The sequence below is a fragment of the Hibiscus syriacus genome, unplaced genomic scaffold (genome assembly GCF_006381635.1).
Source record: "Hibiscus syriacus cultivar Baekdansim isolate YM2019G1 unplaced genomic scaffold, ASM638163v2 tig00111543_pilon, whole genome shotgun sequence".
Lineage (NCBI taxonomy): Eukaryota > Viridiplantae > Streptophyta > Magnoliopsida > Malvales > Malvaceae > Hibiscus > Hibiscus syriacus.
The window spans coordinates 528,146-600,234 of NW_024063116.1; the positions used below are offsets into that span (position 1 = coordinate 528,146).

General features: G+C 33.7%; 3 protein-coding genes and 3 pseudogenes across 3 annotated transcripts; 3 read left to right on the plus strand and 3 right to left on the minus strand.

Annotated features, from left to right (window-relative positions):
• Positions 1–15,252: 15,252 nt before the first annotated feature.
• On the minus strand, positions 15,253–16,855 carry LOC120164820 (protein SHI RELATED SEQUENCE 5-like). Its single transcript, XM_039174468.1, has 2 exons — positions 16,152–16,855; positions 15,253–15,756 (listed from the first exon to the last, which is right to left on the minus strand). Exons 1-2 carry the CDS (start codon positions 16,702–16,704, stop codon positions 15,407–15,409), a joined length of 903 nt encoding a protein of 300 aa, XP_039030399.1. The 5' UTR covers positions 16,705–16,855; the 3' UTR covers positions 15,253–15,406.
• A 16,166-nt stretch (positions 16,856–33,021) lies between these two features.
• On the plus strand, positions 33,022–44,129 carry LOC120164842 (annotated as a pseudogene).
• On the plus strand, positions 40,703–44,122 carry LOC120164843 (probable LRR receptor-like serine/threonine-protein kinase At4g36180). Its single transcript, XM_039174488.1, has one exon. It carries the CDS (start codon positions 40,703–40,705, stop codon positions 44,120–44,122), a length of 3,420 nt encoding a protein of 1,139 aa, XP_039030419.1.
• A 3,552-nt stretch (positions 44,130–47,681) lies between the features above and the next one.
• Positions 47,682–50,265, minus strand: LOC120164858 (V-type proton ATPase subunit c2). Its single transcript, XM_039174498.1, has 3 exons — positions 50,005–50,265; positions 49,617–49,902; positions 47,682–48,089 (listed from the first exon to the last, which is right to left on the minus strand). Exons 1-3 carry the CDS (start codon positions 50,081–50,083, stop codon positions 47,957–47,959), a joined length of 498 nt encoding a protein of 165 aa, XP_039030429.1. The 5' UTR covers positions 50,084–50,265; the 3' UTR covers positions 47,682–47,956.
• A 900-nt stretch (positions 50,266–51,165) lies between these two features.
• Positions 51,166–52,330, plus strand: LOC120164859 (annotated as a pseudogene).
• A 230-nt stretch (positions 52,331–52,560) lies between these two features.
• Positions 52,561–56,169, minus strand: LOC120164845 (annotated as a pseudogene).
• Positions 56,170–72,089: the final 15,920 nt, after the last annotated feature.

Here is a 72,089-nt window from a genome sequence, read left to right on the forward strand (position 1 = left end):
ACGGCGTTAAAAGACGCTGGAATAATTGTATATCGTGTATTTCTTTTATTTTTCTTAAGTTTCCTAATTATTAGAAGACGTGACACCCACGCATCGATATGCTGTTTTACAAAAAAAGACATATTAGTGACTTACATAAATTTAAAAAAAATAATCAAATTGAAATATAAGAAAAATATAAGACTTACCCCTCCATCGAAATAGCCATTGTCTTCGACCCCTAATAATACGCCCCACCAAGACCGATCAAGCAACAAATAGATATCATCGTTGAGCTTGCATATGTCAGTGAAACACCCCTGGCTCCGCTCATGTAGATAAAAATCAACTGCGGTCTTAGCCCAAAGGGTGTTATCCAGAATTGTGTCCGGTAGTTGTCTCCTCTCCACTTCAGATACCGGAATGGTACTGGTCGGTAACTCATATGAGAGCCAACTCTCATCCATCATGTCCGGCACGTCAGAGGGTTTCTCAAGAATCTTACATATGACGCCATGTGAATCGGGCTCTTGAATGGTGGGAGGGACCTCTTCAACGATGACAGTGGCCTCTTGAACAGTGGGAGGGGACTCTCGAGGAATGATAGGGGCCTCTTCAACGATAGGAGTGGACTCTTGAGGGATGACAGGCGAGTCGGGCTTCTTCTTGCGGTGTCTTCGCACTATTGGGGTGTACAGAGACTTAATAGCACATACACGTCGTCTGATGCGTGAACTCCGTCGTGCAAGAAAAACCCGACGTAAAGCATCCACCTTATCGGGCCGCTAAATAATTAAATACAAAAATCAGTAAATAAACAGACATGATATTTAAACAGTGAAAACAAAGATAAATATGTTTCAAACTGGCATTGTATTCACCCAAGTCATTATTCTATCATAGTTCACAAAATGCATCAGATAACAAAGACAAATATGTTTCAAACTGGCAACACTGTCAAGTTAGTATTTGTCTTTGTCTATTGGTTGAAGTAATGCAATTCATTCAAGTTTCAATTTGCAGAAGAAGAATAGTTTCTGGAACTTAAAATCGCAACGTGAAAAATGACTATCGTAACGCGAAATGAAAATCGTAACGAGAGAATCGCAATGCGAAATGAAAATCGCAACGCGATTATAGTTTCGCGTTGCGATTTTGGTTTCGCGTTGCGATTTTGTCGTTGCGATTCTCTCGTTGCGATTTTCATTTCGCGTTGCGATAGTCATTTTTCACGTTGCAATTTTAAGTTTCGTGTTGCGAAAGTAAACTATTTCTTCTTCTGTAAATTGAAACTTAAATGGATTGCATTACTTCAACCAAAAGACAAAACAAAGACAAATACTAACTTCAGAGTATTAAAGAATACACAGTTTAGCAGAATTGGCAGCAACCGAACAAATTTACTTTCAACCAAAAGACAAAACAAAGACAAATACTAACTTCACAGTGTTAAAGAATACACAGTTTAGCAGAATTGGCAGCAACCGAACAAATTTACTTTCAACCAAAAGACAAAACAAAGACAAATACTAACTTCACAGTGTTAAAGAATACACAGTTTAGCAGAATTGGCAGTAACCGAATAAATTTACTTCAACCAAAAGACAAAACAAAAGACAAATACTAACTTCACAGTGTTAAAGAATAAACAGTTTAGCAGTATTGGCAGCAACCGAATAAATTTACTAAGCAATCTAAGTGAAATGGTTAATCTAAGTGAAATTACGAGTAAATTTATCATCAAGTTAAATATGGAAAATCTTAAACTTACCTCGTTGCGTAGAGTATGAACCTCATTCTGCAACGATACTACCATCTCACGTAGAGCGACAACCTCACCACGTAAAGTAGACACCTCCACACGCTATGCAACATCGTTATCGCGTAGAGTATTGATCTCCTCACGCAAGGCATTGACCTCAACACGTAACTCCCTTGACTCATCCCGTGGAGGTGGAGGTGGAGAACAGGGAGATAGAAGTTGTGGCATCTTTGCTGGTCGCCTATCATGAGGTGATGGTAGAGAATAGGCTCGATGATGTGACGGGATAGGTGATGGCTCTCGTTGTAGAGGTGTATAGTCGGGTCGATCAGGTGATGGCTCTGGGTGAGGTGATGGCTCTCGAAGTGGAGGAAGTGGAGGCTGCTCATCATTCGTGCCATCAAAAAAACGCTGACTAGCTTGCCACCAATCAGTGGCAAGCTCAGCCTCCGTGGGTGTCAGTCTCTGTAATGGAGTGTTGGCCTCCTAAAAATATAAAAACTCAAGCAAAGTTAAACGTCTACTATTAATAACTTGTTTATATATGATAGTATTTGTGTTAACTTACATTATTTATTGTTGCATATGGTATTAAGTCTTCCCAATCCAAAAGACGTTTCCTCTTCCAGGAAATAGCTCTAGGAATATCATTTGAAGTTTTTAATGCATATGTCCGCATGCTGGGGAAAGCCTCGAATATCCAAATCTACAAACAATATAATAACAAACATTAGTAATTGTTAAATAATTAATTATAAATTTTGAAAACATTATATAGAAATTCTTACCTTAAAGGCCCAAACAAAGCCTGACAAAGTGTATTTCGACCTATCGCCACGCAAACTTTTACGGTCATCAAAGGCAGACGACAACTTAGTCCATGTAGCTTTCCATATATACGAACCCCACGGAAACAAATTCCATGCATTTAGGTCTTTTACCAATAATATTAGCTCCTGAGGAATAGATTGTCTGGCCTCTCTGCCTAAAAAACCTGCATACAAAAGTACTAGAAGGCATACTCGGATAACATCGACATCATTCATCCGAGTAAAACCATCTTTCTTATTAAACAATTTCTTCAGGTCATCGACATGTAAGTTCGGCTTCTCTATTGACTCATTAGGAAAAACCTGGGATAACCATGATGGGCGGGTGATATGACGAGTGTACCGGCCTACATCATCGTGTCCGAATCGTAGACCGGTGATTAAGCAGAACTCCTTCCGCCCAAAACAAGTATACGCTGGTGGAAAATGAAACCATATCTCTTCCTCACCACGTTGTATACTGTCGGGTAGATCGCTAGTCATGGTCTGAAGCCACAAATGGGTCAAATTAGCATCTCCACCCGGATGTTGTACTCTCAGCCATGGCCCGAAGCAGGTTTCCTCAAACAATTTTCTTTGTGCAGGTGAAAGCTTCGAAGCAATTGTAGTGGCTAGGCTAACTTTATTTCTTAATGTCAATGAAGCCGAAAAAAAATTCTACAAAAACAATAAACATACCAAGTTAGATATACCAAAAACTACACTGTGAAGATATACCAAAAACAATAAACATAAAGAGTAGTAGTTTATCTTGAAACTAAAATTTGCAACAATGTTTTGTCTTTTGGTTGAAATGAAAATCGCAACGAGAGAATGACTATCGCAACGCGGAAATGACTATCGCAACGCGAAATGAAAATCGCAACGAGAGAATCGCAACGCAAAATTAAAATCGCAACAAGATAATCGCAACGCGAAATGAAAATCGCAATGCGATTTTGGTTTCGCGTTGCGATTCTCTCGTTGCGATTTTTATTTCTCTCGTTGCGATAGTCATTTTCGTGTTGCGATTTTCATTTTCATGTTGCGATTTGAAGTTTAGAAACTATTATTCTTCTGCAAATTGAAACTTTAATGGATTGCATTACTTCAACCAAAAGACAAAACAAAGATAAATACTAACTTCACAGGGTTAAAGACTAAACAGTTTAGCAGTATTGGTAGCAATCGAATGAATTTAATAAGAAATCTAAGTGAAATGGTTAATCTATTATTAAAATTACCAGTAAACTTATCATCAATTTCAATATGAAAAACCTAAAATAATGCAAAATTTTCAAAATAAAAATAATTAAAAAAACTAACCCTCGGAGGTTGATTTTCCATTTCTGAATGATTGTGAGGGATTTCTGACCGTGAATGGTTGTGAGGGATTTCGCCGGAGATGGGGACGGAAATCTTCGGAGATGGGGACGGATTTTGCCGTAGAGAGTGAGAGATTGAGATGAGATTGAGTTGTGATTTTAGGTTTTAGGTTATGAGTTGCGATTACGGGATATACTGTGGACAGTTCAGTGTTCCGATAATTAATATTCGTATTTGGAATTTGAAAATAAAATACGCGTAGCGATTCTAATGACGCTTTAAAAATCGCGTTGCGATTTTACATATTGTCGTTGCGATTTACGTATTCTCGTTGCGATTTACAGATACGCGTTGCGATTTATGTATTCTCGTTGCTATTTACGGATACGCGTTGCGATTTTACGTATTGTCGTTGCGATTTTACGGATACTCGTTGCGATAGTCAGAATCGCGTTGCGATTTATATGTTCGCGTTGCGATTTTCATATTCGCGTTGCGATTCTGGAAAATCGCAATGCTAATTTGTACTATCGCATTACGATTCTTCATAATTGCGTTACGATTTCGGGAACTGATTTGCGATTCTGGATATCGCGTTGCGATTTTTTATTTCGCATTGCGATTTTGTTGGTCATTTTGGCAAATCCAAAAAAAGTTGGTTAAAATCGTATATTATAAGGCATTTTTGGTCACTGAGGTTATTTTCTCTTTTTTTTTTTGAAATCTCGGGACTCAGGGTGAGACAAGTTATATAGTATAAAATTTTAGGACGGGATACGAGATCAAGTTTAAGGTGAAAAATCACCAACTTGGCCCAACTCGATTACTTTGTATATATATATATATATTAAAATATATTATTTAATTATTAAAATATAAAAATTTATTATAAAGTATATTAATTTAACCTTTAAAATATAAAAAATAATTATAAATATATTATTATAGAATATATTATTTTAAAAATAATATATTTAAATTAGGTCGGGTCGGGGTTTAAGATTTTAATCTAAAATTTGGAGCGGATCCAGAACGAGAAAAATCTTAAAATTTATCGGGACATGACGAGGTCATATTTTATGTATATATTTTTAGTTCGAGATGGAGACGACAATAAAATCGGCCTGCTCCGACCCGTGTCGATCCCTAAACCAATCCCCTATTCTCTCATTCATTACCGTTAGGCATCGATGCATGATTGAAACGGATGTTCATTTGACCGGTTCATTGAGGTGTCAATTTCTTTTACCAATAATCAAACACAAAAACCAGTATTAACATATTAAAGTTGTTTTAATTAATTTGACCGATTAATCAAATTAAACAATTTAAATAAATTAAGTCATATAAAAATTCAAATGGAGAAGGAATACAAATGGGCAACATAACCTAAATTTAATATAAAAATGATTTTATTAGTTAACAAACTGACTTATATAATGTAATTCAATAAAGGAGATAAGTTAGGAGTATTAATTTACTAATATAATATTTTTTGAAAAGAATCATATACGAAATATAATATATATTAATATCTATTTTGTTACACAATATAATGAGATAGATTATTAAATTTATTAAATAAAATCGATAGTTCAAATTTTAATATTAAAAAATAATAAAATTTGGTTAAAACAGATTTCTATAATATTTGATTTATAGTAATTATTTATAATCTTAATAATAAAAAATAGTATTTTTTATATATAATAAATTCGAATAACTATATGTACAAAGTAAATACGTTGTCAATTATTTAATTATTTATATGTAGGTTTCTTTTACTCTCTACCTCAGGTTAAAAATTTGCCTGAGTTTTTGTGAAAAAAATCAATCGGTCAGTCTCAAATGTCCAGAACTTTTTGCAATTTTATTAGGGAACGCTCTCATCCTACATAGAATCTAGTTTAACACGCAGCCGGTCAGCTTGGACCTTCCCCTGGTGTGTAAGGTGATCAAAACTTGATTCGACTCGAAAAATCAAAATTTTAACTCGATTCGACTAAAAAAAACTTGACTCTAATTGATTTCGAGTTGTAATTTTATAAAATCGAATCTACTCAAAAAAATTCAAATTCAAATCGAGTTTAAAAATGCAACTCGAATAACTCGAAATCTTTTAGTAATTAGTGAATTTATTTTTAAGTTAGTGTCAAGTCCTTAGACTTTGTATGATATATGTATATGTATGGAAAAAAATGTGAATAAATATATTTGTATTGTATATATGGTTATAAAAAGTTCCTTAAATTAGAATCAAATAATATTATAATATTTAAAATATTCAAAATTAAATTTAAATAGAAACTTGAAAAATTGACTGAATTCGAATCGATTTGACTCGAAATTTTTTTAAATAAAATCCGAATTGTAAAATAAGACTCGTTAACTCGAATAATTTAAAAAAAATTTATTCGACTCGATCGAACATTCACTCGTACTTATGTGTGCGTATATATAAAAAATCGATGAAACTTTTTCAAGGCTGTTATTGATAGCTTTGAATAGTCTTGTCTACAACACCTCTTGTCTCCCCTGTTTTATGCAATTATACAACCGATTTCATGATTACGGGTAATAGAAAAATAAAGCACACAACTTGACTCCATTGAAAAATTGGACCCCAAAGCCAAAGGAATATTTTTTGGGTTATAGATATCAATTCGAAAAACAATTAGACTAGTTCAGATTTTAAATTTTTTAAGTATTTTCCTAGGGTAAAGGATATTACTTTATTAGTCATTGACTATTAAAAGTTATAAAGTATCATTCGACTATAGAATATTACTTTATTTAGTCTCTCAACTATTTAAAGTTATAAAATATAGTTCGACTATAAAATGTTGTTTGCATGATGATTGAGAAATGATAGTAGAATTAGATTTTATCATATCATAGAACGTTCAACTCAGAATAACATTAACTTTTTAATAGAAAAGGACGAGTTTGATACATTTGAACAATAAAGTGACCATTTTGTAACTTGTAATAGTCAAATGACTCAACAAAGTAACATTCTATAGTTGAATGATCATTTTGTAACTTTTAATAGTCAAATGAATTAATAAGGAGTACCCTATAGTCGGGAGACCTTTTGTGTAATTTACCCTTTCTTTTAATAGTTTGAAGTGTAGTATTTACTAAAAACAATTAGGGTAAATTATATTTGTTTAAAAATGGCATAATACCAAAAATGGCCCCAACATATACCAAATTGGTCATTTTAGCCCTTATTTTTTTTTTGAAGCTTTTTGGCCTCAACATTTCACTTTAGGGCAAAAAGCTCCATCTAATCTCTATAGATGAAAACTATTAGTTAACACAACGATTAACACTCTAAAATAGGAGCCTTTTTAACCTAAAATGAAATGTTGAAGGCTAAAATGTCCCATAAAAAACAAGGGACAAAGTAATTATTCTGTCAAATTTTATGGGTATTTTTTCTATAAAATGAAACGATGGGGGGCTAAAATACACCAAAAAATAGAATATAGAGCAAAATGAACATTTTAGTAAATGTTGGGGGTAATTTTGGCATTATACCTTTTAAAATCATACCTAAAGTTTACTTGTTTCATTTTAGTGTCTATCGTTAAAAACTTAACGGAACTGGTGCACATGACATTCTTTTATGGGTAAATTACATTCTTTGGTGGTATGGTCATTCAAACATTTTGATTGTTTTTAAACATTGGGTTGGTGCACTCTTTTCCCTCCAAAATAGGTTTAGGGAGGTTTTTTAATGAGTCACTCACCGATGTTCCTGCTTTGTATGTTCTTTGCAATAAATAATACAAAGCAACCTTTCAAAAAAATTACATCATTAATTACTTAACTATCTTCTCACTCCTATTTTAGTCACTAAAATTTAAAATTTTCAATTTAACTACTCAACTTTCAAATTGTTCATGTTTTAATCACTCTAATTTATTTTATTACTAATTTTTATGACATGACATATTTTATTAATATATAATTAAAATAAAAAAATAAAATTAAAAGTTAGAGATGTTAAATTAAGAGTAATTTGAAAGTTAAGTAATTAATTAAAATATAAATCTCAATGACCAAAATAAGAGTGAGAAGATAGTTGAGTGATGAATGATGTAATCTACCCATAAAAAGTGTCATGGTATAACAGTTTCGCTAAGTTTTTAACGGCAAGGTACCAAAACGAAAAAAAAATAAACGTTAGGTATGATTTTAAATCAAATGAAAGTTTAGGTACTAAATAAAACAAAACTAATAGTTTATATACTAAATTTGTAGTTTACCCAAAAAATTAATTTGTAACAACTCACATACATTATTAAGACACAACTACTCGGGCTCAAGCCCTTTAACAATAATAACATTTCCTCTTACCTCTTAAAGCAACTCAGTGGGTTCATCTTTTGAGTAATTTTAAGTTTAAGTTATTTGAGTTTGTTAATCGAATTTTTAAATGGGATCATCTTAAGTTCATATCATTTTCGAAATATTTATTTAAATTATTCTGAATTTAGATGATTTAGAGTTTTGATCCTTTTAAACTTTGATTTTTTTTTTCTTTTGTCGAATTTGTGTCATAATTTTGATTCAAAAGATTTAATTTTTTTATGATATACTAGAATAAATCTCACCAACTATTTGGTTACGGATAGTAAAAGAGGGAAATTCAATTTATATAAAATCAATCTAAAACAAATCTACTCACGAGGAATAATTAAGAAAATGAGATGTTATTTACTTTATTCTTATCCAATCCAAGAAAAAATGAGTGATTTGATTCATTGAAATGCATACTTATTATTTTTGAAGTTCATGCTCCGAGTGATATCCATGCAAGTTAGCTGATGGGAATAATTTTAACCAACCAACTCAACGAGATCAGTTCCAATCAATAAAGAATAAAATAATTAGCAAATATATATATATATATATATATATATATATATATAGAATTTCTTTAATTGTATTTTCAATTTTAAATTCAAAATGTTAACTTCTTTTATATTTATTCAGTCAATGATAGGAGCCCAAATCCGAAAACCGAAGGGACAGACGAAGAAACGAAACGATTTCAAGTACATTGTAAAGATAAACATGAATCAATATCTAATATATAAAGGTGGTAAAGCAATCAATACAAATGGTGGGCTTCCAATATTGTAATCAAACCATCTTTTGACTCTTTTGCTTAGTTTTTATTTTCCATCTCTTTCAGTGGTAATTGGTTTCCCACTTGGTCCACTTTAAGCATCCACGTTCATGGGAGTGACAACGTCTCCATTGCCGTTCTCTTTAAGTTGAAAGAGAGGGGACCCTTAAGTGGGACACCCTCCAACTCCATCAAATGCCAAAACATTGTCCAATTAAAGGGCAAGTTGATCAGTAGCCAAAGCTCAATCGTTCGATGTTTGTCTGAGGAGATGGTATGGAATCTTTTGGGAAAAAACGAAAGGTCTTTTAAAGGGTGACAAAGAAGATTCCTAGTTGGTCATTGTCAAGATGCTAATCATCTTGGGGTTGGCCGCGAAGAAGAATCGGTGGGGGACATAGCGTTGGCCATTCACTCTCGGCAAGGGCTCATTTCCAGGCATTATGTTGCGTTCACAACTCGCTCTACATCGTTGGGCCGGTGTTATCTAAGATTATACGATGTAATTTTACATTTTAATATAAGATTATAATGTTTAGTAAGCAACTTAATATCACTAAAACAAGTTTCAAATTCGAGTCTTTGTGTATACTAAAAATTACACAACTATGAATGTAGTTTATCCTAAATTTTATTCTTTTCACCCAAGGGTGCGTCATAAATCGAGCATGTATAATTTATCTTTCTTTGGATCGAAAGGCCATCAAAATTGAAATTAGTAGTCGGGCTTCTTTCAAAATTTAAAGAAAAATCCGAGATTTAAGGCCATATTAGTCTCACAGAGCTAACGATCAAGTAAGTAGAACAATATGCCCATAAGGCCGAAATTTATTGACCATTAGGATCTTGACTCGAGTCTCATTGAACCTTTTAATGACCCATATATATGGGCGCAACTAGGCTAGCAAATAATTCTCCTTAATTTTCCTTATAGCCCATCCCATCTTTTCATATATTATTGATAAGATATTCAAATTAATTAGGGGATTACTTTTTTTATAAATCTTTATAGGAACATATTTTATTTTGTTAAACATGTTTTCAGAAAATTTAAGTTACTTTGACAGAGGTCCAAACAATTTTAATTTGTTTGACATCGTGGATGTATCACATACTTAAATATAAAATTATGAGTACATATATAGAATGGTAAATTTGTTTAAATAATGTTGGGGGAGGATTTGCTCGTATAAGAGGTAAGAAAAATTATTTTAACAACTAGGGTATTTGTTATTGTATACGTTGAAAAATGTCATGATCACCTGTCGACTTCATGAAGCCAACTAGATTACCCGACGACCTCTAGACTATATAATTTTCAACTCACGAAATCTCTGTAATATTTGGTGTTCTGACCACATATAGACTTGGGAAAGACATTGTGTCTTTCATGTGCTTTTCGAAAGATCTTGAATTCTCCGAGAGTCTTCTCAAAAACATCATATGGTTCGCATGATTTCCTACTGACACTATAACAATTAAACCATCTCAGCAATTAATTCCACCAACACTAAATAAACCAATTTTTTTCAAACCATTATCTCACAATTATTTTGCCATATATATATATATCCAATTTAAAGCAGGTTTGCTTTAACCTTTTAGGGTACTGCTAGTGGTAAAGATAAATATAAGGGGGGGGGGGGAAGGAATATGGCGGCTTTTGCTTATGAAATCCTCACGCTATTGATTGAGTAGCTGGCGTTGCTGCACCCTGCAGTGCATGCAAGGAGCTTAGCTTTTACATGCAAACAGAGACTCTCTTTTTCTTCTTCATAGATAATCTCAACGATCTGCCTTGCTCATGAAACAAAAACTGAGTTATAGGACCACACAATTTGCAGCAAAAGAACCCCACCCCCCCACCCCCCACACAAAATATACCACCAGCAGATTCGCATGCCAAAACCCTTTCTTCACATCCCTATATTTTGCCCTACTCCCGGAAACCCTACATGCTACTCTTTTGGCCCTTTGTTTTTCCTTCCCGCTAGCATAATAAGGATATGAGTAAAATACAACCAAAACCACTCAGTTATTTTTCAAGTTATAAAAGCATCACCTAATTTTAAGAAGTTACAATCAAGTCACTCCTCCATTAAAAATGAAACTAACGTCTGACGAGCCTTTACATAATAATAGTTTTAGTCTCTAGAATCTATATGTTCTATCTATTTTAGAGCTAATTAAAAAAAATTAAATTTTTATATTTAAAATTTATGTCAATTTATTCTTTATTTTTTTCTCCAATTACTTGTTCTTCACTGTTTATATTTCATAATAGTTTTTAAGGTTAGACATATTCTATCAAGGATTTGTATTGATTTTATCATATTTATTAGAGGGAAAATTTTGTAACGCTCGTCGAGCACCGCTAACGATGAATACCGTTGAGCACCATTAATTTAATTTATAAAAAAATTAAAATTTTGAAGGATTCAACAAATAATTATAAGTTAGTTAAAAATTTAAAGGTAAATTATTTAAAATAAAATATTAATTACATTATTTCTTTTCCATATTTTTTTAGGATTAGACGACTTTTTTATATATGGTTTGACATTTAATCAAGTGTCAATAGATGATAATAAATGATGAAGCAAAAGCAATTTGGGAGAAGAATGAGTAATTTGAGGGGAAAATAAAGATTAAATCGGTATGATTTTTAAGTATAAAAGGATACATTTAGTGAATTATTTTAAATTAGAACCATTACTAGAATGTATACATTTTGGAAACTAAATTCTATTATTATATCATACCTGTGTTTCATTTTTAATAGAGTGGCTGGATTGTAACAAGATTTTAATTGGATAACTAGACTATAATTTTTTGAAATTAGATGAGTCGTTTATGATGTTACTAATAAGTGAATGAGGTGTGATATCTTTTAGCCAAATGATAAATAGGACCAACCATGTCATACGATGCAGAGGAATCGGTAATTAGGGAAGTTCCCAGAACGAAATATAGCAGCTCTGTGGCTGTTGACGAACAGTGATTACCACAATCTCAATGTTAGCTTTGGTCAGGTAATGGGCCTTTTCGTTTTACTCAAAATACACACACCTATGCCCTCCCTACTACCCATCATATATCTTTTCTCTCAGACAAGATGAAGAGCAAACAAAGCATCTTTTCTGATTTTATTATTGCCCCAAAACCATAACTCATCTTTAAGCTGGATAATCATTAACCAATTCATCAATCCTGCTTTCTAATTATGCCAACCAGGAGACACACATGGATGGACAGGGGTAGACACGCAATTGTCTCCTTGAAAATTTTGAATTATTGTATATATTTTTTTATTAATAATATAGATTCATCTTTTAAAATTTTATAAATTCATATATTCTTAAAATTTTTAAAACTCAACCTAATATTAAATTATATGTCCATTCCTAAATACACATACATCTAAATTAGGTAAACGAATATCAAATGATCATCCAGCTTAGTTGGTAAAACACAAGGTTTTTAACCTTGAGGTCGTGGGATCGAGTTCCACGGAGGGCATTTCATAATTTGGAAGTTTCTTACGGAAGCTGCTCTCAACTTGGTGTTGGGGGTAACCTACTATCTAACCTGTCCTTTCCTCATACATATGGGAAAAAGGGACAGCCATTTTTAAGGTATGTGAATTATTTTAAATTAGAAAACTGACTGCTTAATCTGTTAACTCATATCCAGTGATGGACTTAAGTGGGGCATGTAAAGACAATTATTCTCTAAAAAGAATTACATTTATATATATATATATATATTAGATATATTTTATAGTTTTTAAAATATGTTTTTATCTACTTATTTTCTTTTAAAATTTTATATATTTAACTTAAACTTAAAACCTTATATCGACCTTGCTCGTATCCTAAAACAAGTTTTCAGGGTTTATGGGTGCAATGAAAGTGTTATCAAAGAAGAATTATGTACCATATTCTTGGGATTATCTAATTTTTGATGATGAGAGTCAACTCCAAGTCGTGTCATTGAGCTGCCAAAGCATGCGGCAGCCCACATGTGAATGTCATCTCAGGGTGGTGTCATTTACAAAAATTCCCTATCCCACCAAAGGTTATTAAGTAAATATGAATTTGATTACCAATCCAATCAATCATATACTATTGTCCGATTAAAATAAATGTTAGGATGTTACTATATATAAAATTGCATACTCATATTTTAAATTAAAGATGCAAGATATGTTCATACCGTATAGAATTTGTTAGTTTTATATATTTTAGATTTATTAAATGAGTAAAAATTAGATAAACAAAATTAATATTAAAAAATAAAAAAATATTTATAAAAATATAAACATAATCATCTATTTACACTTATTTAATATGATCTAAAAGATACGTGAAATTAAAAGTTTTATGTTATATACAAATATATCGGACTCTGACATTATTTTAAAATATATTCATGTATAATATCTTTATAATAATAAATCTTTAACAGAATTTGAAGTTATGAACTAACATTTCTTAAGGCGTTTTTAATATATTTTATTAACCTACTGAACGTATGAAATATTTCGACAAAATCTATGGGATAGATAATTCTTAAGATCTCATGCAATAAAATATTAAAAAAAATAACGATGATATTAAAGGTGTAATAATAACTTCATTAATGGAGTCATATCCATTATAGATCAAATTGGCTTCAAAGACAATAAATTAATTAAATTAATCGATAACAGGTAGCCACTTCTAAATATGCCAAATTCATAATTTTATTTGTCAATGAATTGAACTGGTAAAGTAATTCTAGGGCACATAATCAATTAAGTTTGGCAGCTTTTATGGTTAGGAAATGACCTTGGGATCTAAAACCACTAATCATAAATATTTCGTGTTGCTAAGGTTAAGGTAGGGGCACCCTGCTCTTTATATTAAATATCGTACATTGCCTTGCCTGATTGAATTTTGCAAATAAGTACTATTAGTAAATTAATTAATATTTATGATATTGTATTAAATACACATTAGTTTAAACGATTTCAAAAAACTAAAATATTATTAATAATAATTTGAAATTTTTGAAGTTAATCTTAGCAAAATGATGCATTAATTTAATCATTATCCCACATTATTACCTCCAACGAATACCATAATTTTGTTATTATTCTTATCCTTTTTCCTATGAAAATAGATGGTAGAAAAGATGGTTCTAGGTCAAGTCTTTTTCTATAGGATGGATTGAGCCCCTCGTCACTTGATTTTTTTTTAATTATTGTATATTTTATTAGGTTTTCTATGTATTCTCTCTCATAACATGATTTTATTTCTCTAAAATTTTAAAATTTTATTCTATAAGACCATGCATCCGTCCTTACATTCATGCTAACCTTGCTTATCTTCTACAAAACCCTACATGAAACTTACTAAAGGCAACGAAAACAACATCGACTTAAGAAAAGTTGGTCGTTTAAAAGAGGTGCAATATCTTCAAGATCGAATGATGAGAGCACATGTTTTAGAATCAGAAGCTACAAAACATAGGAAAGTTGCTTGAGCTTTGAGTTTCTTGTGTTCTTCTCCATGATAATTCAAGAAGCCTACCGAACAGAAGCATCTCCATAGATATCCATTAACACCTTACGTACCGTAGCCTACATCATCAGTCTCAGACTATAAATCACATGCATATGATTTGCAGTGAAGCATTAAAATTTATCAGGAAAGCTATGCATTCCATTAGTGGGTCACAACCCCATGCACGTCCTATTCAACTGGCTCAATTTTGAATTTTTTTTCCGGAGATAAATGGCTGATATAAATGCTTAATACGTTTATACGTATGGAAAATATGTTGAGTGGTGGATCCACAATTTTTCGAAAGTAGATACCTATCCACTGTGAAATCTGAATCCGACTTTGTATAAATATTTTCTTTCTTTCTTTTCATGTTTAGAGAGATTTAAAAATTAAAGAAAAAGGGTTTTGAGAACTCATTGTTTCTGGCTTTCTGCCCTACACGAAATCTAATTTTCTCGTCCCATTTCTTTGCAAGCAGATTCAAGATCAATCAACAACCCAACAAAGCAAGAAATAAAAAAAATAAAGCACACATCCACATGCTACACTAATAAAGTACACTCAAGTCGAAACAACAGAAATAAAGTAAACGAGTACTACTACTCATCCATTGGTCGTATAAAAAATTTACTAAAAATCTGAAATGAAATTAGAAAACAAAAATCAACATCCCCCAATTCATATGTATTCTCAGTTTCTATTCTCATTTAAATTATATGCTGTCTAGTTCGTTGGGTGTTAACATTTAACATACTAGTAGCTAAGGAAAAAAACCAATAATAAACGATGAATCTGACAAGTGCAAGGTTTCTGCTGAAAGGAAGGATAGAGTGGCCCTAAATCAATACCTTGGAGGTGAGAAGAAATGCGTACCAGCAATGAAAGCGTTGAGTGGAGCTGGGTAGACCGAAGGGTCCAGCATATTCGTGCCTGGATTGCTCGAACTAGAAACTGGGGTCGTCGTCGTAGCTGCTGCTGTGATTAGATTAAGTCGCCGAGAGCTTTCACCGCCACCGGTGTAACGATTTTCTGGGCCTTGATCGTAGAGAATTCCTTTGAACACATGCCCGGCGATGCTCACGTCCGTTTGATAAGCGAATTCCTCGTCTACGTCGTCTATAGCGCTTACTTTCACACAGCGGAACACTGCTTCTGAACTCACTTCGGGAGGGAATTGACCCAGTTCCAACCCTAATTTTTTCATAGTGTAAAAAACTTAATAAGGTAAAGTTAATAAAATGAAAAGAAAAGCAGAAAGAGAGACTTTCTTTGAATTATTTCCGAATATTTTGGGAATTCATCGTCAGTTTTACCATCAAACAGTGGCGGAAATAATGGGAAAAAAAGAAGAAGAAAAGAAAAGGAAAAGTAGCAGGTAGGTGGTCGGGTGACTATGGACGATGGAGGTGGACTTGCTCACACGCAAATGATACGGTCTTAAGTTAAAAGAATCGATTCCTCAAAAACATTACAATAAATTAGAGTTTGTCTAGCTTAAGTTAGAAACACAAAGTTCTTTAAAATTCACCATCATTCTGGCTTTGATTTTTCATCTTTGTTTGTATCGTAAACTACAATTGTTTTACCTGATGTGCAGGTAAGAGAGGGAACGCCTTGATTCTCTCTCTGCCTTTTGGTGATCTCTCCTCGAAACTCATGTTGTTGTTGATTTTGGTGCTGTGGTTGCAAAGCTGCGAGCTGTTGTTGCCTCTCCCGCCTTCTAGCAGCGGGAACCCAAGTACTCTTGACGTGCGTCTGGCACTGAAACCCTCGGCTTTTGCAACAAGTCCTGCACCTCAAATGAGCACAATCCTTTTTAGCTTGGTTCCCACAATCCTGGCAGCTCATCCCTCCTTGTCTCATAATCGTGAACCCCGCCGATCTCGAAGATGAGTCATCGGATAAGTTAAACCCAGTGGTTCTTTGGCTGGTACCCGCTCCAAATGAGTAGTGGCTTATGTTTTGCTGCTGTTGGTAATAATACTGCGGCCATATCTCAAACCCTTTGTTGTTGTTGTTGTTGTAGATCTCCTCGTTTCTATACAAATATAGACTCTCTTCTTTATCTTCTCCTTCTTGTTTGTTGGCAGCTGCTGCTGCTACTCCTTCTCGTCCGCCTAGATAGAAGAAGCCGGCCATTTGTTACACCCGAAATCTGAAACCCTCCTCAATTTGGGCCAAAATCCCATAGCAGAAACACCCTATTTAGTGTGTCCCCCACTCTCACCCCACCCAGATCACTAGCGTGCTGAGCTAGTGTTTCAATGGAGGAAGCTTTTTCTGGTGATTTTTTAAAGACCACTGTTAGTCTAGGAGTGTTTCGTTTTGACCCGATTTTGTTGTTTCTGACCTCTGGAACCGCTAGAATTTTAAGTACAGAGCCTGTTTTCTTTCTTCTACGATCTTTGGCTGTTTTCTTTAGAGGTTAAAAATGAAAAATAGTTGAGATTTTCGTTTTAGGGTTAAATAAAATAAAGAGAACAACGATGGTTTTCTCTATCCCTTCAGTTCTTAGGCAATAATGCACGGAATTTAAGCCCCTGCAACGCCGCCATGAGAACTGCCCTCCGCTCCCTGCTGCACTTTCCACTCATTTATAAAAAAAAAAAAAAAAAAAACCACTCCCCTTCAAAATCATACCAAATATCAAAACAAGGGTCTAATTTTTATTTATCCATTAATTTTAATTTATATAACTTATTTTTTAATCATTACAAAATGTAAAAGAAAAACAATGATAAAAAAACAAAAATAAGAAAAATAAAATCAACATATATTTTAGGTGAAATCTTAGACATAAAAACATAAATAGATTAAAATTTTATTATATCAAAATTTATATAAAAATCATAAAAATTGCATCACTTCACATTAAATCATAAAAATTTCATCAGATTAAATCATAAAATTTTAATTTTAATTTACTGTTGATATTGAGGGTGATGATTTGTTTTTTTCTGTAAGAAAATTAGTCGAGTTATATTTTCTGTGAGAAAATTATCAACAAAATTTATATTAAATAAATTATTAAATCTTAAATTTAAATATGTAGAGGTTTTAAACCGTAATTAGACATTTAGACCCAAAACTCTGCTATTAATCTTCACTTTTGTCGAGGGACAGAGGATTGAAAAGAAAAGAGACAGGGATCGGAAGAAAATGTCTGTGGGCAGTTCACTACAGTTCTCTTCCAGTGTCAGTGAATTCAATAATCTAAAGCTTTGAATCTACACCATTGCATTTTCATCGACTGGTTCCAGTTTCATCCACGTGGCAAGACATAAACTTTCCATTATTCGCCTCTTGCACCCGAAAAACCGCAACTACTTTTTCTGACCTTGTAATTGAGATTGATTTTATTTTCCCCTTTTATGTTGTTGAGATTATTTAAGATGATTCTTTTATATTCGACTGGTACTGTTGAACATCACTAACGATGAATATTATAATTTTATTTATAAAAATTTAAATTTTTTAAAAAACTTAACATATAATTATAAATTAGTTAAAATAAAATATTCATTATATTATTTTTCATAATCTTTTCGGGTAAACTATATCAGTGATCATCTAACTATTTTCCTTTTCATTTTGACCATCATTTTTGAAATTTTATCAATCAGGTCATTAAACTATTTAAATGCATTCAATCAAGCCACTTGCTATTAACAATTCACGGAAGTGCTGATGTGGCAATTAATAAAATTTGTATAATTACATGTTTAATCGTTATTAATTACACAATCTATCAAATTGGTCATAATTTTAAATTATTTCAATATATTTTATCCTCCAATCATATAACTTCAAAATCTTTTATATTGTAATATTAACAAATGATACACAGAGAATTATAATTTGATGATTTTATCATGTCAATTGTCTAATCACTAAATAGATTTTTTAAAAAAATAAAATTTTTATTCAAATAATAACAATTAATTTTTAAGAAGTTCAATGATAAAACAAATAATATTTTACTTTCTTTTAAGAAAATTTTAAAATATATCTTAATAAACATCAAAATTGTAGCTCAATATATATGAGACATATAGATATAGATGTAAAACAATATTAAATAAAAAAACATCAAAATAATATAAAATATTATAAGTATTGTTACTAAAAAAAATACCACGTGAAACTTGGTTTATTGTATACATATCGATATCAACAACTACATAATCATCTCAAACATGTTTCGTTGTTGATCCACCGATTTTCTTTTTTATTTCCCTTATTTATTTTAAATCATCAAATTATAATTCAAAAATGTGAAGTTATATGATTGGAGGATAATTCTCTATGTATCATTTGTTAATATTTCAATATAAAAGATTTGAAGTTATATGATTGGAGGATAAAATATATTTAATTAATTTCAAAATATGACCAATTTGATAGATCGTGTAAGTAATAATGACTAAATGTATAATTTTATAAATTTTATAAATTTTATTAACTGTCACATCAACACTTCCGTTAATTGTTAACGACAAGTGGCTTGATTGAATGTATTTAAATAGTTTAGTGACTTGATTGACAAAATTTCATAAATGGTGATCAAAATGAAAAAGGACAATGGTTAGGTAGTCACTGATATAGTTTACTGGAAAAAAAAAGACAATGAAAAATAATATAATAAATATTTTTATTTTAACTAATTTGCTTTTAAATTTTTAAATAATTTACAATTATACATAGAGTCCTTAAAAATTTAAATTTGTATAAATTAAATTAACGGTGCTCATTGTTACTGGTGCTCAACGGCGCTCGTCGAGCATCGTAAAATTTTCCTAATTGATATCACATACGTGTAAATTATGAATAATTTAATATTTAAATATAGGCTTAAGGGTCACCATTGCCCTATAGTAGACCCAAGTTATCATTTTCGCCCCTATCGTATTTTCACATCATTTTAGCCCTCAAAGTTGTTTAATTGCATCATTATATATCTTATCCATAACTTAAAACCCTAAATTATAAACCTTAAGATAGGGTTTAGGATTAGGACTTATGATTTAGAGGTTATGAAGTTATGTTTTAGGGTTTAAGATTTATATTTTATGATTTAAGTTAGGGGTAGAGTAAATAATAATGCAATAGAGTAACTTCGATGACTAAATTGATGCAAAAATATGATAGGAAAAAGTTACCCTTCTGTCTTAAATATATTACATTATTGAATTAAAAATCACTTAAGTAGTAACGTATGCGGCCGATATCGATTGTCTTTTGTAATAAATAACCCTTTTCTTCCTATATCTATTAATTAATTAATAGATAGATAAAACACAAATTATTAATAAAAATTACATTATTCTCTATCTATTGTATTCCAAATGATTTAAGACAAGTTTGTAATTTAAAAATTATTATAGCATGTATTCCAAAAAATACATGCTATAATAATTTGTAACAATATTTGATTAAAATACGTGTTTATATGGAAATAATTTGTGAAAAACCAAACAAAGACAGCAATTTTGTTGCAAATAAGTATATTATATAATAATATTTGATCACTTACGTTTACATCCACATTAGCACATAATTAGGAAAATCGTTTGTTAGCTACTATTTCATGTCATTCGTACGTGTATTATAGAGGTTGATGGAAGGCATGGATATATTTTGTCACATACGTCCCATCTGCCTTTGTAATATCTTTTACATTTTTTTTCCTCCTCCACCATGTATAAACTTATATTTGGCTGTCTTTTATAATTATAATATGATTAATTATAAGATAGAATCAGTTCAAAAGATTTTTCAATTATTAATGTACACATATTTTATAGATGTAATTATTTAAAATTAAAAAAAAACACTCACTTTTATTAATGAGTTTGCCTTTTGAATTCTAATTTTATTAATGAGTTCGCCTTTTGGATTAAGATTTTAAAATTTTAAAATTATTAGATTAAATTAATTAGATTAGGGATTAACCTCGCAATTTATGCATGGCATACAAGCTTATAGGAAAATTTGATAATCAATGTAAACAAAATTATTAGGGTAAATTACACAAATAGTCTATAAACTATGTTGAAATGTTGTTTTTGGTCATTGAAAATTATAAAAGTTAGAGAATGATCATTAAACTTCTCAAAAAGTAACAAAATGATATTAACTTTAATAAACTATTCAAATAATTATTAAATTTATCAAACTATTACAAAATGGTTCACAAACATATCCAATTTTATCGTTATTTTATAACGTGTAAAGGGTACTTTGCAATAGTTCATTAAATTTAATAATTATAAGATATAATCAATTCAAAAGATTTTTCAACTACTAATGTACACATATTTTATAGACATAGTTATGTAAAATTTCTAGAAAACACTCGCTTTTATTAACGAGTTTGCCTTTTGAATTCTTATTTTATTAATGAGTTCGCCTTTTGGATTAAGATTTTAAATTTTTAAAATTATTAGATTAATTAATTAGATTAGGGATTAACCTCGCAATTTATGCATGGCATACAAGCTTATAGGAAATTTTGATAATCAATGTAAACAAAATTATTAGGGTAAATTACACAAATAGTCTTTAAACTATGTTGAAATGTTGTTTTTGGTCATTGAAAATTATAAAAGTTAGAGAATGATCATTAAACTTCTCAAAAAGTAACAAAATGATATTAACTTTAATAAACTATTCAAAATAATTATTAAATTTATCAATCTATTACAAAATGGTTCACAAACATATCCAATTTTATCGTTTTTTTATAACGTGTAAAGGGTACTTTGCAATAGTTCAATAAATTTAATAATTATTTTATGATTTTTAAAAATTTAATAACAAAAAAAATCATTTTAACATATTTGAATGACTATTTATATATTTTATCCTAATTATTAATACATCCTATTTTAAAATGAATTAGATATTACCATAATTACATTCAATGAATGAAAAACCCAAAATCGTCAAATACAATGAATATATATTTTTTCTTTATTTATTTTTTGACCAATAGTCTATTTACTTTATTAGGTAGATTAAATTGGTAAATAAATGACTCCACTAACCCCTAGACCAAAGTGACTTCGTCATAATTATCGAACAATCACGTGGAAACAGCGTGAAATTAGGGACCACTAATTTTTGGTTCTTAATACTAATTAAGTATATTAATATTAATATTAATATTAATATTAATGATTAAGACAAGGTACGGACGGCGTTCGTACACCATAGCCGCTTGACAAAACAGGCTTTCCCGTGCCTTTTTTTCCCAATGATGAAGTTATGTAAATAATTTCAATCTTTCGACAAAATTAATTCCCAACTTCAATTTTCTATATTTTTAGATATCTCTTTAATGCGTTCACTACGTCGAATTAAAATATCTTCGTATTTTTCTTTCGTCGTCTTCTTCTTATTCTCAATTTTTATACTAAATTTTTTAAATTTTTCTTCCCTCTCAACGAGTAGTTTGCTATAGTGTTTTGGTAAATCTTCATACTTCTTATTCTTCGCCTCTTTCATTTTTATTTTCTTTTTCTTATGCTCCTCAACTATATACTTTATTGCCCCCTTTTCCCACTTTCATTTAAAGAAGAGTTTGAATCTGAATCGTCGATCTTCAAATTGGTATTGTCAAACCTATAAACATCATTAGACAAATCATTCCCAAATTTTTCTGACGACCACATTATTTGATATTCTCAATTTTTTCTCACTTATCATAAATCAAAACTTTCACCCTAAACCTCTATTTATACTAAAACAATCTCCCAAAATAGTCGTTGGAAGAGCGACGAGTTCCATTGAATTTAAAAAAAATATTGCATGTTCGCCAGGTCACCCCAACAATCGAAAACTTCAAAATTTTACCTATTAGAACTCGTCACACCGGCATGACGCATTTCGTGTCCATTAAAATACTATATATATATATATATATTACAATGTTTTTTAAAATTCTAAAAAATATATTTTTTATTGGGACTCGTCACGAGGGTATGAAGAGTCCCTGAAAATATACTAAATGTATTCGACCTTTGGGACTCACATCCCACGGCCCATAAAAAAATATATATCTCATGAAACTCGTCACGCTGAGATGACGAGTTATATCTCCACTGCAGCATATGCCATAGTTCTCACAATAAAAACCAAGATGCTCTATTGGGCTAAATAATTAGGCTCATGTTTAAATAACATTTTATATATTTAAATAGTAATTTATATTTAATGTTTTATTAATATTATATTTATGATTTCTCTATATTTTTTAAAGGATAAAGTATACAAATGGTCTCCAATTATAGGGGTACTACTTTATTAAGTATCTCGACTATTAAAAGTTACGAAATAATCATTTGACAATAAAATGTTACATTGTTAAGTTCATTGATTATTAAAAGTTATAAAATGGTCATATGACTATTCATTATGTTTCAAACTCGTCATTTTCTGTTAAAAAATGACAATTATCTAAGTCGGACGTTAACATGATGACTGAGATACGATAGTCGTTTGAGATTATGAGATTATATTTTATCATATCAATCAGCGGGTTAACGTTCTAAGAAGAATACCATCAAATTTTTAATGAAAAAGGACAAGTTTGGAACATAATGAATAGTTGAGTGACCATTTTATAACTTTTAATAGTCGAGAGACTTAATAAAGTAGTATCATATAATAGGGAGACTATTTGTGTACTTTACCCTCTTTAAATATATTATCTAATTTGATTACGAGTATTTGATTGAGATATTATAATCTTGATTCGAGTTTGAGCTTTAATTTTTTATACGAGAATTTGATTTGAAAGCTTATGATAATGAAGTTGTCATAAATTACTCAAATTCAGTAGAATTTAATTTGATAAAGAACATGTTAGAACTTAAAATTCTAAGGTTATCCTACTTATGGGTTCTTTAAGAGCTGAAAAAACAACATTACTTTTAGCACTTCCTCGAAAGCTTTATCACCATGTATTAACTAAGGGTGAGTTTCCACTCTAAAAATTTAAGCATTTATTTTTAACCATTAAAAAAATAATTTAAAGTCTTAACATATATTATAATTAAAAAAATATAATATATTTATTTATGTAAAATTTTAAAAATGTCTTTAATATACTAATTATATTAATAACATATTAAATACCATTTTTTATAATATTTTTTTTTTACAAAAATAATTTTATGACTCTTATATTCCATGTAATAATGCACCCTTAAGGTGGGTTCAGTTTGATAATCTTATTCAATAAAAATTTGGAATGATACTTTTTGTTTGATTATAGATAGTTGTAAATTTATAATGAAAGATTATTAATACTAAACAGTATTTGGAAATATAAGATGTTACCTGTTACACAATTTTAATTTTTAAAAATTATTTAATACATTAATAATATGTCAAATGTAAAATTTAAAATTTAAATTAAGTACAATAAAAGAGTTTTATGAAATTTTATACTAATATCTACCAATTCAAGATTAAAGGTTAATCTTATTTTAGAAAAATATATCATAATATTACTTTTATAATTTATTTTTATATTAATATCTACCAATTTAATATTAAAAGTTAATTTATTTTTCACCGACAAAACATTATAATCTTACATTCATAATTTTCTTCTAAAAAACAATATAACACTAACAATATATCCTTGAGGGCATTTCATAATTCGGAGGTCTTCTATGGAAGCTGCTCTCAACCTGGTGTTGGGGGCAGCCTACTATCTTACCTCCCCTACCCCCATTACATATGGAAACAAGGGACAACCAATATATCCTTTATATTTTAGTATTTCATAGCACCCATTTATTTGTCGGCGGAGAGGATCTCACTTGCAACGTAAAGATAAAAAGGAAGACAAAAAGAAAGTTGGGGTCTTGATTGTGTTACAGTCTTTAACTTTCGAACGGCACTTGGTTTCTTCTCCATTAGAATCAGAAGATTAAACCATAACTAATTTTGGGTATTTTTTTTAATCATAGAAATTTGATGCTTTTCAGTAGTATTGATTCCAACTTTATTTTCTCTTTTCCATTCAAGGAGGGTGGGGAGCTAACTAATAATCTCAACGCCACACAGCTAAATGCGTAGCTTAGCCATTTCATTTTCAATTATTTTCTACCTGCTCCTTTTGATCTATTCTTCTTGCTCATTATTAGCTTTCCGTCCTTCAGAAAGATAAAAAAGAACTGGAAAGACAAAGCTTTCAAAGCTAAAACTTATGTGGTAACAATTTGACCTAGGAAGACCTATATCATCATACATCAAATATAATAACTGTAATTAACTATATTTCAATGGGGGCTTCAATAATTTCTTGGCCGCAAGTCTAAATGAAAAAAAAAACCCTAAAATATTTAGAAGAAGGTTACAAAATTCCATATACACTTGAACCTGTATCACATGCATGTTTGGTTTCCAATTAATATTCAAAGGTGGATAATACGTGAAACAAGTTGACTATAAAAACTAGGGTTAACTATACTGAAGATCCTTTATGTTTTTAGCTCATCTTATTTTGATCATTGAGTTGTTAAGTTCAGATAGTTTGTTGTCTTGGTATGTTAGTAAAGAATAGTTAAATTTTAATTTGACCATTAAATTTTAGAAAAAAAATATTAATTTGACCCTAAAGTTTACATTAATACTAATTTAATCACTAAAATTTATTCAAAATATCAAGTTGATCCCCAAACCATTGACAATGATCGATGACACCAATCAAAGGTATACAATTACCAACAATGATGAGTGACGGAAACTTTCACTGAATTCAAGGGTGAAATTGATATTTTATCGAAAGTTTTGGAGTTAAGTCAATATTTTATGTAGAGCTTAGGGTTAAATTAGTTTTATATCTAAAATTTAGGGTCAAGTTAAAATTTAACATTTTTAATAACATGCTACATCAACAAACTAACATGAGTAAACTGCTCAATGACCAAAATAAGAAATATAAAAAATAAAAGTGATCAAAATGTAACTTTTTCAAAATCAATGAACAAAAAAAGAAAGATAAAAAATAAAAGTGATCAAATGTAACTTTTTCAAAATCAGTGACCGAAATAAGATAGACGGAAAACAAAAGATGTTAACAGTGTAGCTTACCCTAAAAACTATGGAGAGCTTTCTCATATATAGAGAAAGGTGCCTGTCTCTCCCTCAACAGCTTAGCCCTACCCTATTTGCATAGCCCTAACCAAAGCCGCCAAACGAGGACCAGAGGAGACACCACGTCCAATTTAGGTGAAAATATTTTAAGTGCAATGGATGGGCATAGAGATAGGCTCATAGCCTTTATCAAAACAGTACTTATTCTTAACTTGTTTTCCTACCACATCCTTGTTGTTTCCATTCATGCAAAAAATCTGTATTTGCGAGAGCCCTTTGATATGAAATCTTGGATTCAAAACCTGAAACGTGGTTGTTAAGACTTTAATGTCGACTTCTTTAAACATTCATTTGTTGAATGAGTGATTAAAGTTTTGTATATTATTTCATTTTACGTGGTTTCGAATCTTAACCTCTTTTTTAGAAATATAACCATTTTTTACTTAATCAAGAAATAATAATGAATTTTTCACTTTTAGTAGTTTTAGATTGCTTATTATTATTATTTTTTCATTTCCATTCAAAACAAATGTTGAGTTTTTGAAAATTTAATAATTATCTTAAATGAGTTTTTAGCTTTGTTATTTCTCTAAATTCTAACTTTATACGATTTTATCCTATACTTCTATGAATAATATTTTAATAGTTCTAGACTGATAGTATAGTTTGTTGCTACTTTTAAAGTGATAGGGTTTTCTTTATTAATAATTGAACATGATTAGTTTATTTTTCACGAAATCTTTACTGTACGACGACGACTACTACTATTACTAATAAAAATTTAAAAAATAAATCAAATCAAATCGAATTATATATTACTTTTATTCTTATGTAAATGAGTTTTTATATATTATAGGTTTTAAAATAAATCGAATCGATTAGATAATTAAAATAAAACAAAAACTTAAGTAGATAGAGATCTTAAAGAAAAACTTATTTGGGTGATCAAAACGGAACCGTGAGAATAGTTGAGTGATTAAATATATAATTTACTCTTGTTTCTTTTTAAAAGAGTTAACAATTTGGGATAAATGAAATAACTATTTAAACTTTAAATGATAAAACATTTCGAAAAATACTTTAGAAACAACTCAAAATATATAGTTGAGGGGCAAAGGTGAATTTAATCCTAATTATTAGTATACCATGATTCCTCTAAAGCAACACTATGTTATTACAGCTGACATTCTCAATTACCCAACATTCAATCTTACTTGGATTTCAGTTCTCCCTTTCACTCTTTAAGGTTTTGGGCTTCCTTGTCCAATTATCCAACATTCGGAGAAAAATTCAGTGTCATATGGGCTTGGATTTCATTTGAATGTCTTCCGTTTATTCAATAAATGAGCTTTCGTGAAATTGGGCCTCTAGTGATAGGTTTCAGTACTGCCTGTTTTTTGGCCCAATACCCCAGGCGGGTCAAATATTTAAGGTATTGGGCCAACATGGAAATTATTTTGGGAACTATGACATTCTCTACAGTTCACACCGAACTTGTCACCTCCATTAAATATAATTTTTAATAGGTCGGTTCCATGTGGACCATTAAATTATTGGTTTTATTGTGACGAGTCTATTAAAGAAATATTTTCTTTAAAAAAATTGATTTAGAAAATTTAAAAATAGGGGCTCGTCACCTCGAGGTATGAGTCCATTTGAATTAAAAAAAATAGTCGTTTCAAACCATTTGTCAACGGTCAAATTCGAGGTGACGAGTTCCATCGACTAAAAATTAAAAATAAATTAAGTAAGAAAAAAATTTAAAATTTTTATTAAGATAAAATTGTTTACAAAGTAAAAAAATTATTTACAATCTATTATAATTTATTTACATTTCCTTAGTTATTGTCGATGCCGAGGAGTTGTCGAATGATAATGCCGCAGAGCTCGTCGAGTACGACGGGATCGTCCGTCTTGATCGTCATCGACGTCGTCTTTATCGACTGCATCTTGGGTTAGTTGCTAAAAAAATTGAGGTGTACTCAGCACACTCTCAGACGCACCTTCGAAATACAGGGATGTGTTTATGGGGTTTGACACCATCAAAGTCGTTATTGATTCGACTTGGCGACTTCATTGACAATATACGAAGTGATCACGCTCACCCTGACCCGCATCTTCGTGTACCATAGATGTGTGTTGGATTGCATCCCATGAATGTCCAACCTAAGTCGGCCAAGTCATGTTTGAAGTATGATATGAGGTATGAAAACCAAAACTAGCCTGAGATGCATGGTAATAATCTTCAGATGTATGGTAATAATCTTCAGATGCATATGTTGAAGAAGATGATGACGCCGATGATTTCTTCTTTGACTTGGACTTGAGAAATCTGACATGATTTTGTTCCCATTCTTCCCTCTATTCTATTGTTGTGAGATATGGTTTTTCATTTGCTTCGTAATTTATGAGATAGGGAGAATGATAGAAATCAAGGTCCAACGATGTAATCTCATAACACGGGGGATCGATAGGTGACGTTGATTACAATGCTTGATGTAGGCAGTGTGCCAATCTTTTGAATGTTTCCCACGTATATCGATTCTATGGTGTGCATCCATTTCAACGATATCCGTAGGAATCGGCTGATATGACGCAAACTGTCGCAACACTCTATCAGCGGCATGCCATTCCACAATCACAAAATGTAGTAACGACGTCACAACACACCATAACTTAGACCCCTCAAAAAAATCCCGCTGCAATAATCGGCGGATTTCGTCATCAATATACGGAAGGAAAGAAAACTATAAATATTAAATATCAAAGTTAATATATAAAAAGTTTAATTTTTTTAAAAAAATAATAAAAGAAAATTTGTATACCGCATATCGATCGGCAATGTTGATCATCATCCCTACATTTTTTACAGTGACACCTGATAACTTCGTATCGATTATTTTATGGTGCCATCTAAAATATTTAAAAAAAATTAAAAACTAGAGTAAAAAATTAATTAAGTTTATCAAATTTAAAATATAATGTTAGAAATTTACCTTCCGGTAAGAGGAAACTCGAGGGGTTGTTGTAATCGGCGTAAAAAACAGGAACTAATACCATGCCTAAGACTATAGCAATATCAGACAACTTGCTATGTCAACTTTTCGACCATGCTCGACAACAGATGCCTTGAAAAGCTCCGGTATAGAAATGCTAAAATCACCGAGCCCCAACTGGTTCTGCAACACTTGTCGGAGTCATCTAATATTTGTAAATATTGTGTATGCGCCAAATTATCGGATTTATCCGATAATAATATCCCTCTGATAAGTTGGAGAAGATATGTCCGGGACGCAAAAATAACGTCGTTCTCTGTAGAGTCCATCGTTACTTTAAAGTCGGACTCCAACCACGTGATTCTTACCCGATAGCCCTCCATGACATTTGATGGCTACCACTTTCCCAAAACTTGATACACCAATGTCGAGGGGTCGTACAAGTTCTGCTTTACCACTGGGTCTCCACTGATAGGAACACTGAGTTGGGATGCGACGTCTTCCAAGGTAATCGTCACTTCACCACTCGGGAAATGGAAAGTGTGCGTCTTAGGCCACCAACATTCGATTAGAGCCTCAATCAACATCGGGTACACCTTGAAGCCACGTAGAAATATGGCTGGATAAAGACCGAATTATTGAAGATATATCAACATCCGTTTATACAGATATTTTGAAGTCATCCCGCGCTGACGAATACTCCCTTATCCTTCCGGTGGGACTTCAATTGATTAAACATGGACGTTGTCGAGGTGCAACATCTCTGCTCGGGAAGCCATTTTTGGGATTTTGCACAGACAGTCGAATTTTTTTCTCAATTGTTTTTAGATTTAGGGTTCGATGAGAAATCAAAACCCCAAACCCCTATTTATACCCAAATTCCAATGACTATATTTTTTTTAGCCGATAAAACTCGTTACCTCGAGGTGATGAGTTTCATATGACCGTTGACAAACGGCTTGAAACGACTATTTTTTAATTCAAATGGCTCGTCCCCCATTTTTAATTTTCTAAATTAAATTTTTTAACAAAAAATATTTTTTTAATAGACTCGTCACCTCGACGTGATGAGTCCTAATAAAACCAATAATTTAATGGTCCACGTGGGACTCACCCATTAAAACATTAGAAAATCATCACTTCAAGATAACGAGTTCGGTGTGAACTGTAGAAAATGTCGTAGTTCCCAAAATAATTTATAAGTTAGCCTAATACCCTAAATAATTGACCCGCATGGGGTATTGGGACAAAAAAAACCAGTACTGCCTACTGGATCTTGCTTAACAAAATTTATATACAAAATTTGACTCCAGAATGGATTGATAGTGATACATACACAATGTCATTTACCAAATTTATATTTTGGTAATTTTTGAGGCTTACTTCGTTGAAATTATTGACCCAAGTCTAAACATGCTTAAACCTAGGATTAAGTATGTATATTTCAATTGGACATAATTTAGTCTTCTACTTTTATATTATCATTTATGAGTGAAATAGTTTTTTATTGAACAAATTAATAAAATAGTTAGGTCTATTAATTATTTTGTTTCAAATACTAACTTGATTTTCCCTCGAAACACCAATTCCAACTTAGATGTATTTATATTGTGCTTATCTTATTTTTTGTCATTCGTATTTGTGTGTGTAAATATTATAAATTTAGAACTCATTAATGTTCCTAATGATCAAAGGATACTTGTTTTCTTACGGAGTATATGTGTTGTCAATGATTAAAAAAGATACTAAATGAATATTATCTTATAATCTTAGACTATTCAAAAAATATTATAAATTCATATATAGTATTCATATTACTTTACATCATTCAAAGTAGGTGTCTAATATTTCTAATGTTACTCTTTTAAATGTCTGGAGTGATTACGAACATAATTTTTTTGTTGATCATATTTAGAATTTTTTTTAACCATTAATAATGCATATACACACTATAGACACATGCGCTCAAATAAAATATCTAAAAACAACATTCTCTTTTACCGTTCTCTTTGAACCGATATGTTACAAACACAATTATCTTAATGGTAAAGTATATAAATGGTCACTGAACTTTTAAGATGCTTGCATTTAGGTCCCCAACATTTGAAACATGCAATACAATCACCAAACATTTAGTTCATTTGCAATATGGTCCTCGACATAATGATTGTTTCACTTTCGTTAGGGTAAATTATATACATGATCACTGAACTTTTCAGAAGCTTGCATTTAGGTCCCCCAACTTGTAAAACTTGCAACACAGTCATCAATTACATTCTAAACCCCAAATTCCAAAATACTTCAATTATATTATAAACCTCAAATTTCAAAAATACTTTAATTACATGACCAACCCCAAATTCATAATCCATTCTCAAAATCTACCATAACAAATTGAACTTGAAGCCACAACCCTAAACCTTCAAAATATAACCCTAAATACTAAATTTCCCCACCAATTAACCCAACATAATCAACAACATTTAGTTCATTTTGGGACCATAACAATAAGTGATTATTTTGGGTTTAGGATTTAAAAGTTAGATTTAACCAACTATAAGTGAACACTACTCAATTCGATTCGAAAAAAATATTTTTCGACTTGAATTGATTCAAAAAATTTGATACAAATTGACTTTGAATTGTAATTTCATAAACCCAACTTAAAAAATTTCAAGTTAAAATCGAGTTGTAAAATACAACTCGAATATCTCAAAATTTTTAGTAATTAGTGGATTAATTTTTAAGTTTGAGTCAAGTCCCTTGACTCTGTATGATATATGTATATCACATATAGAAAAATATGAAGAAATATCTGTATTGTATATGGTTAAAAAACTATTTAAATTAGAATCAAATAATATTATAGTATTATAAATATTCATAATTAAATTTAAACAGAAACTAGAAAATTCAATTCAATTCGACTTGATTTAAATTTTATAAACTCAAATTGAAAAAATTTCGAGTCAACTATTTTATAAACTGAACTGAATTAGAATAAAATAATATCATAATATGATAAATATTTATAATTAAATTTAAATATAAACTCGAAAATTCAATTCAATTTGATTTGATTTAAATTTTATAAACTCAAATCGAATTTTTTTTAGTCAACTATTTTATAAACTGAATTGAGTATTTAGGTCCAACATGACCAACATAATCACTTATTGTTCACTTATACTTGGTTAAATATTTTTGAAATGGTTATGTTTGAGGGTTTAGGGTTGTTGGTTCAAGTTTAATTTGTTATGACAAATTTTGAGGATAGATTATGAATTTGAGGATAGATTATGAATTTGGGGTTGAGAATGTAATTGATGATTGTGTTGCAAGTATTAAAAGTTTGGGGACCATAATGCAAGTGCCTGAAAAGTTCAGTGATCATTTATATAATTTACACTAACGGAAGTGAAACGACCGTTACGTCGGGGACCATATTGAAAATGAACTAAATGTTTGGTAACTGTATTGCAAGTTTTAAAAGTTGGGGAACCTAAATGCAAGTATCTTAAAAGTTCAGTGACCATTTATATACTTTACCCTTAAAAAAATTTAAAATAAAAGCTCAGAGATGGTAAGGTGAAAACAGTAATTGTGCATGTTCATATTATAATTAGAATCAGCCGTTATTTTTGAAAGGTCGGTACGGATCCAAGACAGAGAGAGGGAAAGAATAACGGCCATTGCATTTTAGCGTTGGCATTGCCAGTATTGTCAATTTCTTCTTCAACTCTCTTTCTCTTACGCAAAACGAAATGTTATGTCAGAGAGATAGAGATAAGGTTTTAACTGTTAGCTGAGTTAATCATTTGTTTCTTTCTTTTTGTTTTTCTCAGAATTCGCGGGATTTGATTCATCCATTTTTAGCTGCTTTCAGAACGTTTTTGGGTTCATTCTTAATAAGAAGGGGAGAGAATTTCAAGTTTTGTATACCCTCATTCCTTCTTTTCATTTCTCTTCCTTTTTCTTTACTGACAGACTGTTGATTGATTTGAATTGAGAGTTGAAGCGTTTCGATATGATTCTCTCTTCATGTTTCGATTCTTGAATCGAGGCGCCTCGGTAAGAGGATTGTTCAAATCGCGTTAATTTCATTTCTATGTTCAAATTTTTTAATTGCTTCTCATTTATCATATTAATATTGATATTATTCTTACGATTTTGATTTGGAAGAATTAATGGGACATACAAGTATTTGAAATTTGTCCCGAGAGGTGGAACAACAGAGAAAAAGGCTTGGAAGCGGAGGGACGACATGATTTCTGATTCTAAAGCATAGATACGGTGCGTTTAAAGGGAACTTTAGGGAGGTTCAGAAAGAAAGAAAAATAGAAGGGTTAGGATAAGAGAGAAACGGGAACAATGAGTGAGGAAGCGGAATTAATTCAAGAACAAGGGGAGAGAATTTTGGTGTCTGTTAGAGTAAGGCCATTGAACAATAAAGAGAGAGCGCGGAACGGTACATCTGATTGGGAATGCATTAACAATGACACCATCGTTTTCAAGAACACCTTGCCTGAACGCGCCATGTACCCTGCCGCTTACACATTTGGTAAGCATTTCCCTCATCGTCCATTGTGAATAAGATTTGCTTGAGTTTTAATTATTAAACTGTTAGGACCCCAAGCCTCCTTGCATCATGTTGTCAATGCATAATTAGGAATTGTCTTGTTTGAGTATTCAAAAGTTCATCAATGTTAAACAATTGGTATCTGTTATCTGGAATGCATTCTTGTGTGTTAGGATGTAGGGTCCAAATTCATGGAGATGTATTCAAGGTTAATGGACAATTTCATATTATGCACACATGACAAGATTCAAAGGACTAGACCAGACACAGGCAGTTCTTTGTTCTTTGTTTTCTTTTATTTGAGAATTGAGATTGACTTCTAATCATTGTAATTTTCTCAATTTTTTTTATGAGTAGACAGAGTTTTTGACTGTGACTGCCCTACGAGTCAAGTGTACGAGGAAGGAGCTAAAGACGTAGCACTTTCAGTACTACATGGTATTAATTGTGAGTAATCTTCTTCTTCAACCCCCCCCCCCCCAAAAAAAATTCTAGGTATCTATAGCCATATAGTAATGTAAATTTTTGTATTTTATTCAGCGAGCATTTTTGCATATGGGCAGACAAGCAGTGGAAAGACATATACGATGAGGGGGATCACTGATTATGCCGTAGCGGATATATATGATTACATAGAAAGGGTAATGATAAATTCTGGATCATCTTTTCAGACTTTTATGTGGCTTGGAAGTGACGTTTGGTTCTGATCAATATTTAGCATGAAGAAAGAGAATTTTTGGTGAAGTTCTCTGCCATGGAGATATATAATGAAGCTGTGAGAGACCTCCTTAGCTCGGATACTACCCCACTCAGACTCCTAGATGATCCAGAGGTCAAAAGTTCCCCCTTTTTTTTATCTTTCTGGTCGTCATTTTGCATGAGTATTAACCTTTCTATAGCGTTGTTTTCACTTCAACAGAGGGGAACCGTTGTGGAGAGACTAACTGAGGAAACTGTAACAGACAAGGAACATCTTCAGGAGCTCCTTTCAATCTGTGAAGGTCAAGTGTTTATAAAACACCATTGGTCCATCTCATGTTCTTTGTTTCACTTGGTGACATTTTATGTGCATTTTGGCATATTTTTAACAGCTCAAAGGCAGATAGGAGAGACCGCTTTGAATGAAACTAGCTCGAGATCACATCAGATTTTGCGGCTGGTAGGCATCCTAACTTGAATAAACTTGCTTTATCTATGTTGTGCCAGTCTTATAGCTGCGTTCAATGATGTTATTTCCAGACAGCTGAAAGTTCTGCTCGTGAATATGCTGGAGCCAAAAATTCAAGCGTTCTAGCTGCCTCCGTGGTATAATATTGTTAACTTTCTACAGAAAAAGCACTCGTCTTGTTTCAGATGCGAATCAATGAAGTGACGCAGAAGCAAATACTATTCAATTTAAAATCGTAAGTAGTAAGCTGGAGGACAAGGAAAGTCTAACTGGGTTTTTGTTTTTGCAGAATTTTATTGATTTAGCTGGAAGCGAGCGTGCCTCTCAGACCTTATCAGCTGGTGCAAGATTGAAAGAAGGCTGCCACATAAATCGAAGTTTATTAACTCTTGGAACTGTGATTCGCAAACTAAGGTTGAATAATTTCTTTTTTTTTCAATTTTTTTGAAACAAATATTATAGACTGTATCCTTAACTCATAAACATAGTGTAAATTGTGTATGGCCAATTTACATGGCAATGTATTTTGCAGCAAAGGAAGAAATAGTCATGTACCTTACAGAGACTCTAAGCTAACACGCATACTCCAGAATGCCTTAGGAGGCAATGCCAGAACAGCCATCATTTGCACTATGAGTCCTGATCGTACTCATGTTGAACAATCGAGAAACACTCTCTCGTTTGCAAGCTGTGCTAAAAAGGTAACAACCAATGCACAAGTGAATTTAGTTATGTCAGATAAGGCTTTGGTAAAGCAATTGCAAAGAGAATTGGCTAGACTGGAGAACGAAATGAAATGCTTGGGCGCATCACCCCTCAAAGTTGATATGGCTAGTTTGTTGAGAGAGAAAGAGCAACTCATTGAGCAGGTGATTATACGACTTCGCCATTTCCATTCATTTAAGCATGATATCTTACATCTAAGGAAAAATAGAAGTAAATATCAGTATAAAACCTGGCTTTCTGTAGTTATCACTAGATTTGTTGTATAGATTCTACAGGTGATTTTGGGAACTTGTATGTTTAACTTCTGTTGTCCAAAAGAGAAATAAAAAGAACTTACTAAAATAAGATAAAGCAAGTTGCAGGATGCCCTCAGTTAAACGATTTAATCTCGTTAACCTTGCTTTTTCTCTTTCGAGAATTTACAGATGACCAAAGAGATAGAAGAATTGACTCGACAACGTGATCTTGCTCAATCGCGAGTTGAAAATTTGCTACTATCAGTTAGAGAAGTTCAAATGCTAACGAGTGCAGAATATTCATCATCAAATTCATTTAAAGTGGTCAATGCTCCTTCTACTGTGGATTACAGAAAGCACAGGTATACTGTTGCACCAAATGTGCCTATGACCAACAACCAATATCTGATTCCTCTAGAGAGCTATGAAGAGGAATACCATCCCGATGGCATCACTCCATTATTGGCTGGACCTGATACAAGCAACGGCTTCAATGAGGTTGCTCTAAATGTGGGTGAAGAGTTTGAAGATGACTGCAAGGAAGTTCGATGCATTGAATTCGAGGACTCGAACATCAAGATGAATGAAAAAGCAGATGTTTCCTCTTTGATTTCTGAGAAGAATGAAGGAGAATTATCAATTGGTTCCGAGGAACAGGAAGGGAAACCAGCCATGAAGGAGTCCATTATCAAGGAAATAGAAGCTGATCATTTATCAGCTATTCCTGAGAAAGAGGAAGAGAAGGTATCCCTCAGTGCTCCTGAGGGTATTGAAGGAAAATTAGACATGACTAAGCCCATGAAAGAAGAATATGTAGTATCATCCCCCCAAAAGGAATATTTGAAATCAGATCATGTTTATAAAGATGAAACTATCAAGGCACTGAAACAAAAATACAGGAGCTGCAGAAGACCATCAAATGTCTAGTCTCTATAGGGGATTCGCCTTCTGCATTAGATAGAACTAGCTATGGTGGCACGACCATGAGTAGAAGCAGAAGTTGCAGGGCGATTATCACAACTGTGCCATCTTCACCTAACTCTGAGAACCCACAACATAATGAAAGCATACCCACTTCCACAACAGTTGAAAAGGACTTCCTTCAAAAAGCAATAGCCCTTTCCCGTAAGCTTTCTGAACTGAAAGGTGACAACAGAAATGGAGAGATGTCCAGGAGTCGTTCTCAAAATTCATTTACCTGTGCCACTGATCTTTCTGAAGGAGGCAGCGAGACAAAAACGCAACCAGAAGCAGAAATTGATAAGAAATTGGTGATGAACCTCATTCCTTTCTTCATTTTTTCTTATTCTTTCACATGAAATACGTCTTTTATATCGATATCAATCTTTTTTATGATTTAGGTTCCCAGAAGACCAAGTATGATTCATTTTACATATTTATAGCTCATTACAGATGATTATTGGGTACTAACATCTGTCGTTTTTTCGTTTGAATGATATATGTATGATAGGCAGCTGAAACCAATGATAAGACCGAGAATTCCGCAGAAAGTAACGATTCCGTTAAACTGCACTCTAGTTGGCCCGTTGAATTCGAGAATTTGCAGAGAAAGATAATCGAACTTTGGGATGCATGCAATGTACCTTTAATCCATAGAACATATTTCATCATGCTTTTCAAAGGCGACCCTTCTGATTCCATTTATATGGAGGTAGAGTTCAGAAGGTTGTCTTTTCTAAAGAGCTCAATGCCATTGGGAAGCAATGGTTTCAAAGATTGCCCAATTGACACTGCAGCTTCAAGGTGAATTTTAGATTTCGTAAGTTGGAACAGTACAATGCACATTTAGCTCTAGACTAATTCCTCTCAAGAAACAAATGATCTATTCTAACCCAACTTTGATTCAATCCAATTTAATTATAAAATGTTAACATGTCCAATCCAAACCCAAATTGACTTGATTCTAAAACTGGTTCAAATAAATTATCTAAAATGATTAGAGCCTAAAATAAATACAATTTAAATGAATAGAGCTTGTAAGTTGTAGTGACCAAACCTAAAAGAGGAGTCTTAAATAAGAACCCAAAATGGTTTAACTATGAAATGACATGAATTAATTAGAATTCAAAATGATTTGAACCTCGAACTTGAACTAAAAATAGTTCGAAACTAAACTCAAAATAATTTAAATCCAAAATTGATTAAAATTTGAAACTAGCTTAGAAGTAACCCTTGAACAAGTGTGAGCCATGGGAATATGCAACTTAAAAACAAGGAAGCATTTGAGCCGAATGAATTGAAGCGAATTTCTTGTGTGGTGGCAGTGCGAAGGATTTGGGTCGTGAGAGGAAAATGTTGTGCAAGCAAATACAAAAGATGTTCTCGAAAAAACAGAAAGAGGAACTGTACAAGAAGTGGGGAATCGGGTTGAACACAAAGCAGAGGAGCTTACAACTATCGCATCGTATATGGACAAAGACGCAGGACATGGGGCATGTGAAAGAGAGTGCAGCACTAGTGGCGAAGTTGCTAGGGTTTGCAGAACCGGGTCAAGCACCCAAGGAGGTAGTCGGGCTCAGCATCTTGCCCAGATCCGTAGCCCGAAAATCCACCAGTTGGAAGAACGTACTTCCTCCTTTGCTATAGAAGGTAGAGAGCACAACACAATCTAGGTGGTCAAATCTTCACATTTCTTTCTAACTCTTAATATAAAATCGCAAGTTGCATGTAAAGTTGATCAGGATTTTAGTAATAGATTCAATATATATACATATTTTCCTTATTATTGTATTTGAAGATATAACAATGGAATGAAGGGATTTTGTTTGCTTAATACACGATGAACATTACTACTAATAGTAGGTTGATTCTTCAAGAGTTGCTTCCACTGCAACACGTTGTACGCGTATTGAATAACATTGTGGATGGGGCAATTTTAGTAGACCATATTCGCATAAAACCCAGTTTCAGCTGCTCCATCAGTCCCCTCATCATGCATGATGCAACAATGATATTAATAGTATACAACAATCAACTGTTCCCACAAAAGCTATCTACTACCTATGTTACGCTGAATTTACACTTTGAAGAAGTATCAAAGTTGTGGTTTCAGTCACTCTATTGTGTTCAAATTTGGAATTTGGTTCATGTGCTTAATTTAGCATAATTTAATCTATAAATAGTTGTTACTTAATTAATTCAGATATTTAACAGCTTTAACAATCTCTGTTAAGATACTGACATAGAATTTCTTTTAACAAAAAAAAAAAAAAAACTCATTTTAGAAAATACATATATTTAAGAATTATTTTGGGATCTAAATTATTTATTATTGTATTCATAAAATTCATTACGAAGAAATGATGAGTTTCATAAAACATAATAAATAATTAAAATTTGTCATAAGAACATAAAAAGTTTCATATATATATTTTTTCAATTCACGTGATCAATTATGTTTTTTTAATATATTTTGTAAAGCTCATTATTTTTTTCATGAAAATTTCACCTACACTATAATAAATAATATATATTTTAAAATAATTCTCAAACACACTTTCTCTTTTCAAAAGAAGCCCGGATTATTTTCAAATTTTATTGGAAATTTCATCCTTTTGGAGTGGCTGCCACCGCTAAGCTATAACAACTCCCTTTTCAGAAAGGCTGTCTAGTATCTTAAGCTGAAACACATTAATTTACACTTGAAGTATCAACTATGGTTTCGGTCACTCTAATATGTTTGAATTTGGAAGTTGATTCATGTGCTTAATTTTATCTATCAGTTAATTAATTTAGATAATTAATAATTTTAACAGTTTCGACTTTCGATTAAAATACTTGCATATGATCGCAATCCAAAAAAAATTTTCTTTAAACAAAAAGAATCGTTCTAGCTCATCATGCTGTCTTAGATTTTGTGTGTGTGTATTAAACCAAGTATTTTTAAGATTGAAATCTATTTTAACATTATAACTGAAATATTTAACCGCGTTATTTGAAATGGTTAAATTAGATTATCAATTTATGTCAAATGAAATTATAGGGACTAAATTCGAAATTTTTGTACGGTAAAGATACCAAACCCGGAATTAGACTATTGGAAAGCTCATAATAAACAATAACCATACAAAACGAACAAATATAATTTTAAATTCAAAATCCTCAACAATCCGTTGTAGTCCAGTTGGTTAGAATATTTGGCTCTCACCCGAAAGACCCGGCTCCAAGTCCCGGCATCGGAACTCCTTTATGCGATGGAGCCACAAGCACTGTGCATCAATGATTGCTAGTACTTAATTTTTTCCCTTTCTTTTGAATAATATAATGCTTAATTATATAACATCCAAAATTAATAATAAACAGAAACTAAGTAAATTGATGGAGATAATCATTTCTTTGTCCCTCCCTGTAAACAAGATGACTTGCCTTTCTCAAGCTTTTACATGAAGTTTGGGAATCTATATGTATATATCTCAAAACTGCTATTACCTGTGGTCCTATCAAAAAGGTTTATAAAAATTGAATACTGCGTGTTCATCCATCCATCCCACAATATTTATGCATTGCGTACCAGTCCTAAATTAGTTTCTTTATGTATAAAACTACTGCTCATGTTATTGATGAAGAGAAATGTGAATATCATCATTGTTCCATGCAAAAACTTCTGTTCTGGTTGGGAGTTTGATGAATGATGACGCACATTGAATGAATACTTGAGAACTGAATGAATGTTATTGTGATAATGCACATTGAATGCATCATTTAATCGTTTGCCATCTTAAAAGAAAAATGATTGGCATCGGCTTCTTGTTTTCTGCAAAGCAAAATTGAATTTGCAGATTTTAAGGTCCAAAAACCAGAAAACAAGGGCAAAAAGGAAACCAACTTGAACACAAAGAAACCCTCAAATCTTTGATGAAACAAATAAAAGCCAATGAACAAATTAGTCATCTCTTTGGTTAAATACTGATACCTCGAACCTTTTAAACTTCCAATGACCAAATGTTTCCTTCCTTTATTTTTGTATTGTTGTTGATTGTGGGGACGAGGGAGCGTGGGTTTGGAATTGGACAGATATATTCTACTCCAACCAACAGCTACATTTTAGACTATTATATAGACTCATGCAGCAACATGTCATAAGTGTTTTAAAAGCTAGAAATCAGTTTATGGTTCGATTAATGCTTCCCTCATGCGTTAACGAATATAGAAATAATAGAAAAGGTAGAGTATTGAGTAAAAGAATAAACCTTTGTGGTCGTCGTTTGTATCAAGCTTCAAATGTTGAGTGTGAGTATGTGGCAGCACACGCTGCCTCTCTTCCTCCACCATTTCTAAAGCTCTCCACTTTCCCATTCCTCCTATGGAAGTAACGGCTGTCCTTCTTTCTTTCCTAACGCTCTTCACCTTCAACCTCCTTTTCTCTTCTTCTTACGCCCAAACTCACAGCACCCTCACTTTATCTGAGATCCGAGCGCTGACGTCATTCAAACGGAGCGTTTTCAGCGACCCACTTGGCTCTCTCGATGGCTGGGACGACTCGACACCGTCAGCTCCCTGCGACTGGCGTGGCATTGTCTGTTACAACCACCGTGTCCGCGAGCTCCTCTTGCCTCGTCTTCAACTCGGTGGCCAACTCACTGATCAGTTAAACAACCTACGTGAGCTACGCAAGTTAAGCCTCCATTCTAACAACTTTATCGGCTCCATCCCTGACTCTCTCTCTCAGTGCGCTCTCTTACGCGCGGTTTACTTCCAGTACAATTCCTTCTCCGGGAAACTGCCGCCTTCCATTTTCAACCTCACCAACTTACAAGTCCTGAATATAGCTCATAACTATCTCTCCGGTAGAATCACCGCCGTAATTGCGCCGTCCCTTCGGTACCTGGACTTATCCTCGAACGATTTCTCGGGGGAAATACCGTCGAATTTCTCGGTCCAGTCTCAACTACAACTCATCAACTTCTCATACAACCGGTTTTCCGGTGAAGTTCCGGCGGGCATCGGAAATTTCCAACAACTGGAGTACCTCTGGCTCGACTCGAACCAGTTGTACGGCACGTTGCCTTCGGTTATTGCAAACTGTTCTTCTTTGGTGCATTTTAGCGCTGAAGACAACCAGCTTAAAGGATTACTTCCGGGAAGTATCGTCGCGGTTCCGAATCTTGAAGTGCTTGCATTATCGCGTAACGGACTCTCCGGCCCGGTTCCTGAAACCATTTTCTGTACATCACCGGGGAGCAGAACGGCGTCGTTGAGGATTGTTCAGCTGGGATTCAATGAGTTCACGAAACTTGTTAAGCCGCGAAATAATGGAAGTTGTGATTCGGTTATGGAGGTTTTGGACTTTAACGAGAATCACATCCATGGCGAGTTTCCATCTTGGTTGACCAGTTTGACCACGTTGAGAATTTTGGATTTTTCTGGAAACTTCTTTACTGGCTTACTACCGGTCGAAATCGGAAACCTTTTCAACTTGCAAGAACTTAGAGTGGCCAACAACTCTCTAAACGGTTCGGTCCCTAATCAACTCGTTCAATGCAGTTCGTTAAAGGTGGTTGATTTTGAAGGAAACCAGTTTTCTGGTAAATTACCGGCCTTTTTAAGTCAACTGAGGAGCTTGAAAAGCATATCTTTGGGAAGAAATCTATTTTCCGGTTCAATTCCGTTTGGGTTTGGGAACATTTCAGGACTTGAAATGCTGAACTTGAGTGGAAATAACTTGACCGAGACTGTGCCGGGAGATATAATTCAGTTGGGCAATTTAACAACTTTAAACCTCAGTCACAACAAATTTTCTGGGGGAATTCCTAAATGGTTGTCAGATTTATCTAGTTTAGTGGTTTTAAATTTAAGTGCTTGCGGATTTTCAGGGAAGATTCCTGGAACTATAGGGAGTTTGATGAAATTAAAATCTCTTGATTTGAGTAAGCAGCAGCTTTCCGGGGAGTTGCCTATTGAACTTTTTGGGTTGCCAAGTTTGCAGGTCATTGCTTTAGAAGAAAACAGGATATCTGGTGATGTTCCTGAAGGTTTTAGCAGCTTGGTTGGTTTAAAATCCTTGAATCTTAGCTCCAATGAATTCACTGGTCGGATTCCAAGCACCTATGGTTTCTTGCACTCATTAGTTGTGCTTTCCTTGTCCCACAATCGAGTTTTGGGTACGATACCGGTGGAGCTTGGTAATTGTTCTGATCTTGAAGTGCTTCAGCTTCGTTCGAATCGATTGAAGGGCAACGCGCCAGGTGATTTCTCTCGGTTGTCTCATTTAAAAGAGCTTGATTTGAGTTCCAATAAGTTAGATGGTGAAATCCCAGAGCAAATTTCCAAGTGCTCCTCCATGACTACTTTGTTGTTAGATGGAAATCAGTTCTCAGGTACCATACCAGGTTCATTGTCAAATTTGTCCAACTTAACAAGTTTGAATCTTTCTTCGAACAGATTGAGTGGATATATTCCATTAAGTTTTTCAAGCATGTGTAGTTTGAAGTACTTTAATTTGTCGAGAAACAATCTCAGGGGTGAGATTCCGAAAGCAATCGGTTCTCGGTTCAATGATGCTTCTCTGTTTTCAAATAATGCAGAACTATGTGGTATGCCATTAAGAGAATGTGCAAATGAAAGAAATAGAAACAAGAGAAAACTGATTCTATTGATTGCTATGGTTGTTGGCGGGGCTTGCATTTTTGCATTGTTTTGTTGTGGATATATTTACAGCCTTATACGGTGGTGGCAGAAGCTGAGAGGATGGGCAACTGGGGAGAAGAAGAGGAGTCCGGCTCATGCATGTTCAGGAGCTGGCCGGAGCCATGGAAGTGGTGAAAATGGAGGTCCGAAACTAGTTATGTTCAATAACAAGATAACTCTATCGGAGACGCTCGAAGCGACGAGGCAATTTGATGAGGAAAATGTCCCGAGTCGGGGAAGAAATGGACTTGTTTTCAAGGCAACGTTTCAAGATGGAATGGTTCTATCTATCCGTCGACTCGTCGATGGGTCGATTGATGAAGCTACCTTTAGAAAAGAAGCCGAATTGCTTGGGAAGGTAAGGCATCGAAACATAACAGTCCTAAGGGGATACTATGTGGGCCCTCCCGATCTAAGACTCCTTGTTTATGACTACATTCCTAATGGGAACCTAGCTACCCTCCTCCAAGAAGCATCTCAACAAGAGGGACATATGCTCAACTGGCCAATGCTTCATCTGATTGCCCTTGGCATTGCTCGTGGCCTAGCATTTTTACACTCTTTATCGATCGTTCACGGTGATGTCAAACCACAAAACGTCCTCTTCGATGCCGATTTCGAAGCTCATTTATCCGAATTCGGACTCGAGAAACTCATAATAGCAACCCCAGCAGAAGCTTCGTCGTCTTCAACCCCGGTTGGCAGTCTAGGTTACGTAGCACCAGAAGCTGTTATAACAGGTGAACCGACCAAAGAAGCCGATGTGTACAGCTTCGGGATCGTACTGTTGGAAATCCTTGCCGGAAGAAAACCGGTTATGTTTAACCAAAACGAGGACATTGTGAAATGGGTGAAGAAGCAATTGGAGAAAGGGCAGATCTCGGAGTTGCTGGAGTCGGGGCTGCTTGAGTTAGACCCTGAATCATCAGAGTGGGAAGAGTTCTTGTTAGGGGTCAAAGTGGGACTCCTTTGCATAGCATCCGAGCCACTTGATAGGCCAGCCATGGCGGACATCGTTTTCATGTTGGAAGGATGCAGAGTTGGACCAGAGATTCCATCTTCACCTGATCCAACCTCTCTACCTTCCCCAGATTGATATATTTTAGGCTTAATTTGATTTTGTAATAGAATTACTTCAACAAAAGAAGTCATTCTTTTCGCCCCCTAATTTTGTGCGTTTTTTTAAAAGGGTAAAGTGCTACTGTCCCGGTGGATAAAATCCCGCCAAAGGTATGACGCCTAAACTGGAAAAGCCACGTGGCAAGAATCGAGGGATGGGGAGAAGTAGCCGTTGGGAGAATCATTGGGAAGAGGCGAAGTTGGCGTCAGAACCCTTGAGATCGTCGGAATTTGACGTTTTCCAAACAAGCATTTGAGCAAGTAAGGTAGGCCGTTCCAAATACATCCTATTTTAAAATAATTATTCAATTTATTACTTTTTGAATATTATTTTTCAGTTTAGGTATTATAAAATGTTTCTTCTACTCAAGTGGTAGTAACACAAACAAATGTTGAACTACAATAAAACAAATTCGAGGGTTAAGATTATAAAAATATAAAAAAGTCATACAAACATGTAACTATATGAATACAAATATGAGTAATGTTAAAAGCTTGTGAGAAATTATTTAGATATGTGAATTCTCAAGTATTTAAATATAAAATTTTAAATATAAAATTATTTTACGATTGAATACAAAGCTAATAGCCTAATACACCTATTGTCTTCAACACTATAATTGATTAAAATGGGAGAAAGAAGATAATTGAGTGATGAATATTGTAATTTTCTCATTTATAACAACATTAAACTTAGTTAAAAGGTCACATTGAGTTATTTTGTGAGTTAAATGACCAAATTGATCGCTAAAAATATAACTTTGAGATGTTTGATGTATCATGTCAGCATAAAGTAACGTAGACGTTTGTCAACGATAAAAAATATTAGTCAAAATATTACATTAATTTTTTTTTCGAGTTGAAAGGTTACATTAATAAAAAAAATAAAGACTAGATTAATTTTTTTTAAAATTCAAGGCCTCTAATGCTTTTTTAAGAAAAAAAAACACCACACCTCTGTACGGCGATGGGTGTCATGAAAAATATAAATAAATGATGATGCATTCGGGTTTTGGGTCCCACCGGATCAGCCTAAAATTTAAAAAAGGAAAACAGTAGAGATGAAAATAATGGATGGGACAGTTACAGAGGGTCAGAGCCACGGTGTGTATTTATGGGTTGCGAGTTCAGAAGCCCCACAACATTCAATCGGGTCATGACATCAAAACACAACAGTTTTCCCCTTCCCTATAAAGTCCATTTCCAACCAAAAGGATTAAAATTTAACTAGAGAGGGGGTAAATTTGCTAGGGGTAGTAAATGGTAAAAATACGGGGCCCTTTCCTGTCTCAACCAATAGCTCAATAATGCAAGGATGGCATAGCTATTGAGTAGCATGTGCAAAGCAGAACAGGCTGTTGCAGCATGTAACTTTTTCTGCCATCACCTTATTTATTTTTTTACTTGTACTTTTTGTTGATTCGTCACTGTCAAAAGAGGACTACAGTGATGTCATGTAACTTCTTTTTTAACCTTAACCGGTAACTAGCTAGATTCAATATGATAAAACTTAGGAGGCAAAGAATGGTTTTATTTACCCAAAGAATCTTCTCTAACAATGAAACCGTCAATGATTATGGAGTGTTAGACATAGCTGAGCGGTTCAAATGATTGTAACTGAAGGAGTTAGTAATTGAGGTTGGTAATATTGTTAAACTGTTATAGGATTCTGTTAGATTAGTTTGCTGCAGTTATTGTAGTTATGTTAGAATACTTGAGTTACATTTCTGTATGCTGTTTTTATACAGCTAGCAGAACTACAATAACTGCAGTTAACTAATCTAACAGAATCGTATAACAATCTAATAATATTATCAACCTCAACTACTAACTACTTCGGTTACAATCATTTGAACCGCTCAGCTATGTCTAACATGGAGCATGATGATGAGGAGGGTGAGGTGAGAGAGAAATATCCTACAAGCATAAATACAACAATGCCGAGTGGAACCCATCTGGGTATTCAAGGAACACAAAATCTCCTACCTACCTGCAGATGAGCTATAAATTAAAAAGCTTTCATGAAAAAATTTAAGTGCCTATGGCATGTAATGCTTATGCTGCCCTAGTTTTTTTTCTTTTACAATGAAGAATCCTGATAAATTCACATCATGGGCCTCCATTTGCTTGCATATAAGAGTAGTTGGCTGGCACTTTCAAGTTCAACTCAATCAAAACAAAATAATATGTGCTCAACTCAACCCAGAGAAAAATAAAGTGAATCAGTACTGTCCAGGCTCATCCATAAGTCAGCTCGAAATTTTGAGAATGTAGTCTTGTTTCAATTGTGCTCAAGGTTTTATGCAAGTGTTTTTAAGTGCTAAGTTTCACATTGAATAGCATTCTATACAATGATACAGCTTCCATGATTCCTCACACCAGATTGAACTTTGAGGCAGTCTGATCATCGCGTTTTTCGTTTTTTTCGTTGCATTGATTCGTCAAGCATCACGACAGAGACGAGTAATTTGCATTCTAGTCTCTAGAGAACGTCAGGATTCCTCAGGTTCTACACAGAATCTTGACTCAGATAAACAACACCTTGATTAATCAAGCAGCGTAACCAAACCTGTTTTAAAAGGGTCCCAAAGAAGACAAATATTTGAAGCTTGCTGTGACAGCTAAGCCTACTGAAATATGCATTCATAATGCTAAAACCCAACACTACTCCATTTTATTTCCATCTAGGTAACTTGCAATTATAGTTGTTCAATTTGAGATCTAATCTCTATGCACAGATTATTTTAGGTAACACAGTGATGTTGAATTTCATATTCAATACCTTGTTGCTTAGACCCTATATTTTTTTCCCAGAAACAGAAAAAAGATTGCAGAAACAGTTATCTCATGCCATTTAATTTTTTTTTTGTGTATTGATAAGCTTAAAGCACGGCAATCAAATAAGATTTTGTTTTCACATGCAATACAAGCTGTGTAAAAAAAAATCTGATCCGACCAATCTAATATATTGATTCGATCTAAATTTTAGATATTAAAATAAATAATAATCAAATCAAATACTAATCACCTAAATTCTAATTTTAGATTATTCAAAAGTCATAAAAATTTAACTTTTAGAGTTTGAGTAATCACTAAGACACTAATCCGCTATCAATTTTGATTTATTTTAATACCTAAACTTTTAAATTTTTAAAACTATACGTAAAGTTTAGCTTTTATTTCATTTTAGTACTCAAACTTTAGTTTTTGTTTCATTTTAATACCCCGTTAAGTTTTGCACCTTAATATCCTTTAAGTTTTGCAAAAATTGAAAGTTTATGTATTAAAATCAGATATTCAAATATCAAATCCAAAAAATCAAGTATCTGATTTTTTTTAGGATCAGATTCAAATTACTAGAGATTCTAGTAACCTAAATATTTTGATATTTTAAATTTCATATGAATAATATCTGTTGAAAATGTAAACCCCTAATGCAAGCCATCATATAGAGTTCAGATAGCAGGGGCTCAAAATAGTCGCACCAAACTCGGCATTTCGAAACAATGAAAAAATTAAACAAGCAAAAGAACTAATGAAAGCAGCAAGTCTACAAGTACACGACTTTATAAATGAAACGAAGTTTTACAAATTTTATTGAAACAACTAATATATATCTAATCTACTATCATCAGCCCCTTCGAATTTCTCACTCTGTAGAAAAGCTCAAAGGCTAGCATGGCAGCCAAGAAATTTTATGTAGAAAATACTTTACCAGGGAAACTCATATACTTCTGACCAGCAAAAGAATTGAACTATTCAGGAAGCAAAGCCAACCACAAAAGCCGCCGAGTCGTCATTAGGCCTTCCATCACTCGGCTCGGGACTGACCAGCTCTAGAAGAGAGAATAATACCGACAATCAAGCCATATAGTGCCAATGCCTCAGCAAAGATAAGAATGAGGATCATCCCAACAAAAAGCTTTGGCTGTTGTGCATTAGCTCTGCAAATTCCAATTAAACGATAAGACGAGTTTCAAAGAAATATCAATTGCAAAAATAATAATAATTCTTAAGCTATATTCGTCTCTCCTCCCCAATCATAATTCGTGAGTACCCTAACAGAATCTAAATTTCTACATTAGCTATACAAAATCCAATAGTGCAAAAAGGGGTTCAGAGTAATACTACTTGCAAAAATGAAACAAAAGTCATCAACACAAGTAATAACGAATATCGACTTAAACAGCTTGAATACGAGCGCACAAACATGACAGTGATATAGTACTAGTTTAAGGGATAGAAACAATAAAAATTCTTAAACTGCATTCATCTTTCCTTCTCAACCAATACCCTAACGGCATTTCAATTGTGCATCAGCTCTACAAGATCCAATTACATGATAAGACAAGTTGCAAAGTGATACTACTTGCAAAAATATTAGCATCATATCATCAAGAACAGTACTAATAAATATCATCTAGCACAAAATGAAAAATAACATATATCACTAGTTTAAGAGGATTATAATAAAAAAAATTAAATTACATTAACCTTTCTTTTCCAACAATCATAAGAACCGTTACAGCATCTCAATTTAGTTCAAGGCCTAAGGCAATAATAATTCAATACCACGATATAGAACTAATTTATGGGATAGAAAACAATAAAAATGCTTAAATTACATTCATCTTTCCTTCCCAACCAATCATAATTCACCCTAACAGCATCTCAATTTGGGCATTAGCTCTACAAAATCCACTACATGATATGACAAGAATTTAAAAGTGACACTACTTGCAAATATAAAGCAACGAATCATCAACAACAGTATTAATGAATACCGACATAGACATGTAGCAGTGGTTTGAGGGGATATACACCAATAACAATGCTTAAATCACATTCATCTTTCCTTCCTGACCAATCAAAATTCACCCTAACAGCATCTCAATGTGGGCATTAGCTCAACAAAATCCAATACACAATAAGACAAGAATTTAAAAGTAATTGTACTTGCAAAAATAAAGCAACAAATCATCAACGGCACTAATGAATACCAACTTAGACAAAATGAAAAATAACATATAGCACTGGTTTAAGGGGACATATAACAATAATAGTGCTCAAATTATGTTCATCTTTCCTTCCCAACCAATCATAATTCACCCTAACAGCATCTCAATTTTGGGTATTAGCTCTACAAAAAGAAAACTAACATATAGTACTAGTTTAAGGGGATATATAACAGGAATAATGCTTAAATTACATTATTCTTTCATTACCAACAATCATAATAACGCCTACATCATCTCAACTCTGTTCATGTCCTAAATCAGATCCTACTTAAAATTCTCCTAAGCTGGATCTAAACAATCAAGGAAAAAGGGCTTACTTTTCAGGATTAACATAAAAACCCCATACATATTACCAACTTTCTATAGAGAAAATGCAGCAAAACTGACATGATCATGAAGAATAAAGCAAGTAAACATAAGCTGAAATGGTTAAACAGAGATAAAAAGCATTACCTAACGCCAGCATCACCAACGATCCCGATAGCCATACCAGCGGAAAGACCAGCAAGTCCACAAGCGAGACCAGAAGAGAGATGGGCATATCCATCGAAAAGGTAATAAGATTTAGCCTTTGGGTTAATTCCGGTACTAATGATTACAGCAATAATCAAACCATAAATACCGAGCACACCAGCCATAACCACGGGGACGATCGACTTCATCACCAGCTCTGGTCTCATCACACCCATCGACGCCACACCAACCCCACTTTTCGCGGTCCCATAAGCGGCTCCCATACCTGCCACATCCAATCAAAATCCAAACCCCACAGATCCTCAGAGATAAAAGAGAGAAGAAAAAATCATATTTTTAAGGAAGACCGATTATCTAAATTGCTTACAGGAGAAAACGAGGGCAGCAGCGGCACCCAGGAAACCGAAGAAAGGAGCAGTTTCATCGCCGCTAAATGTTGAAGCCATTTTTCTTTCTCGATGAGAGTAATGAATCGAATCTGAGAATGTTAACAATTTCTGACTTCTATTTTCCAAACTCTATTTGGAGAGAGCTATAATTGAAGGGTCTGTTCCTGGAAGAAGTAGCGAAACAAGGACAACCTCAAATAACTGAAAATTGGGCTTTCCTAAAATAACTAGGCTCTTCTATTGGGCTCAACTTGTAAAATTCTAAAGGAGCCCTTAATGTGGGTTCCCATGAGGGCAAATGAAAATCAACTGTTAGATGAAAAGTTCTACAAGCTCAACCGTTGAAATAAACCACAACAGGTAAAAGAAACCGGGATTACACAGCCCAGTTGCAAGTTCAGTAAAAGGACCAAAACAATAAAAGCTTTCTCCTCTCCTCTCCTCTCCTCTCCTCTCCATGATCAAGCTTTCGCCTCGTCACGGAAGGTTAACGAGTGATGTTACTGTTTTCTGATGCTCACCAAGTGTTCGATGAATTGTGGCTAAGAAAGAAGGGAAGAGAAAGTTAACAGATATAGAGACTTTAGGGAACAGAAAGACGGAATATTTTTTAATGGAAAATTTTATCTACCTAAACTGACTTGAAATTTGCTCCTGCAACGAAGGTTTGAAGCATTCTCCTATTAAGGTTTCGTGAAGGGACGTCATCCCAGTATCCCATCTTACCTCTGGTAAGTGATTCCTTGTATTTTCTCTCCTTTTCGACTCTATATATTGCATATAATCTTATTGCAACCATCTCACGTATTCATCGTTGTGTTTGGGAGAATAATCAGATTCTATGCAGTCTCTCTGAGCATAAGAATTCTTCTCCATCCAACTGCTTAACTGCGAAATCTTGACTTGCAAAAGCTTTACTCTCCGCGTTTGGTAAGATTTTATCAAAGCTAATTTCTTTTGTTCATAGAAATGCCAAATTTATGTATTTTTTTGTATAAAATTAAATGTCTCTTGAGGTTTAATTTAAACGCTAAGGGTGATTAACGAAAAACATCTGAATCGTCTAATATACTAAAATTTTAGCTAGTTTCCTTGGGATAACTTTTGGTATTTGCTGAATAAAGATGATGGTTTGCTGGATATATTATTGTTAGGCTTATAGTGACTTTTGGAATAGCTATCTTAAGATGTAGTCACTTATGGATATGTTTGAGGTATTTTCTAGTTATGAGGATGGTTCCATTCTTTGGTGTGATATACGTCAGCCAGGGATTCCTGTAACTTCTATGAAGTTCCACTCGTAGCCAGGTGTGCCACCCAGAATACAGCTACTCAACTTGTACTAGGCTTTATCTTTCTTTTTCTTCATAAAGTATGTTTTATTCTTGTTCTCTACACAGTTCTAAGTTTATGCATTGATGGATCATGCAATGGAGGTATCTCAGGGGCAGCAGATGACAAGATTGTATTCTACAATTTAGATTTTCCCACGGTAACTCTCATTGAATTTTAAGTTCATTCCACCTTGTTTTAACCGCCCATCATGAACTGGTTATTTCTAAGCGGGTTGCTAGCAACATACATCACAGGCCCTTTTGAATTCTTTTTAGTATCTGTTTATTCACTATTGTTGAAGAGTGACATAGGATGAACCATAGTGCTGTGCTAGTTAGTTATGGTGACCCATGCATGTTCTTTCACAATAAATTTAGCCTCCATCATAATGGGGTAAATGGGAAGTGGATTCATTTGAATTATTCGACTCGATAAAGGGCTGGTAGAGTCCTTTGTTTAACTACTATTGTTCTGGCTTCACAGAGCATAAGCATGAATCCATACTATTTTCTCTTATGCTTTCTTATAATGTAGGGTTCTTGTGTTGTTATTAAGAAAGAAATTAGTTTAGAAAGGCCAGGTATATCCAGCACCTCAATTCGTCCTGATTGTAAAATTGCTGCAACTGCTGGCTGGGACCCATATGAGGATAGGGTTCTGCTGTTGTTGTTATTTGTTCATTTTTTTGGTAGTACTTGCTATTGACTTACCTGTTTATTTCTTTCATGTTGGTAGAGTTGGAATATATAATTATCGCTAAGGATACCACCATGCAATGGTACGTCTGCAACTCCTCATTCGATGTACTTGAGCTATAACTCTATACGCATATCCCTTGTATTTTTTGTTCACTTGCATTAATTATTCATGCAGTGTAACTGTGTGTCGTATTCGACCAACTGCAAGCTGATGGCCTCTGCATCAGAAGACACACAGTGGCGCTCTGGGAATTATATCCTACTCGAACTTGAAGCATATAAGTTCAATATATATTGAACTGAATTCTTCAGTAGCTATCATTTCCGTCATCTTAATATTCCAATCAATTTTTGCAAGAAAGATTAGAAGTATTCAAGTTTTTATTGCATGATCGATCATGTTTTACACCTACAAAGTTTTCATCTATGATCTTACTCAAAAGCCTCACTTAGTACATTATACAAACCCACCCAAGGGATAAACAACATATATGGGAAATAGATACAACTAACTTCATGTCCAAGGCAATGTAAATCCAGTTGATGAGACTTTAATTTAATCCACTTCCTCAATCTTGGGTCCGGCACCACTTTCACCGCTGCCACCACCACCACTAGGCATCTTAGCACCACCACCCACTGGCACATCTCCGCCCTCACCACCTTGATACATCTTAGCAATAATTGGATTACAGATCCCTTCCAATTCCTTCAACTTGTCCTCAAATTCATCCACTTCAGCCAGTTGGTTGGCATCAAGCCATTCAATCGTCTCATCAATGGCCTTCTCAATCTTCTGCTTGTCAGCGGGGTCAAGTTTCCCAGCAAACTTGTCATCTTTCACGGTGTTCCTCATGTTGTAAGCGTAATTCTCGAGCCCATTCTTCGCCTCCACCTTCTTCTTCACTTCCTCATCCTCTGCCTTATACCTCTCTGCCTCCTGCACCATTCTTTCAATCTCTTCTTTGCTCAACCTTCCCGTATCGTTTGTAATTGTTATCTTGTTCTTCACTCCAGCAGTCTTATCCTCAGCAGATACGTTCAAGATGTCATTCGCATCGATGTCGAAACAGACATTGATTTGAGGCACCCCTCTCGGTGCCGGTGGGATCCTCGTTAGCTCAAATTTGCCGAGTAAATTGTTGTCTTTGGTTCGAGCCCTTTCACCTTCGTAGACTTGAATTAAAACCCCAGGTTGATTATCGGAATAAGTCGAGAAAATCTGCTCTTTCTTGGTGGGAAGTCGTCTTCCTCGGAATCAACACTGTCATTACACCACCAGCGGTTTCAAGCCCAAGGCTGAGAGGGGTGACATCGAGAAGCAGCAAATCTTGGACCTTTTCATTCCCTTCGCCGCTCAGAATAGCTGTCTGGACAGCGGCGCCGTAAGCGATGGCCTCATCGGGGTTTATGCTCTTGCAAAGCTCCTTCCCGTTGAATAAATCCTGCAGAAGTTGCTGAACTTTGGGAATTCTTGTGGATCCACCAACAAGAACAACCTCATGGACTTGACTCTTGTCTAGCTTCGAGTCCCTAAGACATTTCTCGACTGGTTCCATACATTTCCTGAACAAATCCATGTTCAACTCCTCGAACCTTGCTCTCGTAATAGTGGAATAGAAATCGATGCCTTCATAGAGTGAATCGATTTCAATAGTGGTTTGAGCAGTGGATGAAAGTGTCCTCTTCGCCCTCTCTCATGCAGTCCTCAGCCTCCTCAAAGCCCTTGGGTTGCTGCTAATATCCTTCTTATGTTTCCTCTTGAATTCTTGAACGAAATGATTAACAAGCCTGTTGTCGAAGTCTTCACCTCCCAGATGAGTATCTCCGGCAGTGGCCTTCACTTCAAAGATCCCTTCTTCTATCGTCAACAACGAAACATCGAAAGTACCACCACCCAGATCGAATATCAACACGTTTTTCTCGCCGGAACTCGACGCCTTCTTATCGAGACCATAGGCTATAGCAGCAGCCGTCGGTTCATTGATAATCCTCATGACATTAAGCCCCGAAATGGCTCCGGCATCCTTCGTGGCTTGCCTTTGCGAGTCGTTGAAATAAGCCGGCACGGTGATGACAGCGTTATTTATGGTTTGCCCCAAGTAAGCCTCGGCAACCTCCTTCATCTTGACCAACACCATGGAAGAAATCTCTTCGGCGGCGAACTGTTTCTCTTCACCTTTGGATGAATTAGGTTTTCTTAAGAAAAGAAAAGGTTTTAAAATCGAATTTGATCTTGAAGGAGTTTAAATTCTGATTAGAGCTGGTTTTAATTAGGGGTTCAATGGGGTCAGTATATTATGGAAGTTTAAACATGCTCAATGGCTCAAAATAGGTGAGGAGGTCGAAGGTAGAATAGAGCCCATTTAAGCCAAGTCCAAGTCAAGACCCAATGAATCCATTATGCAACTTGTTGTGTTTTTTTAATGAGGAATGTCAGTGTATCAGTGCCATACGCGACGGTAAGGTGAGCCAAAATTGTATATATCAGCATTGGAAAATACCTAGGGAGTCATCCCAAGGCATCGTAATAAAATTGATTGTTAATTAGACGAAAATGTATTATCTAATACTATTCGGCAAATGCTATCAATTGTACGTACCAGAGCGTGCGGATTACCGTGCAGTCAGTCGGAGGTCTGGAAACTGATCGTGTTGTAGCAGAAACAGTTGTCCATTTTAAGCTTCGATGAAATAAGTTGTGGTGGCCAACTTAAAGGCCTCGAAGATGGCTTCTTTACGTTTTTTTCCAAATGTCTCATATAATAGAAGAAAATAGTATGTTCAAAGGAGTAGGATGCAAGGATAAGAAAAAAAATATATAAGATTTTATGTTAGGAGAGATACTAACTAGGGGTGTAAACGAGCCGAGTCGAACTCGATTATTGCTAAGCTCGACTCGAACTCGAAAACTTTATACATAGGCTCGACTCGACTCGAAAACTCGCGAGCCTAAAATTTTCAAGCTCGACTCGAACTCGAAAGAAAATATTGAACCTCGACTCAAACTCGAAAGTAAAGATTGAAACTCGACTCGAACTCGAAAGAAAATATTGAAACTCGACTCGAACTCGAAAAGGCTCGAATTCAAAAAAAAATTCAGGAGCTCGATTGAAACTCGAGACTCGAGCTTGATTGAAGCTCGATTTTGAGCTCGATTTTGAACCTACAAAAATCTTATATTACATTTAAAATATATAAATGATTTTCCCTTTAATCAACCATCACTAATACATTATAATATAAATGTATGAACTATAAAAAATCTAAAAAATAAAAATACAATTACAAGAAATTTAGGATAATTTTTTTTTAAATTCAATCCAAAATCCAAATTAAATGTCTAGAGACCCTTTACATCAAACCCAAATTAAATTAAAACACTAGTCCCCACGTAAAGCACGACAACCAAGCAGCAACGCCCATACCCTGCTGCCCAAGCACCACCCATGAGTAGACAAAGGCTCGGCTCCCCATCCAGCCACCCATACCCCCACATGAAGAACACCGGCAGCTAATTAATTGAGGTGCATTGGTCTTGCCAATTCCAGCACCCCGAGCAAGACCCACACTGTGCCTATATCTGCTCATGCCTTGCTCTACAAGCCTGTGCCTTGCTCTACAAGACCCCGTGCCATACTGTCGGCCACGAAGAGGAGACCGATGCACTGTTCGTACCCTCCATGCTCAGGGCCAGGGGGGACGGAAACCAGAATCAACAACAGAAAAAAATCAACAGCAAATAGGGGCATCAACGATTAGCAAGAAAACACTTGCTCGGTTCTTTTTTTGTTTTTAAAAAAACTTTGGCTTTAGATATTAGTTCTAGATCTATGCAATATCCGAGCTACAAGGGCTATAGTATCAGCACCTGCACATCTTTCATGCAATGTAAATGTTATGTTATACAACATACCTGTCGAGCAATACATCGTAAGTAGACTTTCTATCACGCACTCTGCCCATCCCATAGCCAATTCTAATAACATCCTCCAAGAGAATCTGTTTACTTACATAGATAGGTGCCTGCATACAGAAGACCACCAATTAGAAGCTTCAGAGAAGCAATCGGTTGAAGTGAATACACACAACCTTGAAAATAGGAGTCATTTGACATTGAAATGAGAGAGATTGCAAAACTGGAAACATTAGACCAACCTACTCAAATCAAATCAGTTAGTCTCTATTGAACTTCGAAGTCGATACTTATACCGGTATATCTCAAACACAGCAAGAGAAAACAAGTCTGGGTAGTAATCAAGACATAGTAAGACTAGAAACTGAGCAATTCCCCATGACATACCTTGCATCTATTAGCCACACATCTGAGGGTCGTGCATCCACACTTATCGCATCATTTTCCCCTGGCCGTAAACAAAAGAACCGACAATCGAGACAGGTATAATCCTAAGGAAATAAACGAACTAAAACGATCTTTCAAGTTTTAATTACCTTGGTAAAATATAACTTCGCAAAATAAGTATTGACAACTCTTTCTGTAATTCTCACCATTTTAACCTGGAACAAAAACGTGTACAAATCAATGAAAAGAGATATTACACTGCAACATGCACAATTTTCCTAGGTTAAAGTTAGTGCAACCGAGAATATCGATACATATTACAGAAAGTAAACCAACTCCATACTTTATATTCAAGCCTCTCCACAACATGTTTAACAAGATGGAACTGATCTGGACAATCATGCAAAAGATAGACCACAGTCAAATGGATACAAAAGACATAAGTTTAACTTATAAATAAGATCAAATGTTTAAAACAACAGCAGATTAACAAATTACCCCATTCTCATCTCCCAAAAAGGAAGCTATTAGTTTTTCAACAGCGAATTCACCTACAAGAGCAAATTAATCATGAAGAAACAACAAATCGTCAAATGGGTTGTCAATGAAGGTTGTCACCAGAATCTGTTTAGGTGAAGTTTAAGCTCCACATCGGAGCACTAGGCGGCTGAAGCCACGGAGGTTGTGGGTCTCTGTTAGAGTTGAGCGATGAAAAAATGATAGAAGGTAAGGAGATGAGAGAGTGGCGGGTTGTGTGATTGTGTCTCGTTGAGGAGAGATGAGGAAATGATTTAGGTTAAGCGTTTCACTCTAATCTTCCTATATATTTTAGCGACCAAAACGACGTAGCTTTAAGCAGGACTAAAACGGCAGTGCTTTGAGGACTAGGGGTAGCCCATGTTTTAGAAATGGAGTATTAGCATTTTAGGGCATGTTATATTTGTAATCTTCTGATTTCGTCATTAATCAAGGTTTACGTTTTTATGATTCGAGTTGTTAATTTACTTTTATTTTATGTTTTGATCACCGTTTGTTTTGATAATGGACCTATTGATTGATTTGACCAAGTGTGATTTATTAGTTTATTTACATATAAACCCTTGTTAATTTCATTAATTTCATTTTGCATAATTTATATGTTACCTTCATGTGCATAGCTTAACCCCTATCATATAATCGGATTAAGGGTTTAGGGTTTCTGGGTTGGGTTTAGGATTTAGGGTTTATGTTTTAATTTTAGGGTTTATAGTTTAGGGTTTAGAGTGTAATCTAATAAAAAATTAAAATTTGAGGGTAGTTGTATTATATAATTGAATATATTTTTAAAATTTTATAATTATCAATAATGTATTTTTAATAATTTTTATAATGTAATTTTAAAAAATCTAAAATTATAATATAATATTTTTTCGAGCTGCTCATGAGCTTTTCGAGTCGAATATCGAGTAGCTCATTTCGGCTTGTTAAGAACTCGAGTCGAGCTCGAGTCAAGTATATTCGATCCGAGTATTTATCGAGCCTTGATCAAGTTGATCTCGAGTAGCTCGCGATCTGTCTCGTCTCATTTACAGCCCTAATACTAACCTATGAAATTTTAAGGGGATTTTTAATTGAAAATACAAAGAACATTTAAAATATATAAAAATTTAAAATTTTTAGGGATGGTCATCTCCACCAAATCTCTCAGTCCATCCTGAGGACATAATTCATGGGAATGGAAATTGTTTGACGAGTCCAAATGCAATCGATGTTGAAGAAGTAGAATCCAAAGGTCTCTTATCAAATGACAATTACATAATATGTGAAGCAAAGACTCAGTGGTGACACCATAAAATTTACATAATTGATCATTAGTCAACCCATGATTGCATCGATTTTGATTAGTGATGAGCCTATCTTTCATAGCTAACCATAGGAAATATCGAATGTGCTCGAGACACCAAATTTTCAAATTAATTTTCAAAATATACAAAATATACAATTGAAATATATAAAAGAGAATGAATGATATTGTTAGTTTAAAGATTAAGTATACAAAATATGGGTTTGATTATGATATAGATCTTGTCGACACCTTTTTTTTATAATAAAATAAAAATTTATATGTCGACTTTTGAAAAGATGAAGGGAGTCGTCATTTACTTTTGGATTAGGTAGGTCGAATACAAAAAAATGTCTTTTAAAACAATTTTAAGAAAAAAACATTTAAAAGACAAAATTTGGTCTATGTTTACGAGAAATTCATTTTTTAAGGGCTCGAGAGTCGATATGAGTGGGGAAGGATTAACACCCCACAACGTCCAAAATTAGTACCTAGTCGCTTATACGTTGTCGTTTTAGTGGAAATTGCAAATTCGAGTAAAAAAATTAAAATATGATCCTTTATATTAAAATTGATATTAAAATTGATGAGTTTATTTTGTTTTAGAAAATTGCACAAAAATGGAATCGACTTATTTTAAGTTAACTTTTCGTTCGAATGTCGTATTGAATCGTACTATTTCTAGCAAGTTGTACTTTTCACGCCCACTCTACAACAAATGTTCTTGAAAAATAGTCGAGTAAAATAATTCTAAAACACATTGATATTCATGTAAAAATAAATAACATAATAAAATAATATATGGGTGAATAAATATTTTCTTAATCATTGACAAATGGGTATTTAAAATAGGATCAATAAGTAATTACCAAAAGAATACTAGAAAAACAACACAAACTAAATAACAATGGTAACGATAAAATTGAATAAATAAATAAATTTAAATTTATAGATCCTTATTGTATTCGATCGTAACTCTATTTTGTGTAAACATAGTGTTTGTATTATGTTAGATATTTTGGGAGTTTCCCATATTTGTAAACAATATCTTAATTTACTTATTACTTGTTCTAAATGGATTTTATCAGATAATCGAATCAAATTTTAAAGAAAAAAAAATTTGTGGTTAGCAACTTAGGTGGTTCAGTGCGATATCATGGTCCAATGACCTTCGACTCAGATTGAATTAGGGTTTTACATTTAGTGGTGTCAGAACGTTAGGTTTAGCTGTTCCTAGGGCCCGCGAGTCAGAGTTAGTCAACGTCTATAAGTGTTCATGTCTCTAGAGTGTCAAGAGTACTTTTACGACTAAAATGACGATAATGGTCCATATTTCTGTCTAATTTCAGATGATAGATGATTTAACCCACAATCAGGATGGTAGGGTAGAGAGTCATGCTTTCCTAGCTGCCAATTTCGGGACGAGTTCGTCCCAGATTCATATCAGCATAATGCCCTAATAGATCCAGGAGTTGAGGATGCAACCTTTTTTAGGGACCTCACCTCAGTACTTAGACAGATTGTTAGGTCCCTACCTAGTGCATCAGTTGTACCACCTCCCTCGTCAATTCCCTCAATCCAGCACCTCAGGAGTCCCCAGTAGAGAGACTTAGTAGATACAAGACCACAAAGTTCCTTGGTTCAAGAGACGATAACCTATAAAGGCAGACTAGTGGCTCCGAGAGATCCTCTGCACCCTCAAACAGTTGCACCTCACCCCTAAGGGTGGGCTCGAGCGCGTCATCTATCTACTCAAGGGTGACATCATTGATTGGTGGGAGACCATAGAGCTGGTAAATGAGCTAGAGAGGCCTATATGGGAGATGTTCCTATCAAAGTTCAGGCAAAAATACATTGATGAGGCTTACACCGATGATATGAAGGAGCAGTTCTTACACTTAATTCAGGGAGACCAGTTTGTGATGGAGTACGAGTATGAGTTTCTCTGTTTGAGTAGATACACACTAGAGTTGATCCCCACTGAGGAGCACTGCTTCCATAGGTTCAGGGAGGGCCTATACCTCGATATATTATTGCACTTGGTGGTTGATCCCCCCTAGGGTATTTTCTGAGTTGTCCTGCCGGGCAAAGGTAATTGAGAGGGTTCTCAGCAGGAGGTCCAGGTATGCCAGTGAGATTGTGGGACAGACTAGGAGAGCACCCGAGTCAGCAAGCATAATTCAGTCATCGACTAAGAGAGTGATGATGGTCAGGGTTCGGGGATACCCTCAGGAGCTCAGTCGAGGAGGACTAGAAAGAGTTTGAGCCAAGGAGGTAGATCCGAGTCCAGTAGGAGACCACTGACCTTAGTCACTGGAGCTAATGCCAATGAGTCGACTATAAGCTTTACTCACCCTACTTATGGTTAGTGTGAAAAGAGACATTCATATTGAGGGTTTGTTATAGTTGTGGCTCTCTAGACCACTTCATGAAAGTCTGTCTGGGAGTTCAGGGAGTGACTCTAGTAGTGAATCAGAGATCTGCATAGTCTGTACAAAGAGGTCGATGACCAGCTAGGGGTGGCAGTATAGTGTTTAGAAAGTTGAGTAGATGGACAGTTAGATCAGAGACTGGAGCAAAGCCTAGGACAATCTCCAGACAGTATACGGTGAGAGCCCATGAGGAGTGCAATGTAGTCGATGTGATCACTGGTACATTCAAAGTCTTTTCCATTCCAGTTATCGCTTTAATAGACCCCAGTTCCACCCACTCCTACGTTTTCTCTGACTTATCTCATGAATCAAGGATTCCAGCAGAGGACTTAGATATAAGTGTTAGTATATCAAGTCCCCTAGGTCTATATGTCCTAGTAGACAAGGTTTTTAGACGATGCCTAGTGGAAATTTAGAGTCAGACCTTTTTAGTAGATTTGATGGAATTACCCTTCAGAGAGTTCGACATGATCCTAGGAATGGATTGGTTATCCGAGCACGACGCCAGTCTTAAGTGCAAAGCCAGACAGCTCAAGCTCAGTGCAGACAATGGTACTAAGTTAGTGATGACCAGTGAGAGATCAAGTCAGTCGAGGATATTGTCAGTCATTCAAGCTCAACGGATGATCGATCGAAGTTGTGAGGCCTTCTTGGCTCACGTAGTCGACACATGATTCTCAGTTTTGACACTAGAGGATATCCGAACAGTAAAGGATTTCACCGATCTATTTTTAAAAGAGTTACCGGGTTTGCCACCCAACTGAGAACTAGAGTTTGGCATCGAGGTAATGCCAGGTTCAACCCCGGTGTCCATTGCTCCATATCATATGGCACCGATAGAATTGGAGGAATTAAAAGTCCAAATTCAAGGGCTCTTAGAAAAGGGTTTTATCTGACTGAGCATTTCTCTTTGGGGAGCATCAATATTATCTGTAAAGAAGAATGATTAGTCGATGAGGTTGTGTATCAACTACAAACAGTTAAAGAAGCTAACCATTAAAAACCATTATCCCCTCTCGAGGATTGATGACCTCTTCGATCAGCTTAGAGGGACGTGTGTATTCTCGAAGATTGACTTGAAGTCCGATTATTATCAGTTGAAGGTTAAGGATGCCAATGTAGCAAATACAACTTTCTGGACTAGGTACAATCACTACGAGTTCTCAGTAATGTCATTTGGACTCACCAATACCCCAACGACATTTATAGAATTGATGAATTGAGTCTTTCACCAGCACTTAGACCAGTTCATCATAGTGTTCATAGACAACATTCTAGTTTACTCCCAATTAAAGGAAGAACATGATCAACATCTCTGAATCATTCTTCAAACACTCTAGAACCGTCAGTTATATTCCAAGTTCGAATAATATGAGTTTTGGTTATCCGAGGTAGCATTCTTGGGCCATGTCATATCAGCAGAAGACATCAGAGTTGATCCACGGAAAATTCAGGCCATAGTCAAGTGGGAGTCACCTAATAATGTGTCAGAGGTATATAGTTTCGTTAGTTTGGCTGAGTACTATCGTCGATTCATTTAGGGATTATTGATGATACCTACCCTGCTAACCAAATTGCTTCGTAAAGAAGTCCCCTTCTTTTGGGATGAGAAATGATAGTAGAGTTTTGAACAGTTAACAGTTGAAGGTTATTCTAATTCAGGCCCCATTATTGACCCAACAAGAATCGGGTAAGGATTTCACAGTCTTCATTGACGCCTTGTTGAATGGCCTTGGATGCATCTTGATGCAATAGGGTAAGGTCATAGCGTATGCATCCCATCAGTTTAAACCCCATAAGCAAAACTACCCAACCCATGGCCTTGAGTTAGCATCAGTGGTATTTGCCTTAAAGATTTGAAGGCATTTCCTTTTTGCTGAGAAGTGTCATATTTTCACCGATCACAAGAGCCTCAAGTACCTACTCACTCAGAAGGAGTTAAACCCCAAGAAATATAGATGAGTCGAATTACTTAAGAACTACGATTATGTGATAGACTACTATTCGGCTAAGGTAAATGTGGTGGCAGACGTCTTGAATAGGAAGTCAATGACACAGTTGTGAGTCCTCCTAGCACGTTTGAGCTTGACCACCAAAGGCGGGTTACTAGCTAAGTTACGAGTCGAGCCAAAATCAGTAAATGAGACCAAAAGGTTACAAAGTTCAGACGATTGGCTGGGGACTCATGTTGGACATGTTCGTCAAGGTAAGGCCCCAGGTTTTAATTTATGGGATAGAGGCATCTTGTAATTCAGAGGTCGGTTATGCGTACACCAGACGTTCAGTTGTGTATCAAGATTCTCCATGAGGCACATTGTAGTCCGCTTTCAGTGCACCCAGGCAGTAATAAGATGTACCAGGAACTTAGAAAGTTTTAATGGTGGTCGGGCAAGAAAAGAGAAGTATTAGAGTTTGTAGCTAGATGTCTAGTGTGTCAATAGGTCAAAGTGGAACATCAGGTTCTTTCAGGTTTACTTCAGCCCATTCAGATTCCTCAGTGAAAATGAGAGAAGGTGACATCGGACTTTGTGACTAGGTTACTGATGACCAGACAGAGGTACAACACAGTTTGGGTCATAGTCGATCGTCTAACTAAAATAACTCATTTTCTTCCAGTTAGGATTGATTATACCCTTAAGAGGTTAGCTCAGTTGTATATCCATGAGACAATGAGGTTGTACGGTGTACCAATTTCTATCATATCAGACAGAGACCCCAAGTTCACTTCCTATTTCTAGAAGGCTCTTTATGAATTCTAAGGCACTAAACTAAACTTCAGTATAGCTTTCCACCCTCAGACAGATAGCCAGTTAGAGCGAGTTATCTAGATCCTTGAGGATATGCTTAGGCGCACTGTAATAGACTTTGAGGGCAACTGGGAAGATCACTTACCTTTAGTGGAGTTTGCATACAACAACAGTTTTCAGTCGAGCATTCAGATGGCTTCGTTTGAGGCCTTATATGGGAGGAGGTGTAGGACTCTACTATGTTGGACAGAACTCAGTGAAGGTAAATTAATAGGTCCAGACTTGATCAGAGAGGCCGAAGAGAAAGTTTAGTTAATTCAGAACAAGTTGAAAGAAACTTCAAACAAGTAAATGTCTTACGTGGATTTGAAGCATAAAGATATTGAGTTCACAGTAGGGGATAAAGTATTCCTCAAGTTTTCCCCTTGGAAGAAAGTACTATACTTTGGGTGCAAAGAGAAGTTGACTCCACGCTTTATATAACTATATAAGGTGCTTGAGAGAGTCGGACTGGTAGCTTTCAAGTTACCTTTACCCCCAGAGTTGGAGCGCATCCACAACGTATTCCATGTATCCATGCTCAGAAGATATCGTTCTGATCATTCTCATGTCATATCTTTAGAGTAGATCAAGGTTAGCACAAATATGAACTATTCATAATAACCAGTTGAAATCCTAGCCAATGATATGAAAGAGTTAAGGAATAAGAGGATTCTTTTGGTTAAGGTCCTATAGAGAAACCATGATGTTGAGAAAGCGACTTGGGAAACCGAGGAAGATATGTAACTCCAGTATCCTCACCTCTTCTATCTAGTTAAATTTTGAGGACGAAATTTCTATTAGGAAGAGAGAGTTGTAACACCCTAAATTTTTGGGTTAGAAGTTTTAGGTTATTTTCATTTTGGGATTCGAATATAACCCATAGTTGTAGAAAGCCATGACCCAAGAATAAGTGAAATTGGGCTTAGATTGAGCCCAATAGTAAGTAAAAGAGGTATTTTTAATTTATACCCAAACTTAGAAGGACCAAAAAAGTAATTATACCATTGTTCAAAATTAAAATTGAAACCAATTTCATATTTAGTGCTTCTTATCACAGAGAATAAGGAAACAATTTCAGATTTAGTGCTTCTTCTGGGACTCTTTGTTGAACAAACGAGTCACAAACCTCCATAAATGCTCAAATGTGTAATCTAGGAACTTTAGTTAATGAACCACTATATTGCCTTATAGACTGCAACATTTGAAACATCATCGATTTCAGCTCAAAATTGGCGGAGTGAATGGCTAGTCGCATTATTCTAGGATGTAAATCATCTAAAGTTGGCACAATGAGTTTGCGAATAGGTTGATTACGATCATCCATATTGTAAAATTATTGCTGCTCAACTCCATTGCTAGCCAGTAATTCTCCTTCGCCATTTGGCATTGATGGTAAAGATTTGTTACCATCACCCTATTAGGCCATGTTTGCTCCATTACAGGCTGCTTGTCTATGGCGTTCACGTAATGTATGTTCAATTTCGGTATCAAAAAGCTCTAGGTCTTGATTGTTGCTACGGATCATGCACCAACAACACTATGCAAGAAGAAAAAGAAAATAAGTACCTAAAAAAAGAAAATAAACAAAGAGACAACTCTAAAGTAAAACAATTGCTCCCAGAAAACAGCGACTAAAACTTGATGCTACGATAAATGCTACATCAATCACACAAGTATACGTATCATATTCAAGTAGTAAAGTAGATACACAAAGTGTATTGGATGTCGAGCCCACAGAGAGCTATTTCACAAAAGATTTTTTACTGGCAAAAATAAAAGATAAATAATGTGTATTTTAAAAAGGTAACAGAAAAACAACAAAGTAATAAACTCAGCTATAGCCAGTAGTGAAGTAATCAGACCAATGGACCAAAGAATGTTGTTGTTATCTGGTAGTTAATAGTTCGATTATGATGTGGAAATACAGTTATAAGTCATGCAACAACACATTAATCCTCCTTCAAGAATTAAACACTTAACCAATTAGAATTAACTTTCATTAAAATAATCGATCAAACATTTAATAAAGCAAAGACAATCGGTATCATACATCCTATATGCTTAAGTTTACTTTTGAAACTAAAGTAGCATGTAATCTCAACGATTTCTATTTCTAAAAATAATTAAGATTGACATACATAAGGATGAATCTGCCTCTAAAAACATCCATTAAAAATAACTCATCTCATAAAAATATTTTTTTAAGCATGAATCATAAGGTAGGTATTTTATTGAACACCTTATGTTCAAATCTAAATAACAACATAAAAATAAATAATTTAAACTTAGAAAAGTGTCTCCGTTTCTCAAAGAAAGAATACTAAGGAAAGATTGAATAACGATCAATCGTCGTTGTTACACGATTGTTCTACGTTGTTGTACACTTTCCGATGAATGACTTATACGACCATGGTGATGGTAGGAAAGAAAAAGAAAAGGTTGCTAGGTTTTTTTATCCTCCTTAAAGTATTGAGAAAATATTATATTTATAGCCCATTAAAGTCAAACTTTCCACCAATAGGAAAATCTTTTTTTATTATAATTCATTTTTTAAAATTCAAATTCCATCCATTATCTCGCAACAACTGTGAATCAATTCCTAAAATTTCTCAACTTGTCCGGTGACTTAGAAACAATGTTGCATCATCTCGGTAATCCAGTCTAGCATCGACGCTTAGCAACGGCTACAACATTAACAATGTCACATCATCAGTTTTGCAGCAGAAACATTAAAAACAACCTAAGTACCAACAATTCACTCATATTATGCAAATGATGTAAAAGATGCTAAAATAAATCTAAATATGATCATAAAAAGCTAGAGTGCAAACTTAACCTAAGTAAAAAAGATCTAAATAATAACTCTTTTGAAGAGTTATCACTAGCCCGATACCTTCTTCAGGTTCATTATAGAGTAGCGACACCCTAGTTGATCTTACTATGTTTTCCCTCAATTCACCCTTAAATTGGAGGGACAACTGACCTTCACCATTCGTTAACCTTCTTGTAGTAAGCAACTTCGCTATTTTGTAATCTAGTTAAATCATCATACTATTTGTCGGTATATTCTCTATAATGATCCTTCATTCTTAGATACTCATTACTTGCTCAACTGAATATACTTGGACGCATTACATGTACTATGGTTACTCTGGTTGTAGCCCACCCCTAAGAGTGTTTTTGGGCCCCTTTGGCCATTTACGTCCCTCACAGACTAAGTTCTACCATTATTAATAATCTATAGCTATTTTAGGCCTTAACCAGTTTGAATCTGACCATTCAAAGTGATTAGTATCGGTACCCTAGGGTCACGTATCGATACTCCTATGAGTATCGGTACAAAAAATATATTTTATTGTTGAAAAGGGGGCTTAGTGTTGATACTATTACCTAGAGTATCGATACTGAGAGTATCGAAACTATAGGAGTAGTATCGATATTTTCCCCAACAGTATTGATACTCTAAGCCTGAAACCCCTAGAGTTTGCCCTAATTCATTTAGTATCGATATTGTTTGTCTAGTATCAATACTCAAACCCAAAAATACTTTATTTAGGCTCGGGAAACACCCAAAAACCATCTCAAAAATCTTAGTTTGGTTCTTAATCATGTGCTAAAACTTTAGGAAGTTATTTAGGATCTTAAAGTGTCATAAAAATACCTTTTTTACATCTAAAACATTATTTAATCATGAGATCAAGTATAAACCTTAAAATGTCAAAATACACAAATTTTTGCAGTTTTTTCATATTTATGAAAGCCTTAACACTCCAAAGGGTTAGAAATACACTACCTTGATGTGTAAATCATGTGCTAATTGGGCCTAATTCTAACCCAATTAAGCCCAATGACTTAAATTTGAAATTCAAAGGGTACACAAGCCTAAACCTGAAACTACTAGCTTGGAATTTAGGGTGTTACATAAAATTATTTAATATTGTATTCTTTATGCCTTTTGATAAGTTAAGTTGCATGAAAGATTGATAACATGTTATGTGTATGAATAAGATGACTATTATGGATATTTAAATTTCAAGGTCTAATAAGTTATATGTGAAATGTTTTCAAATTGTTTGAGTGTTAAATATGATCAAATTCAAGTGAGGAACATAAATTTATCATGTGATATAGATTCATTTTGATGGTGTTTATGATATGATCATGTTTAATGATGACTTAATATTTAAAATGTAAGATAAGTTACATAAATATGATTAGTAACAATTTAAGAACATGTAGAATCATTCATTTAGCTGTATGTTGGGTTAACAAGTGAATCTTGAGCGTTTTTTGATGTCCAAATTCATGTTTGACGTTGCTTAGTGATCATAGTTCATAAGACTAAATAGGAGTCACTTAGGGCATAAAATTTCATTTATAATAAATTAGAGTAGAGGTTTCAAAACCCCAAGTAGTGGTTTCAAAACCCCAAGTAGTGGTTTCAAAACCATTTCGACATGATGCTCAAAGTTTTTATGGCTTTGAAACCCCTCTCAATGGTTTCCAAACCGCCATGAAATTAGTATTTTATGCATAAATTTTACATACAATGTCAGAATCGATCGTCGTTTTTTAATTATTATTTTTGAAAGATATATTTAATAAACCAATGTTTATATAATAAACATAAGTTTTTAAATGGTCTCATAACTTTTGGGTTTAAATTTTAGTCCCTAAAGTTTTGAAAGATTAATAATTGATCCCTATTCATTGTTTAAGGTTAATAATGGATTACTAATACGTCTTATCATAGTTATGGCTCAAATTTTGGTTAATTTAGATTAAGTCCCTAAGCTTTTGAAAACTTTCAATTTTATCCTTTAAAAAGAATAACGCTATAAACTGATTAAATCTTATAGTAATAACCATAATATGGTTATGAATTGATTGTGTAAAAGTGTTTGTTTAAGTGAACAATTCTCATAGTTCCAATATTTATAGATAAGTTCATGAATTTTTGATGAGTTTGAAAATAATCCATAAGTATGAATTTAAGTTATAATGTGATAATATTTGGCTATTACACTATAATATCGAAGATGTGATTTGAATTATGATTATTTGTTTTTGTTTTTGATGATTTTAAGTTGATGTTATGTATGATTTATGAACATGTCATTTTGGCTTGAGTTCCATTAACACCTCGTTCATAAATTATCATTTAATCATTTTCTTCAAATTTGATCGATTCGATTCTTTCAAGGTAGTCTAAAAATGGTTCTAGAACTGAAAAGGTGTAATAAATTGCTTCTCCACAAATGATGAATAATAAATTATTTTTAAACTGTATATATTGTTTCTATGTTTGATGTGACATCTCTTACTCGGTTAAATGTCTCAACCAGGTAAGGATCTTACATGACATGTCAATTTTTTATTTTTTTAATTTACATATCACCTTTCTATTTATCCATCAATATTTTAAATTAGTTTTATTCGACCAATTAAATGTTAACATGTGTCACTAACTATGGGGATAAAATAAAAGAAAATATTTTTGCATTTAGCATGAATTGAACTTAAATCTATTACATGAAATGCATATCACTCCACTATTGAGTTAAACTAATAATTTAAGTCAATTTCACCGCATTTTTTATTTAACTTATATAATAGTATCATCACAAAACCAATATTTTCTGATAATTATAAAATTTGAATAATTGACACTTTAAATTAATATCCCAAAGCTTAGTCATTAAACTATAATGCCAATCTATTTTTATTATATCAAACTTAATACTTACTTATATCAATATTAAATTATAAAATAAATTTTCACTTTATTTGGAAATAAAAATAATTAAATGATTATTTGTATATATTTATAAAATTATATTAAATTATTCTAAAAATTATATTTATAATATTATGAAATTATTTTTAAATATTTAATTTTTAAAATCATATTATTTATTTATTTGAAATAATATTATTTTTAAATTATCTATTTGATTTCAAATAATATTGTACGGAACCAAAGTGATAGTTGTATACTAAATGTATAATTTACCCTAAATTTAAAATTAAATAGATAATTTAAAAATAATATTATTTCAAATAAATAATTAATTTGATTTTAAAAATTAAATAAATATTTTTATAATATTATAACTATAAATTTTTTGAATTATTTGATATAATTTTTATAAAATTATATAAATCATTTTTTATTTTTTATTTTAAAATAAAGTGAAAAATTAGTATTTTATTTTAATAATGAATAAGTAAGTATTAAGTCCATTATAATAAAAAAATTCACACTATAAATGAGTGACTAAGCTTTCGATGATTAATTTAAAGTGTCTCATATTTAAATCTTATAATCATTGAAAAATATTGATTTTGTGATGATACAGTTTTATAAGTTAAATACAAAATGCGATGGAATTTAACTAAATGAGATTAAGTGATTTGTTTCGCATGTATAAGATCCAAGTTCAATTCTATTTTGTTTATTCCTATAGGTGGTGACACGATTGTGACATGTGTCACTACCCAATTGGTTGAATAAAATTAATTAAAAAAATACCAACGAATAAAGAACAAGGTGACATGGTAATTAAAAATTAAAAAAATTGACATGCCAAGCCACATAAGTATTATCGTTGATGGTTTTATAAAAAAATTAAAATTTATATATTAAAACGAAACAAAAGTGATAATTTAGGTAAGAACGTGTAATTTATCCTTTTAATATTTACCTAATTAGGATAATTTAACTAGCACTACAACAAAACATGTTTTACCAGCGTTTTTCAGTCATATAACTACGTTTTTAAGTTCTGCTAAAAACCTTTGTGGCACAAAAACAAATGCCGCAAAAAGCGCCGTTGAAACAAACGCTACAAAAGGTAGCGTCATTTATCGTTCACAAACGTCGCTAAAGGTTATGATATTTAGCGGTGTTTCTTCCAAACACCACTATTTATTTTTTCTTTTGTGGTGTTTTGTCTCAAAAACGCCGTTAAATGTTCTGACATGTAGTGGAGTTAGTGAATGTAAAACGCTGCTATTGACTACGTATATAGTGGCGTTTTCTGTATAAATATCGTAAAAGATCTAGAACTTTAGTGGCTTTTTTCAAAAATGTCGGTATTGACTATGTATTTAGTGGTGTTTTTTATACAAATGCCACAAATTAAAACTAGTTTTTCAAATGTTGTTTCCTACTCTTTTGTTACCCAAATTTTACATGTAGCATTATCCAATAAACTTGACATCTATAACAACAAACTTGAAATCCATAACAAAAACTTAAAATCCATAATAATAAATCAAAGTTTACATTAACGTAAAATATGATGTAGTTCAACATTGTTAACTAAAATAAACAATAATAACACCTAATATTGTGGACTCTGGGGTTGATTTTGTCGTATCATCTACATCATAGCTTGAAGATGATTTTGAAAGTCTTCCCATTTTTTCTGATATGTTGCTTCCCTCTCTGCTTCCCTTGCTTCAGTTTCAGCTCCATTTCAATATTCGTCGCTTACCTTTGACAAGTCCATCCAACTCTTATCCATTTCGTATTTATGGATTATCAATTTCAAATGTTAATTGCTAATATTATAAAGAAAGTAAGCAACTAAACATAAGCATTACATTTAATTTCACAATTGAGAACATATCACAACAAACTAAAACTCACAACCAATATATCAAATAATTATCAAATAAATTATGACAAAACCTAATTCTTTATCTTGGCTTAAAATTAAATGTGTTGTGATAAATGAAACACAAAATAAAATTATAATATTGGTCTAATATATCAAATAATTATCAAATAAATTATGACAAAACCTAATTCTTTATCTTGGCTTAAAATTAAATGTGTTGTGATAAATGAAACACAAAATAAAATTATAATATTGGTCTGTTGTGTGTAAACTAACTAGCATCTCTCTCACATGTTGTCTCCTCTCATCATTCCGAATAATTCCTTTTTACATGAGGATGGAAAATGACAATCCTCTCATTTTCTTTCCTACTAAGCACATTCAAAGTTTATTTTCTTTCCACGTTTTCAGTACCTCCTTTTTCTTTACATTCATTGCTTGATAATACAGTTGAAAAAAGAGGGGAAAGAAAATAAAACTTAGAAAATTACATAATCTTGAACTAGCATGCATCTGCCTCACATTTTCTCTTTTCCTTCCAAATTGAAATCATTTGTTTATACACATGAGGATGGAGAAGATCATCCACTCATTTTCTTTCCACTCACTTTTCCTTCTACCAACCACGCTACACCCAAAATTTATTTTGAAATAGACTTTTTTCACTTGAAGTATTTTTTTATTCTAACTCCCAATTGAAAAATAAGTTATCCAAGACATTTGACATTCTCCGTATCTTAAATATCATGTATTCGTAAAAACTAGTTCAATTATAAGGAAAACCAACTTATTCTTAAAGTGCACATCATTGTCTTAAAGAAAGAAACAGAAACATAATAAGATCAAGAAAAGGAATGGAAGATAAACCTTCTTTAATGCCATGACAAAAGGGTCATTCTTTGAAAGAAATGGAGCCACTCGAGGTGTTCGCGATAAAAGATCCATCCAAGATTGCACATAAGCAGGATTGACAGCCAAACTACCACCATCTGTAAAAATTTGAACATTTTTTCCCTGGTGCCCTTATATATGCCTCTACACATAGTGGTTACAATTTAA

Excerpts from the sequence above, each read along its gene's own strand:
- LOC120164843 (XM_039174488.1), top strand. The coding sequence starts at position 40,703 with ATGGAAGTAACGGCTGTCCTTCTTTCTTTCCTAACGCTCTTCACCTTC.
- LOC120164858 (XM_039174498.1), bottom strand. The coding sequence starts at position 50,083 with ATGGCTTCAACATTTAGCGGCGATGAAACTGCTCCTTTCTTCGGTTTC. Across the intron at positions 49,903-50,004 it reads TGCTGCCCTCGTTTTCTCCT|GTATGGGAGCCGCTTATGGG; the intron begins GTAAGCAATTTA and ends TGGATGTGGCAG. Across the intron at positions 48,090-49,616 it reads GTTGGTGATGCTGGCGTTAG|AGCTAATGCACAACAGCCAA; the intron begins GTAATGCTTTTT and ends TGGAATTTGCAG.
- LOC120164820 (XM_039174468.1), bottom strand. The coding sequence starts at position 16,704 with ATGGCCGGCTTCTTCTATCTAGGCGGACGAGAAGGAGTAGCAGCAGCA. Across the intron at positions 15,757-16,151 it reads CTCTCTTACCTGCACATCAG|GGTTGGAACTGGGTCAATTC; the intron begins GTAAAACAATTG and ends TGAAAAAATTAG.